The 63,683-nt window shown below is 42.2% G+C and overlaps 2 protein-coding genes across 2 annotated transcripts; one reads left to right on the plus strand and one right to left on the minus strand.

Moving 5' to 3' along the window:
- Window positions 1–9,771: 9,771 nt before the first annotated feature.
- Window positions 9,772–35,644, minus strand: tspan15 (tetraspanin 15). Its single transcript, XM_061814309.1, has 9 exons — window positions 35,279–35,644; window positions 26,646–26,831; window positions 25,646–25,720; window positions 23,030–23,125; window positions 18,180–18,293; window positions 15,358–15,408; window positions 14,081–14,197; window positions 12,108–12,289; window positions 9,772–12,008 (listed from the first exon to the last, which is right to left on the minus strand). Exons 1-8 carry the CDS (start codon window positions 35,366–35,368, stop codon window positions 12,122–12,124), a joined length of 897 nt encoding a protein of 298 aa, XP_061670293.1. The 5' UTR covers window positions 35,369–35,644; the 3' UTR covers window positions 9,772–12,008; window positions 12,108–12,121.
- A 13,721-nt stretch (window positions 35,645–49,365) lies between these two features.
- tacr2 (tachykinin receptor 2) lies at window positions 49,366–57,172 on the plus strand. The gene is made up of 7 exons (XM_061814320.1): window positions 49,366–49,514; window positions 49,621–49,916; window positions 52,189–52,383; window positions 52,636–52,786; window positions 52,884–53,003; window positions 56,820–56,896; window positions 56,976–57,172. Exons 1-7 carry the CDS (start codon window positions 49,380–49,382, stop codon window positions 57,133–57,135), a joined length of 1,134 nt encoding a protein of 377 aa, XP_061670304.1. The 5' UTR covers window positions 49,366–49,379; the 3' UTR covers window positions 57,136–57,172.
- The last annotated feature ends 6,511 nt before the right edge of the window (window positions 57,173–63,683 follow it).

Raw genomic sequence — 63,683 nt, forward strand, 5'->3', positions numbered from 1 at the left:
ACCCTCATGAGGTTAAGCGGCAAAGAAAATGGATGGATGGATGGATGTTTTCAAGGGATTTTGGTCTTGAGAGTTTCGGGTTTGGTTGATGTTGCTGCTCTGGATCAAGTCAAAACAACTCTATGAGCAATTTCGGAAGGAAATAAGAGGAGGAGAAATGTGCTCTTTTCTGGGAAGGGACAAAAACCTCTCGTAAGGCTTTTTGGCATCGTACCTGGCCATTTCCAGGATGCTCGCCAGGAAGCATGATTGCTCCAGATACTTGTTTTTCATTTTCTTCATTATCTGCAAGGGAGAAAAAAAAAAAAAAAAAAAAAAAAAAAGACTTTTTCTTCTTAAGGGCTCAATATGTTAATGCTGCTAATCAGGATAATGAGCATTCTAGCCTGGAGTATTTCTCAAGGTCATTTGGAGCTGCTGTATTAAAGATCCAGTGACCTCTGATCTTTGCTGCAATATAACATTACAGTTTTGCTTTTTTTTTTTTAAAAAAACCTGTGCAATGAACTTTACGATGTAAGCCACACAGCTCTCTCAGTAATCAATGTTCTGTTTCAGTCTCTGCGCTGGGCGTGTGAAACTGAAAATGGGATCCGATTTATGAGGCAGCTGTGCGGTCGCAACTCGGCGATACAATTTTAATGGAACTCTGCGAAGAGGACGAAATTCATGCAAAAGGGGACCCCGCACGCGCCCTTCCTTCCATAGCGTCGTCCCTGGATAAAAATGAATTTAACAAAGCAATTTGAAAGTAAGAGTGGATTTGCGTCTGCTTCATAAAAACAGAAATTATTCATCATTACGTAACATAAAGACAACAAATGATCGGATGTACCTCCCTGGAAGTGCACAGCAGTCTTTTGTGTATATTCACATTTTTTGTTTGCAGAACAAATTTAGGGGAGGCGGTTACACATCTGCCTCACAGTTCTGAGAAGCAGGGTTCAAATCCCGAGCCTGCCTGAATGCAGTTTACACGGTTTCTTCGCTCATCCCAGAAACATGCACGATAGGTTGATTGAAGACTAAATTGCCCGGAAGTGCAAATGGTTGTTTGTTTCTATGTGCCTTGCCCTGCAATTGGCTGGAGACCAGTTCAGGGTTTGCTTCTCCCCTGAAGATTCATAGCTAGGATAGACCCCAGAACGCCCAAGACCTTAGTGAGGGGAAGTGGTATAGAAAATGGATTGAATTTACATATGAAAAAAAAAAACTGAACTCCCTTAAAATACCTATTCAGGGGATAAGATATTGAAAAATCTTTATATCTTTCACAAAAAAAAAGTGGCATGCTCGCCCACCCACCAAGTGTGAAATTGCAAGACCAAGTAAATCTTGAGTGAGCGCTCTGAAAATTTCTGCGATAAAGTCATTCTGAATTTTCTGGATTGGGTTACGAGACCCCCGATACTGTGTGGCGAATGCCCTGTCATTATTTTGAGACCATGGAGAGTACTTCATTAGACCATCCTTCCATCCATTTTCTGAGCCGCTTATCCTCACGAGGGTCGCGGGAGTGCTGGAGCCAGAAGGAGGAGGGTACACCCTAAAATGGTTGCCAGCCAATCGGAGGGCACAGAGACAAACAACCGCACTCACAATCACACTTAAGGGCAATTTAGAGAGTCCAATTAATGCAAGTTTTGGGACGTGGGAGGAAACTGGAGTGCCCGGAGAAAATCCACGCAGGCACGGGGAGATTATGCAAACTCCACACAGTCAGCCCAGGATTTGTATCCCGGTCCTCAGAACTATGAGGCCAACACTCTAAAGCTGCTCCACCGTGCCGCCCCTTAATTAGAGCCACCCTCCTAATCAAGAAAAAAAAAAAAAAAAGCGCCGTGCAAAGCACCCTCATGGCTGCAGCACTTCATTCATTATCAAGCAGTGAATTCCATTTATCACAGTGCGTTTTAAGTACTTAAAAAAAAATTAAATAAATACCTCAATTTGTCAATCTGAGGTTTTTGTCAGCATGGAAAACAAACATGAACAGTGGGGCCTCAAGATAGTGAGCGACTGACCCAAACTAAGTTTTTCCAGATGGATTTGTTTTTTCTTTGATTTGCTAGCAAAAATTAATAGTACATGCACTAATTATGATTGATTCATGACAACCAGAAGCAAAGCAGTTCTTCCAAAAAGAGGCTCTGAGATGGTTAATATCACTTCCAGTGAAATTTATAGTCAAACTAAACATAAAACAAAGAGAAATACATGATAAATATTCACTGAAAAAAATTAGGGACACCGCTTGTTTTTTGGGGTGTTTTATTTTTAATGCTTGGTTCAATTAAAGGTACATTCATTGGGCAAATTACTGATAGTAATCCAAATCACTGCAAATACAATAAAGCATAACCATGCCAAACAGGACAAGGCTTTATGGAATCAACTATTTTGTCATGTTCATTACATTCTTTAGGTAATATACCTGAGTGGTCCCAGGCATTCAAATGAACAACAAATTGAACAAAAAGTGGGCAGAGATTTAAAATAGGTTTCCCTTAAACTGTCAATCCTAACAAAAAGTGCAAAATACCATAGACGGGCTAACGAATGCATCAGTGTTGGTTTGTAACTAACCAATGGACAGTTGAAGACAAATGACAGAGCAACGCATGTAGAGAAGGACAATATAACAATAATCAGATACGTTCTGTGAAAAAAATGACGGCAACTTACTGAGGCAGTCACGAAACTTTTCTTCGTGTATGTCCGTATTATTCCGCCCCAAGTGGTAAGTGTGCACACACCCAAGAAGGAGCAGCACAATTGCCATTGAATTGAAGCTCAAATTGAGCCCAACAATGTTTCATTCATTTACATTTTATTCATTTATGGCAGCATTTCTGCATGTTTCTCAAATTACAATACTATAGACTGCTACTTGTCTTGTTATAAACACATTCCAAAGAGTCTTGATATTTTTGGCAAGTGGCTAGAACAGATTAAAGGCATTCCGATTTATTTCTGTCAGGAAAGACGTGATGACTGCAGTAGAGGGGACGCCAGTTGGAGCAGTGGTTTATTTGCATGAAACAAGGGTGGCTACTCAAAAACGGGAAAACCTGACCAGCAGTACAGGACGTAAATAAGTGGACACAAATCGACTTTTTAGCACCTACGGGAGATCAGCCAAAGACACGCAGTCCATTCAGCAATGCTGGTCGAGCTTCTGATCTCAAAACAAACGTCCCCATAGGAAATCACAAAGAGTCAAACAAGCAAACGCAGGGGAAAATTTCCGACATTGTAAAACCCATTTGCAGGCGATGTTTTTACTGACTGGTTGCGTACGAAAGGTTTTCACAGATTCAAAGCGGCACAAAAACATGTGACATCTTTACATTGCAAATCCAAAAATTGGTGCTCATTCACTTTGCAAATGCTAATGATGTACTCCCACTGAACATGTTCAGCGGTATATAATATACTCCCTTTTGACTCTTGGACAATGATGTCAAATTTCAGAAAGGGGCTACCATTACTAACATAAATGGCAAAAAGGAGAATTACAAAAAGCGACTAGCAGCACCGAACCGATCGGTTAATGACAGCAGAAATTTAGTCTGCCGTGACGTCATTGAAGCAGTAAGGAAAAGAACAAACGTGTCACGAACCTCCGGTACGGTGAAGGACTCCGAGATGAGGGCATGATGTTGGGCTTAGTTTTATTCAAAGCCGAGGTCATACACGGTGTAAGCAGTCCGAGAAGGAAGAGGTACAGAAACGCTAGGCCAGGCAGGATCCAAAAGACATGGAGCGAGGTCTGACGACTAGGAGACAAACTAGGAAACATGAACTAGGACTTGACTTGACTATGAAACATAAACTAAGACAGGACTAAACTGTAGTGGCACAGAAATGCCGTGACGAGGATAACTCAACACTACACTATTCCCAGTGGTGGAGATTCCTACTGTCAGTGAATACAACTCACTAACTCAGGGTAACGAACTGGCAAATGCCAGTGACAAAAACTCCAACTTAAATGCCAGTCTATCACAGTCCCGATGAGAAACAGCTGTGAGCTGTGACAGGTGTCACCGCCCAGAGCAGTGGGATGGCCAGGCCCCTCTTGGCAGTGGCCAAGTCTTGCTCATGACAAAACGAGTCTTTTTACCTCACATCACCAAAACTCCTCCCAAAAAGTAAGGAGAACAGCAGTGCCTTGAGATACCAGTTTAACTTTCGAAACTCACAGTGTTCTCCCCAAAAACATGCACGGTATGTTGAATGAAGACTAAAGTGCCCATTGGTGTAAATTGTTCATTTCTATGTGCCCTGCGATTGGCTGCCAACCAGTCCATGTGTACCCCACCTCTCGCACAAGGATAGGTAGGATAGGCTACAGCACGCCCTTCACCCGAGTGAGGATAAGCGGTACAGAAAATAGATGAATGGATGTTAGCGAGATGTTGTGAAGTTTGCTTCCGCCATCTAGTGATGGAGATTTGAAGCAAGACTAAAATATTGGGCACGTGAGCTTCTTTCTTGAAAAAGGCACCACAATATTTGGATCGCATATGAAATTTCAGAATTAAAGTAAAATTCACTAACTTTTTCGGGTGAACTTAATTGAGCTCTTTTGAATGAACATGTTTAATCTGTCAGGACGTTTTGCACAACTTTAATTTTTTGTGAATGGTGTATTTTTTTCTTTTTTTTCAACTTTTCAGCACACAAAACACAATAAGGGAAGCACATAGAGTAGCTTGGGTGTCGTCGTTGCTAGCATTAGCATTCAGGTCAGGTTGATGTCTTTGACAGTCTTTTCCTTCTGGCTTGTCCCGATGAGGAGTCACCACAGCGTGTCATCTTTTTCCATCTAAGCCTATCTCGCGCATCTTCCTCTCTTGACACCCACTGTCGTCATGCCCTCCCTCACATCATCCATCAACCTTTTCTTTGGGCTTTCTCTCGATCTTTTGCCTGGCAGCTCCATCCTCAGCACCCTTCTACCAATATACTCGCTCTCTCGCCTCTGGACATGTCCAAACCTCTAACCTTGTCTCCAAAACATCCAACTTTGGCTATCCCTCTCATGAGCTCATTTCTAATCCTATCCAACCTGCTCACTCCGAGCGAGAACCTCAACATCTTCATTTCTGCCACCTCCAGTTCTGCTTCCTGTTGTTTCTTTAGTGCCTCCGTCTCTAATCTGTACATCATGGCCGGCCTCACCACTATTTTATAGACTTTGCCCTTCATCCTAGCGGAGACTTTTCTGTCACATGGAACAACAGACACCTTCCGCCAGCTGTTCCAACCAGCTTGGACCAGTTTCTTCACTTCTTTACCACACCCCCCATTGTTGACTGCAAGTATTTGACGTCGTCCACATCCTTTCCATCTCTATCCCTCTCTCTCTGGTCAACCTGTAGAGATCCTTTTAACAGCAGTGACCCTAACAATCATTATAATAAGTCTAATTATGATTCTCACCAATAAGCACTGTGCGAGTACCTCACTTGTCTCCATTTCCCATTATCGGCTATGAATGACATTTAAAATGAAAAAAAAAACACTTCTGAAGTCATTCTGCTTGCTCACCTCAACAAATTATCATTGTTGAACACAAACAGGTGTTCCATCAAAACAGTGACAGTTGCTTTCGTCTCTCAATTTTTCTGTCGCAAAAAAGTGTTTATTTCCTCTTCCTTCTGTTAATTCGACTTCGAGGTTTTCATTTTCAGGATCATTGGTTTGGAATCTCTTACTTGCCACCACCCATACATGCGGTGTGTAATTACAGTCGGTGCCTTGAGCAGAATACATACAGTACAGAGACTGCGATAGCGGCCTCTCTCTTTTCCACCATTTCATACGCAGTATGGCCTTATTTTCCCTTTCGACGTCATCCGGTTTACTTCTTTGACAGGCGTGAGAGTTTATTGGAAATGCGATTTTCGAAATGATTGCAGTTTTGTTTCCCTCTTACGCTTTGTGAATTCAATCTCCCCATTTGTTTATTGAGTGTTTTCCTCTGGGTTAAATGGCAGCGTCAGACTGCAACGATTAGCCGACAAATATATGAGGACATTAAAAAAAAAAAATGTCGGTTGTCGAGGCACAGCCATTTTGGTATGATAGAGACAAAGCAATTGACCAGAAAATTGTGAGCATTGTCCTCCCCGCGTAGGTCCTGCTCCAGTCTTGAGCAACTCATGCAGCACGACCCCCAACATCAATCTCAAAGTCTCCAAATAACCGGATGTTTATCACAATATGCAATTAAATTAGGCACCAGACCTTGGCTAAATGAGAGTAGGGTGTATTATAAACACAGTTTTAAGATGTTAAACTTTAAATAACTGCCAAATGCAGCAGCAGATTTGTAAAACCGTAAATAATTTCATTAGATGTTAATATGATTACTCGTGTCATTATTGTGTTATTTGTAATCAAAATCTGGTTCCTTCATGCATCATTAGAAAAGGAATAATGGTTGCTGAAATGTAGGGGGAAAAAAAGCATTTACTCTGATGTGATTTGAATATCTTCCAGTCGACTAACTCAGACACAAATGAAGGTTATACAATCAGCCTATTCGCCAGCGTGTCATTTAATCAGTGGAAATTGGCTGTGTTGGGTTCAAGAGTGACAGCGAAGATGAAGGTGATGGGCTGCTGTTTAAGTGTCATTGTTTGTCCCCACTCTGCAGACTTACGACTAGGTATGACCAGAAGACGCATTGTGGTAAAAACATTATGCTTGGGGCTTGTTTTTAATCCAGGTGAAACTGGGGCTCTAGTCAAAGTGGACTTATGAAAACTTCCAAATCAGAGTTAAAGGGCCTCTCTCACCGGCGAAGATGTCACAAACTTATCAGCCTTGTGCTGATGGGCTCCTATCCCAAATCACAATTTTTTTTTTTTTTTTTTTTTGCTCCCTCAAAGTTTTTCTTTTTCAATTGACTTGAACAGGTTAGGGACAGCACAATGAATGTAGCAGATCTGGCTAAAGGTTCACAGGATCATGGTTCAAATCGCAGGTCCAGGAATTCTGTCTGGCGTTTGCATAAGTTGAATTGAGTGGTTATCTCCATGTACTCCAACCATCTCCAACATTCCCAAAAACATGTATGTTACCTTAAAGACTTCGTCTATGGGTATGAAAGTGAAAGGAATTGCTTGTCTAAGTACTGTAAATTCTCAAGTATAATGAGTACAACCAATTTACCAAATTTACAAAATACCTATGCTCAAAATATTGGTAATTATCTATATTTATATTTTGTTAGGTTTGTACTTGTTTTTCAAAAAACTGTCTGTACCACAATCAATAATAATAATAATCATTGTGCATGTACTGATACAGGGTTTATATATATATCTTGGGACAGGCCACAGGACATGCTTGTCCTGGTCCCTGTAACTGTCAGAACAGAATCCCTCAACCAACTAAAATAAATGTTCAATATTGGCATAACATTTTATTAATACTGTTGATAACACAGATTACAGTCTTAAATACAGTATTTAACACTGTTTGACTTAAACATTTTTTTGCATTAAATATTTGTGCATAGTGCAGTTTATCCTCTATATTACACATCCTTGGCCAAGACTTCAAAAGCAACATCTGGCTACAAATGTGTAACATAAGACATCGAATATCAAATCAAAATGTATATGTACACCTTTTTTCTTTTTTTTTTTAAACCACTATGTACCTGTATACAACTTTATAATGTGATTGTATTTTTTATTTTTCATCCATACCTAAATATAATGCCATCTAGTAACTTCAAAATATTTTGGGAAAAAATTTGCACATTATTTCAGAAATGACGGTATTTCGGCTGGCAACCAGTACTCCATTTCTTACCCAGAGGTAGTTACGAAAGGCCGTAGCCTACTGGCAACCCGATGAGGAAATAAAAATAATAATAAAAAATAAACAGGTTGACATGTGATTGGAGGAGGGGGATGAAATTATTATTTTTTTCCTCTCAAATGCAGGCTGCTTCAAAAGTGTTCACACATTTTATTTTATATTATTTGGACGGATGTAAGACAGTCAGCATTTGACAGCTTCGGGGCAAGGGGGTCAAACTCATTTTCATCATGGGCCATATTTGTTGGTATGGTTTCCCCTCAGAGGGCTATTATGATTTTGAAACCATACCAATTGAATCATGGAAGTTGATGCAAATTTGCTTTCACGGGTCACCTAAAATGGTGTGGCAGGCCGAATCTGTCCCCCTGGCCTTAGGTTTGAGACCTGTGATTTAGTCTTTGCAAGCATATCATTCCCTTGCCCGTGGCAACTATAACTGAAGTAGCACTGCAAAATTGCCACCTGGCGGGAAGCTTTTCCGTCCTGACTGCAGTTAAGCCCCAGTCTGACAATCTTAATGGATATCTCTCTGCTCTAATGGGTGGTACAGGTTGGGTTTTCCATGGCGAGCTGCTTAAAATGAGATCTGTTCTTGACAAACCACGCAGCGGAGGGCCCGCTATGAACACCACTAATGAAACCACCAAACTGCAAGCGCACGCGTCTGCACAAAGCCGTGTAAAATCTATTCGGACTCCACTGGACGGATCTGAACTACAGTCAGCGATGGAGAAAGTTCTTGGCAGGTGGCAATTTTGCAGCAGTGCTTCAATGTCAATTGACCAGCCATGGGCAAGGGGAATGATGTACTTACAAAAATTGCAAGAGCCTATGATTTCAAATGCTGATGGCCTCATGTTTGTCCAAATGAGACCTGAAACAAAATGGGGGGGGAAGGGTATAATATCTATTAGGGCTCCCTGTATAAACATGATGCTTTTGATGATGCTGCCCAAGATCTTCTCCACTAATGTCGAGCAACAGCGTACATTTATTCCCAGTGATCCCTTTGTGTGTTGGAACGTATGAGGCACAGGAAGTCTGGCGGGACACATTGTGGTTGTCTTTGAAGATATTTCCTGTTTTGTATAGGAAAGGATGCTATTAAAACAATGACCAACTGAATGAGTGTTGCGGTAACCACGTGGTGAAACGTCCGATCTCATACGCTTGGCTCTTGATCATGTCTCCTGGTTACTGTATGACTATCGAGCACATGATGTTTTGCATTTTGCAAAGCAGAAGGACTATCAGAAATTAATTTGGACAAAAGGACAAAAAAATTGCTTGGGACTTGAGTACAATAACTGGAATACAAATCAACAGGCCCCTTTGAGGTTTTCTCCCCCCCCCTTTTTTTTTTTATTTTTAGCCGAGTGCTTTTGCAGAAATATAGGACAACTACTTCCTCCAAAACAATTTGTTCCTCCTTGTTGGCAATGTAAAATATTTTCCTTTCCTTACATATAAAGTGCTAAAACACCACTCTGTGGGCAGCCCACTGAGCAGCAGGAATAGTGTATTGGGGGTGGGGGAATCAGACTACAAAATAACCACAAAGCACTTTATACAATTGACTTGTACTGTTATAACACAAAAATCAGGTGGCATTTACCGAGTAATTTGGATTGAATTTTGATCTTTGCAAAGATGTCGCATGAAACCATACGAGACTATGTGTGAAGTACTTTAATCTTGAGCCCATTGGATAAAAGATGTAATAATAGTAATTTAATTAGTCTACGTGATTTCAACAATAGGGAATATGTCACATGGATGTAACAGCTAAGCCCAACAACTTGGGTGACTGAGGTTTCATTCAACATGAAGATTAAAGCCAGTAGCTCAAGACTGCATGACCTCAGACATTTATTCAATGCCTCAACTAGTACCAGATACATTGTCAAGAACTACTAAAGTCAAAACCACATGAGACCACTCATTTAATTTCACTTCATGCTCTGCACAAAAACAAGCAAGAACGATTAGCAACTTCCACACATCATCATCATCAATCAATGGATGCATGATTAAAATTATTTGATAATTTATGAACAAAATATGAATAACAATCGGGAGGTATATATGTACAGAGGTTAAACAAATACAAGATGAATCAATTTAAAGTGGAGCATTACATTCTGGCAGTGGACTGATGTTGTTCTATCATACTATCAAGAGATGATTTAGGATGGAAATGACGTAAAAATAGGAATAAAAAAAAAATGAAAAAAATATATATATATAAACACACACACACACACACACACACACACACACACACAGTTAAGGAAACAGTCGTGTTTACGTGAATTTCAGTAGTACCTTAAAGGCATATTATTCGGTAGCGAATTTCACAATTAGGCAATCCAGAGCTAGACCTTGTGCGTGTTGCAACTACAGTCCATTAATTATTGTGTGCACTGATTAAACTCTCTCTTAATTAAATGTTCTACTATGGAGCTTCTCAGTGTTTACAGTAGGTCAGGTACCACTAGTGGTATGCGAAAGACTCACTGCCCAAGTACAGTTCAGTTGCGGTGAACTTGTGTTAAATACATTTAGATTTAATCATTTGTTTTTTACCTTAGGTACATTTTTTAAACATTTGTGCAGTACATTAGAATTGAATCACTAAATGCATTTTCAAAATATATTTCAGCACATTTTTAAAGTTCACATGCAATGTTTATTTTTCATAATCTTTGATATCCTTTTACCAAGTTTGCAAGATAATTTGGGTTGAAAATGCCCATGATCCTGTTTCAAGGTATCCTAATTGGTCTTTTACACCTAGCAATTGAGATAGATTTCTTAATAATATTTGATATGTTACTAAGCTTTGCCCTGATTGGATCCTTACTGATTTAAATATGGAAAACAGCTCTGTTGTGATTGGCCCGAGTGGCTGAGCAAAGTCTCCTTTGGATCCTTCTCTGTGGGGGTCTTACTCTCATTGTGAATCAGAAGGATTGGATTATTACCCCATGAACGTGAGCCAGTGAAAGAGGGTGAAAAATTTGAGAGGCTGGTCCGGCACTCCTATCCATTTGAACAGACGTTCACCCATGCATTGGACGACCGTGAGCTTCAATCTCATCCACAGTTACATTATAAATTACAGTTAAGTATTGTTGTAAAACCCAACAAATGTATAACTTTATAGACTCACTCGGCTAGAACCGAGAAAGGCCATGTTGCCGTACAGCTAAATTGAGTGGGTGGATACAAACCATGAAGTGGGCTGGTATCTGAACAATTTGTAACCATCTACATCACAAACAGACTGAATGCAAAAGGCAAAAATAAAATAAAATGAAATTTAAAAAATAGCTATGCTCGCAGAGACCAGAACAGATTCCCTTCAAAAAAACGTAGATAGACTTAAAACCTCAGACGCATTTTGACCTGTTATACATAAAATAGAAAAAAAAAAAAAAAAAAAGATTTTGATGGCATCAAACCGTTGTTTAAACGATGAATCATTTGAGTAGATAATAAAAATATTACGTACTTTAGGATATTTTTGATCAGCACAAGCTACTACACTACTGTATTTTAATATTCATCACGAACTGTACTTGGGGAGCTAAGTACTTTATTTTAGGTGGTATTTGGTGTAAAAACTTTGAGAACTACCTTTTCATTTAATACCTTAAACAACTCAGCAATTTAATTAAATTATGTTCGTAATTTAAAAGACCCATAAAAACTTCACACTGCTTGGTTTTTACTTATCACAAAGGTTCAAAGGTAGAAGAGCACAATATTGAATATTTATAAACCAGAGATCCCAGGATACTTTACCTTGGTCACTTAATGAAAAAGCATTGAGTATCACATAACACGGACATACAAACGTGCGGCTGGGCAATGAAAATAAAATTGCATAAGAAAATGATTTAAAATTCCTACAGGTTCAAGTAATAAATTGTATTTTAAAAAAAAAAGTTTCATTTGGATCCTGCAATCCCCAGTGTTTCTCACCTCTAGGCTCAGCTGATGAGATGAGTGGTTTATGGAGTGTGGAGCGGCATATTTGTTGAAGTGGTATAAAATTTGCATTGATGTACTGCTCGGTGTTGCCACGAGAAGTGAATACTTGAAGGGAGGGTTTGGGGACATCTTGATTTCTTCAGTGTATCACTTCATGGTGTTTGTCTCTGAGTGGTGAGAAGAAAAGTTCTCCAGACGTTTGAGTCCAAGTGGATTTATTTTTTTTTTTCCCGATTGAGAGGATTCAAGTAAGTATTATCTCTCACCTTGTCGATCTTCATTAGTCGAACTCCGGCATACACTTAAACCACTTGGCCATATGGCCCTGCCTCTTGAGGTGTCTGGTCGGTATGTTTGAGCCCAGAAGGCCGTCCGTGTAGTGACCGTACTCACTAATGGAGTCTTCCACTCGAGTGATGTACAGCCAGCTCACGGCTACCCCAAAGAACTACAGAGAGAAAATGGAGGGAAGTGAAGGGACAAGATGGCCACGTGTTATATACTACACATTGAGACTTCCAACTGTGTAGAAACAATTTGGAGAAGGCTCTTTTCTATTCCCGGCGCACTTCAACATCTGGTCAAAAGTCTTCGACTAGTCAGAATCAAATTGTAGAGCTCAAAGTGGAATTACGAATGTTTACAATTAAGTGGCAGATATCCATAACGGCAAAATTCTCGTTATTTGTTCTCGAAAAAATGTCTGTGGATATCTAAAACTTCTTTTTGGCTAGGCAAAACTGAATCACATTTGCAGTATATATAGTACTGTACAACACATGCAGTCTAGCTGTGAAATGTTGAGGAATTACCATTGATATGGTAGATAGAGAGCAGTTATATAGCTTCACATTATCGTGGCCAAGCACTTTACAGAGGTTTTATAGTCACACACACACACACACCACACACACACACACACACACACCACACACACACACACACACACCCACACCCCCAATGGGGAGATGCTGCCATTCAAGGAGCTGCAAGTGGCCGGGATTCAAACCGCTGACCCTTAGGTCACCGGACAGTGCTCTACGAACTGACCCACCACTACACATGGTTATGGGTGCAAAGGGGACGCCCTCCCTTTGCACCTACAACAGGTGTCCCAATACGTTTGCTCAGATACAAGAAATGGGATCAAGTCGCACAGGTCTAAGTCAAACGATGACGGCATTTCGTCTTGGGAGGGAGACAAGTCGAGTCACAAGACAAGTCAAGCCCTGTGATGAGTCAAATAAAGAAAGAAGACCAACATTAATGCAATAAAGATTCTTCTTTTCCTTTCGGCTTGTCCCATTAGGGGTCGCCACAGCGATGTTTCCATCTAAGCCCATCTCGTGCATCCTCCTCTCTAAGACCCACTGCTCTCATGTCCTCCCTCACAGCATCCATCAACCTTTTCTCTGGTCTTCCTCTCGCGCTCTCTCTCTCTCTCGGCTCTGAACATGTCCAAACCATCGATAATATCCAAAACATCCAACTTTGGCTGTCCCTCTAATGAGCTCATTTCTAATCCTATCCAGCCTGTTCAATCCACTCCACCTAAGCATCTTCATTTCTCCTACCTCAAGTTCTGCTTCCTGTTGTTTCTTCAGAGCCACTGTCTCTAATCCGTACATCATGGCCGGCCTCACCACTGTTTTATAAACTTTGCCCTTCATCCTAGCGTAGACCCTAACCCCTTTTGTCACATAGAAATGGTCAAATAATGATATTAATGCCCAATTTATCAAATCTGAATGCAGGTACAAAACATGGCAAGTCCTGAGTCAAATCTATTTTGTCCCCAAAATAGGTAAGAGTTGACTTGAGTCAAAGTCACAATTACTCAAGATCCAATCTCTGCCACTAAATGTATACAGAATTGAGTTCTTTTATTTATAAGTAACTGCTCCAGTGGAAAAATAGTTTCCTGTCAAATACAGCCGAAACATACAAGAGTCAGAAGTGAAACCAATGAGCGTGAAATAAATTTCACTACACAAAGTGGTTCGTAAGTAGAACCTGGGTCGGAGCAATTTAAATCACTCTGCTTGACACAGACTGTCGAATTAGGAGACATGCTTGAAATTAACATAGGCAAACTTCCAAGAAAGAAATTTTTTTACTAGTAGTTTGGATTTAGAAAAGCAGGCTTATTTGAGAATTTTGCCTGACTGACACTGTGTGATCAGCGAATGTATAGACAGTTAAATGAAATGAAAATATTGATACAGCATAGTGTGTGTACCTGAGGCAGCAAGATCCCTAGGAGCAGCACTGCCATAATCTTGTAGTTGTCCGTCAGCCAAATGAAGAAAGCGTCGGTGCAGCCTCTGATGTGGATCATGTCGATCAGGTCCAAGCGCTAACGAGGAAGCAACGGCGAAAGAATAACGAAACCAAAGAAAACATCAGAGGAGGACGGCAAATGAGCTGGCCACTTGGTGCTTTGTTATTTTTAGCTTTAGACAATCTTTCAGTACTGTGTTCCTACATTCAATTACATTTATGGCTCCGCATATGACTCCTATTCATTGAATTGGCCAATATGCTGCCTTCTCTAGAAATTTCAGTTTTCTGATTGGACAAAATTACCCGGGTTCAAGCACCACCTGTTACCCCAAATGCTGTTTTGGCACACAACAGCAATGAAATACATTTTACAGAGAACTATTGTTTTTCACCCTGTAGCGAGATATATATATATTTTTTTTTTTTTTTTTTTAAATTATTATTATTTTTTTTTAATTCAGAAAAGTCCAGGATTGGTGTCACAAAAGGTACATTTCAAATCTAAAGTTTTCCATTACAAAGTAACCCCTTCTACTACTACCCGACTTCTACTGCCGTCTCTGTTTCTTCAAGGATCGTCCACAGCGCTGTCGTCACAGCAGACTTGATGGCCATCTTGTTGTTTACGGCTTGAAAAGTGGTTTCCTTGATCATCCTTTGAACTGGGAAAAGAGCTAATAATAAAACCGTTGGATGGCTCAGGCCACTGAGGACAGGTGCGCTGTCATGGTGAAGCAACCACAAGTTCTCCTCCCTCAACCCTCACCTCTTCTTATGCAGTGAACAAAGCAAAAGCCACGGGACCTCGATAAAGACGTGCTGATTGATCGTGAGGGCCATACTGAAGGGAAAACTCCGTGTGTATTTTGGGTTTGAAGTATATCTTTTGTGAAACCAGGCCAGGAACTTTCGACACACCTCAAAAGTGTGTCTGTCGACTGAGATAACATATCCTCGACTAAAACTGCCACCAACTGACCAAACAATTCTCTTGAAAAGTGTTTGTCAGAAAGAATGTGTGGGCAGCAACAGACATTGAGCGCATTTCAACGAGAGTAACAGGTGCAAAGCTGCTTGACGATAGAAAGTTAAACGCACTCGCTGGATGACTGCACGCTGACTTAATGGTGTATGCCTTTGCCTGACACTTTTAAAAAGATACTCCAGCTGCCAACGAATGCAATACCACATCTGTAAAAATTTTTGTTTTTCCGTCACATTCATCAGCTGTACCTCTTTTTCCAACACCTTGTAGCCACACAATGTGTTTGCGACTTCATTTGGCTGCAGGGGAGAAATGAAATGAAAATTAGGACATTAGAAAAGAATGTGAGAAAATATAGTTACCGGTAAATACAAGGAAAAATAGACTGCTTGCCACAAAGATTCAAATCAACTATATATCCCCAAGATGAGCTCCTACCAATCTGGCCGTCTGGCACAGAAAAGGAGATGAAGGGTAGATGATTAATCATTTTGTCAAACTGGCTTCTAACGGGTTTAATCATCAGACCTTAGCTGCATCACTTTGAACAATAGGATATGTTTGGCAGGAACACGGGCCAAAATAATATTGGATAAAATAGAATTACCGCCAGTAAACGCACAAGAAACTGATTTGAAATCAAGTGGGAATGAACAGTGTGTCAACTGAGCTTAACGATAAGGCCATGTAGGATATTCACTGAGATCGTTGTTGCATCATTTTGGAAGACAGAACATAATTGCAATGATTGCAAAGCACAATTCTCGACTACAGACAGAAAATTTCAGAGGGCAGGATTATAGTTTGGTAGTCCATCCTTGACATTTGAGTATCAGGAGTGTGAATATTGCATTTGCTCATATCAATGCCCCACAAGGGGATACTTGAGCAAATTGGCAGTCCTCCGGACTTGGGTCTCAGATGCGCTGAATATCTGCGCAAATTCGGTAGGATGATGAATATCCAGACATAGTTATCAATTCAGTATTTGACTGTTCGGCATGACTGCACAGAGAGCAGCTGCGTACACGCCATTTGAGTCAAAGTGTGAGAGTGCCAGCTTGTAGTAACAGATGATGAATTTCCATGTGTGCGGCTTTTATTTATTACTCCGTACATCATGGTCATTTGTGCTAAGTCTCAGGGACATACAAATGGAATCTTAATGGAAGAAAACAAATGGAAAGGTGGCGAGAGTAAAAGTGCTGGCCTGAAGGGTGCTAGAGAAACTTCAGGAAAGTTAGAACTGGTATCCTTCGGTGATGGTGTACCGTGCTGCAGCTAAGCTTTTGGACCAACATTTGGAAGCATATGAGCCTGATTAAATCTAACAACAAACTGCCCCCCCCCTCCCTACCCCATCCCCAACCTCATTTAGCTGTGAAAGGTTCTGGTGTTGATATTACAGAGATCAAATACCATTTGCTGTTTGAAGTGGGCGAAAAATCCCTGAGAATTTGTCCTGCATGGAAAAGGCGTAATCATCATCATCATAATCCATGAGAAGCATTTTAAACATAAGTCCACACTATTATGGCCATTACTATAATGGTATACACAAAGTGAAACACAGTTTCTGGGGTTTGCGGGCGCGTAAATATATGTTCAGGAAAGATGAAATTATGCCCTTTTTGACCACTTTAGATAATGTTAATTAATAGATTGAAATAAAACAGGGATGTCAACTTGAAGCAATTTTCTCGAGAGCGACCTTGGCTTCACTTGTACCAATTCCTTTCCTTGAGTGGGTTTGTGTTCTACTCACGAATACAAAACGACCATCATAACTGTCTGTAATTACCATCACAACAAAACCTTATACAGATTCACAGTGAGATTTTGCCTTGGCATGGTTGTTAAGACTAGCGCACAATGAAACAAAGTTAGTTAATTGATACTCATCATTTTAAACTGCCTGACCCACCAATGGGACTAAAAATGGGCAATCGTGGGCGTCCCAGCAGCGCTGTTCCTTTGAAATAATCAAAGCAGTGGGGGCGGTGAATGTAAAGCCCTTAAGATAAGCTTTATGTGTCCAACAAAAGGGAAAATTGCTTTACCCAGAAAAAAACCTGACAGAAACTAGAGGCAAGTGCTGATTTTTAAAACTTAAGTTAAGGTAAAGTACCAGAAGTAAAAGGAAAAATGACTTGGAATAGGTGTTGTTGTTCATTGTTCCCTTTGTTTCATGAGTTAAAGGAGGGAAATGTCGTCTGATGAGGCTGAAGGCAAGAAATGTGTCTCAAGTGCCGATATTAAAGCTATCTGCGCTAAATAGAACGACATCCATAATTTTGTAGAACTTCATCACCTGAATAAAGCTGAATGTTGCAGAGCACTTCAAAATTTCAATGACGTTGTGATGAGCCACTTCAGGAATTTGCTCAAAAGACGGCAGAAACAGTCTACATTAGATTCTTTCTTTGTTAAAAAAAAAAGGGGCGAGTCACCCCCACCGAAAACATTTGAAACAGTTGTTTTGCATTGCTTTTTTTCTTTTGTTACATTAACCCTACCTCTAGTTGCAAATATTTTTTTTTGCCATGTTACGTACTTTCTGTGCAAATAAAGTGTTTTTTTAACCCCCTCATTATTGCTTGTTTAAAGTTATTCTGCACTTTTGTTCATTAAAAAAAAAAAAAAAAAAAAAAAAAGGTACAAGGCTGGGGGGCAAGTCGCTACAGATATGGCAATGCACTCCCAGGCTAGCATACTAAAGCATACATTTTAAGCAAAAAATAAATATATTTCTTAAATGATTTAACTATAGAAAGTATTTAAACTATACATGCATTTCTACTATGCAGTTTATCAGGAAAAGCTAAAAAAAAAAACAAAAAAACAAAATCGCTTAAAAAAAATGTATATTTTTTTTAGGCTTGGAACGCATTATTTCATTTTCCATTCATTGTAACGGGAAAACGTCCCTTGGTTTTCAACCAGCCTTCTGGAACAGATTGTGTTCGAGAACCAAGGCACCACTGTACTTAATTTCTCCGCTGTAGTTGAAGCACATTGTGATGTAAAAAGGGTTATTATGTTGCTAAAAATATGTCATTATGCTACTCACCTTGGTATTGCAGCAGGTATAAGGCACTCCACAGGCCAGTGGACCCAGTGCAGAACAGTTATGGTACATGTTGACCGACCAGTCTTTGTACTCTTGGCCGCCACAACATTTAAACTTTGAGAGACAAAACAGGGAAGAGAATATTCACAAATCAAAATACTCAGGAACAATCTGATTGAGAAGGCAAATCCAAAACACAAGGCTTTTATATTTACAGTATGTACGTGGAATGATATTAGTAATGTTTTGTGCTGAAAGGAGACTTACAGTAATTAATTTCCATGCAATTATGAGACTTTCATTTCTCTCTCTCGCTTGTTTGTCTATATACACACACTATATTTACATATTAAAAAAAAAAAAAAAACAAATCCAGATACAAAAAGACAAGAACAGCAGAGCATAAGATTTTTCAATTAATCTACCATGCATCATGATTTATGGGATACACTACAGAAATCTTGAAAAATGGAAGCAAATCTACAGGTATTAATCCAAAGGTGTCGAACTGCATGTATGCTTTGGTGCACTGCACAGATTCAGTTTTGGTTTGGTTTAGACAACAAAAGACAAGACAAATTCATTACTGTCGAGGTCACTCACTGTGAATATTGCCCAAAAGGGACAAACACAACAAATTCAATAAAGGAACACCTGCTGATTTTTCATAGTGAGTCTCTGTCAGAATGCGTGATCAGAGGAACTTGGCAGCCGTGCTACAAGATGTGCTTTGTTGCCCTTTTACCAAATAAATATTTTATCATAAGTGGGAAAGTGAGCTGAAGAAAACAGAAATGAGGGGGGAAAAAAAGGCTAAAAAGACAGGAGAGATAGAAAGGAAGAAGTCTGCTCCATTTAGTATGCACTTTCCCAAGTGGTGAGATCAGTATGCAAACATACCTGGTAACTCAAATCTGCCATGAAGTTACGCTCTGAACTTATCCAACTTCAAGCACAGTTTTGAAATTTTTTCTCGCTTATTTTTTTTCTAAAACTAAGGTGCAGTAGAGGCTAAACCAATTCTGGTGCAATTACTTTCTGTGTAAAAACGGACTTTCACCATATACTGCATTGTAATTATAGGCTGTATCTGCTGTGAATGATGTAAAATGATTTTTTTTTATGTACTTGAGGAAATTTTGCTGGCGGAGAAAAACCAAAGTATGATATTCATTCATTCATTCATTCATTCATTTTTCACACTGCTCATCATCAAGTGGGTTGCAGACATGCTGGAGTCTATCCCAGCTATCTCGGGGCGAGAGGCGGGATACACGCTGACCTAGTCACCAGCAAATCCCACACATTGGCACTTGCAGTCACAACGATAAATTTAAAATACCCGGAGAAAACGTATGCAGGCACATGGAGAACATGCAAACTCCACACAGGTGAGGGGGGCTTTTAACACAGGTTCTCAGAACTGAGAGGCAGATGTGCTAAGGTGTCGTCCAACATCCTGCTGAAAGTGATATATGTATCTTTTGAAACTAAGCAACACAACCAAGACTCAAAACCCTGAAGAATGACTCCACAAAGTGTCACTGTACTTTGCTGATTGAGTGAGTCATGTTTATTGTTCCATTCATAACTGGAATAATCAAAATGTCTTTTTCTTTGAGACAATCCTTAGATGCACTTCTGCGCAGGAAGTAAATTATTTTCGAAGCACCCCGCCACCCCACCCTCCTGACGGAGTGACTGATGACCGGCTGCTTACGAGCACCCAGAACGACTAACTGGGCTACTAATTGGCATGTCATCCCTGCCTTTGTCAAATGATTACCACCGTGGAGCGCTGGAAAAGATGCAATGTCCGCACTTTTAAGTCAATTAAATTCACCAGAAAGTAAAAATGTGTTGCTTCGAGTTTAATAAATTGAGATTGTTTGTATGATTTAAATCTGAGGTTAAAATCTGCATTAGTGAGCACAATGACAAAAAAAAAAAATTACGGTGCTGTCAGGGTAGGCATATGGATTAAACAGGTTTAAGTATTACACACGAGCTATGAAATTGTCTCAAAGAAAGACAATATTGGCAGTTCCACATAAAGTAAGACAATTCTGGATTATTTTTCATGCAATGCCACAGATAGTCCTAAAGCTTTGACTAAGCCTCCATTTAACATGCAAACTGCTAGAATATCCACGAGAGCTGTTGTCATGTGAACCAATCCATGAAGGTGCCTCACATGGATAACGGTGCTTCCAATGTTGGAGGCTTGGTAAAATAATTCCTACTCAGTACTAATATGAAAATTTTTTGACAGGCTTTTTACATCTTTGGCATTTACCCTCATGCAATGTAACTGTGCGAACATTTAGTTCTCACCGAGGCATATGGTGGACATATTTTGTTGACATTCAGCTGGTAATCACAGTTGCTCACACTGCAGTCAAATTGGCAGATATATTTGATTCTTATCCACATGACTGTGGCTTAACCCAGTTGTGGTGATGATTTTTTTTTTCCCCTCTGCAGATAAAAATGCTTACCTGTGCGACTTGGGGAGGAACACAGAAACTGTATTACTTTAACCCTGTTGTACCTACCTGAGAGAGTCTTTGATATAACATTTTTTTTAATGCAAAATATGACAATTTGATGGGGGGCACATAGAGGAATGAAAGTTCTGATAAATAGCTTATGTCGTATAATTAGGACAAAATTGATTTTCACAAATGTTTTAGGCACAGAATGTGTCCAACGTAGTCTTATAACAAAACACTGACTTGCTAATGCTGAATCAAGGCACGGTTTATGTTCAGGGACATTTGACAATTTTTGTGTGCATAAATCACAAAATAATGCTACTTTAAAAAAAATTGAATCAGTGATCAGCAATCTAAGAGGGCGTTCATCAAATTAATCACGACTGATAGTCTCATCAGCAAAGAGGATACAGGTGGAATTGTGACACTTACCTTAAGGGTGCCAGCAGGCCAGAAGTTCTATCTACAATTCAGCGTGCTCTCTTCTTAACGGCTGAGACCGCTCTTGAAATTGATCTCACCAGGAGATGCTCTTTACATTCCCATCTGCATTGTACCAAGGTTTGTACTGTACGTGCAGATGTATATTTAAAGACAATATAGTGCTGAACTGTTGAGATATCTCATAGTGTGGTAAAGTATAGATATCATGAAGCTGAGGCTTATGCTTTTAGCGCAAGATCACTCCCCCACGATATATGTAACAACAGTGACGTCATTTTGTTTGGGGGCCCAGCTGAGAGTTGCCTGTGTTTAGCGTCCATAAAAAGCCCCATTTACCGCTCCAGCGTGAAGTTAGCAGGCTAACAATGGCTACACCCTGAAAATCTGTCTTCGTTGAATGCCGCAAATTACAGAAAAGCTTGTTTTTTAAGCGCCCCACAAAAACGAGGAAATAAAAAGTGACGTATTAACTTTTTAAAGACACGCAGATGGTGAGATGTCAACGCTACCAGCGAACTCTGCACTGTACATTTTACGATTCACACTTTTGTGAACTTTCAGATACAACATGGTTTCATGTGCTTATTTTTGGGATTATAGCCTATAACAACAAATCAATTTTGAAGCTGAGCCTCCTAATATGATTTTCCGTCATATACTTTAAGATATCACCCCCACATTATGGTTGATTGTTTTTGGCGCGTCCAGGTCAGATCGGAACAGAAAGTTGCAAAATAAAAATCTGAATGAAAAAAGGCAGACGAGTGTTGTTCTCTTTTTCTTTGTCAGTTGCCAACCATCTTCACAAGAAGCAATATAGACACTGACAGAATGGAAGTGGACTGCTGTTAACGCCAAATTTGATTCACAGAACATTATTTTCCACCAAATAAATTTGAACGAGGCAGGTGTATGCTACTATTAGTACATCACTTGTATTGTTCGCGTTTCTTCAAGCAGCGAACCTGCTGGACAAGGGGTCACCAACACTGTGCTTATGTGGAACCAAGTTGCGCGCACAGGGTCACATGAGAAGCACACAGCTTTTCTAAGAATAGCACAGCAGTGATGGAACATTGTGATTTTTGGGGAATGTTGTAGAAGTGATCATTTGAAGATGGTAGCACGTGTGGAGAATCACAGAAAGGGTTTGCAAACTGATTATCTTTATCCTACCTTGCTTTCCATTATTGTAAGAAATCATTCACATTGTCAGTGCATTCATAAAGATGAATGTCCATATTAATATGAACAAAGGCAATTTGAGCACATTAACAGGTATGTATGAAACTAGTAGCACTTCAATCAGTGCAATACTGTACCTCTCATTTTAAAGAACGTTGGTGAACCGTGTGAGACTGATTATGCTCCATCATGTGACATATGGATATCAATACATGAATGGAAAACATGAGTCAAAAAATATTTCATACTTGTAACTAAATAATTTAACAATAGGTATGAAATTCCAGAGGAAGGTCCCTGTTGATACGTATATCCCTAGCTTTCACCCCTTCTTTTCTTTAAGATTACTTGTATCATTTACACATTTCGATACATGATGTGAAGCAGCCTTGCTGGCCTTTTTCTGCATTCATTGTCAGTGGAGTTTTTGTAGTCTGCCTAATCTTAATGCATGAGGGCTCTTTGTCCACCAGACTATTCACCGCTATGTGCTTTGATAAAAGCTGCTAAGATCTTGTGCCTCAGGCTTTTTAATAGTGCATAAAAATTGTACAGTTGGAAGCTGGTACAGATTGACAACTGCATATATTTTTCGAAGTTTGCCAAAAGTAAAGTTTACCCGCCCGTGTCATGGTTCTGGCTTATAATGCTCATTGCTTATCAGTGTTGTTTATGGTGGTTTATACTTCAGTTTTGATACATCAGCACATGAAAATTTGACTGTACCTTTGTCTGAACGTAGTCCATGATGTTTTTGAAGTCCAAGTCATCATAGTAGTTAACGATGCCTCTTCGTATGTTCTTATTCAGTAAATCCACAGTCTGGACAGGAAGGAAAGGATGAAAATCAAACATTTTAGACTTGAACAGATGTGTGAGCGTCATGTTTCAATCATTTTGTCAAATCTAAGCCAGAGTGACACGCTTCTTTAGATAAGTCCCGGTTTGTCAAGGTGACTGATCCAATCAAGTGGAAATCGAAATGTGACAGTCTAACAGCCCACATCTGCCAACTGCAATCTGGCCTGGCAGGATTACATCAGACTAATATGTCCAAACATCCGGAAACAGACAAGAAAGTTCTGTGTGAAAGGTAGCTCACATGGCACTTTTCATTTGTTCCCATTTAAAAACAATCCAAAATTTTTTTTGACATCAGAAAGCCTTGTCAGAAGTGGCGCGTGAGTGTGTGGAGTACTGTCAGAATTCAAACAAATAAAGACCTCAATTCCAATGGAGATGGAATGTGTAAAATGTAAATGGCAAGAATACAATTTACAACCCCTTTTCAACCTAAATTTTACAGATGCCCGATAACTACAGGACCAATATTGGATAAAATGACATCATAGCCCTAGGTGTGACATAAAAAAAATATAAAAAAACAAGAGCCATCCGTCTCTTTCAGACGCATGCGGTCACTGGAGGCCACCCAACTGCCGACTGTTATATTGGCTTGCAACAGGCATGAATATTTGGATCAAAGATCTTTGCCTACGACACTAAAAATAGTGAATACCAACAGTAAACCAGTACCTGTATATGATCACAAGCACTTGCTGAAATTATGATAATTTACTGACTTTTGAATTTATAACTACGATGCTCCTGGCGTTTAAGTCCTCGGATCGCAGCTCTCAGCAAGACCACCATCTGAAGCCCACAGAGGAGCAACCGGGGTCAGTTGGACTACTTGCAAAAGGACGACTCTTGCAATGGGCTAACAGCTAAGGGAAAAGGTAATCCATGTAGAACACCACTCCAATCCAACTTTCTTTCCAACCTTTGCTCACTGGACAATAAATCAGATAATCTACAAATGGAATTAACATCAAAACACGCAACGGCCTTCCATTGTTTAACTGGGTTGGCGTGAGAGCGCACCCACTAATGACTTTAATCTGATGACTTCGCACAACACCAGCAATCCACATTGCCACCAGCTGTCTTCACCTAGCCACAAATTCACGTTCATAAATAACCTAACGTAAATCTACATTTACAAAAAAAAATGAATATTTGAACATCTGAGTATTGATTGCAGAAAAACAAGGTACATTTTTTTTTCCATATTGGTGGAAATAGTTATGGTGCATCCATACTATACTCAACTGAATACACAAAAAATGTAAGATATTTAAAGATCAAACTGATCAACTTTTTAGGGGCGGGCGGTAGGCAGCAGATACTCTTTTGAGTTTGATTACTCCAAACCCTACAAGTACAATTCAGGTTTAATGGATGTCCAAGATGCCCAATGCATGGTCCATACCATCACAGATGCTGGCTTTTTACTTTGCACTGATAATCCGGACGGTCCTTTTCCTCTTAGCCCCAGAGGACATGGCATCCAGGATTCATAAAAACATTTTGAAATCTGGACTCTTCAGACAACACCACAGCTTTCCATCATCAGTCCATCTCAGATGATCACAGGATCAAAGAAGCCCGCAGCGTTTCTGGGTATTGTTGAGGTATAGCTTACACTTTTGATGGGATAATTTTAACTTGCGTTTGGAGATGTAGCCATGTACTGGGTAAATTCACTGACACTGGCTTTCTGAAGAGTTCCTGAGCTCACAAAGCAATATCCTTTACACAATGATGCTACTTTTTGAAACAGTAACTGATTTTCAACCTTGCTGCTCATGTGCAGAGATTTCTCCAGATTCTCATAAGTTTTTAATATTATGGACTGTGGATGATAAACTCCCTAAATTCCTGGCAACCGTATGTTGAGAAACCTTCTGTTGGCCCATTTTTGCATGGACTGTATATGTTCAAAACGTGGCAAGCATCACTCCATTCTTGTGAACAACTGAGCCTTTCAGGGTGCTCTTTTTATACCTAATCATGAAAACTGTTTCCACTTAACGGGATCACCAGTGGAGAGTCCGAAACACGTGTTTTGTTAGCATTCTTCAACTTTCCCAGTCTATTACTGCCCCTGTCACAGGTTTTTGGGGAAGTGGTGCAGGCAACAAATTCAAAATGATAGAATATTTGGGGTAAAAAAGTTATTTAGTTTGAACATCAAATCTCATCTTTTTAGTTTATTTACTAGAATAGTTGAAAAGTATTCGCAAACCAATATATTCCGTTTTTATTTCCATTTTATAAAACATTCCAACTTCGGATTTGGAGATAGTAGCACTAACATTTAAGTGAATACCACCAATTAGCAATTGTATTTTACTTAGATGAGAATGTATTATATCATTCTTTTAACAGAGATGACAGTTTGTGGTGGAGATTGAATGAGATGTATGGTGCCGAGAAAGACCCAAGCAATTGAAGTCATACAAATATAAATTGTATCAAATGTTCTTCCTAAGTACTCACCTGGTTCCGGAACACTAGTGCCAGAATTCCTCCCAGGAGCTCCAGGATGAGACACACCACCAGTGTGTACATGAACTGGATTGAATAAGACGGCAATCATCAGAACAATGGCAAAGGTGGGAGTCATGCCAAGCACAGACTACAAGAATGTGGCCCGATTTTGACCCGACAGACATCTCTCACACATGTTCACTCTCGGGGCCGATCATTTGAGTTATGAGTCCACGTTCAAATAACGTTAGCATGTGTAGTGGAACATAATTAACAATTGCTAATCTGGCATTTCGGACCCCTCATGACAATGATGCACAAAGTCTATGGTGTGAGAATTAGCGTTTTTCCGCATTGTCTCCCATGTCCTACAATTGTTCATTGACACTGACCAATAGTTTGTGTGCCTAAACAAACTCCAAAAAAACAAAAGCCACCCTCCTCCTCCCAGGTGCAGATCCCATGAGTCATGTGCTCGCTGTTCCTGCAGAGCCAAGCTTTGGTTAACCTCGCAGTTTCCGCACTTGTCTTGCACAGTCCTAAATTTCCACAAACTGTTTCCCTGCCAACGGGGCTCTTTCTTCTTGTTGTGAAGCACCACAACAAAAGCCACAAAGGAGCAATTGCTGGAGAAGGCAACAACAGCATGAAGGCAAATTTAACGTGAGAAGGTTGATTGTAAAGTTAGAATAGCTTGGTAACCAGTAGTACCAAGCTAGCTGGAAAAGCAGCAATTTTTCCTCAAATGGACTATTATTTTGGATTAGTAACAATTGAATTAGAATTTGCAAGTCTTGCGAATTGGAGCAACTATTGAAAATGTGATCATTTTACATTTCAAATTCAAATCCAGTTTGCTGTGGCATATCAAATTCAAATCCTGGTGGCACTAATTTACTTCCATATGCAAGTCGTTACTATCAGTACCAATAGCGACAACTACTACTGAACATTTTATGAACAAAAAATACATAATCGAAGGGAGCGAAGCTCTTAGCGCACTACTCACCACCTTCAGTAGAGTTAGATTATCCCTGAGCGATGCCAAGACGCCAATGAACGAAACAACAAACATGACAATTCCCAGGAGAATGAGAATCAGAGCAGGGGCCAGAAACACCCCATCTAGGGTCTTGTAGTGCTGCCTCTCCACCTCGGCATATATACCAATTGCCAGGATGAAGCCACCTATCAACTGAAAACACAAAAGACACACTACAATTAGTTTAAAATGTGTAATATGATGCAAATGTGTTGTCAACTGTGTGTGTGTGTTTGAACAGACAGGGAAAAACATACGTTAAGGCGAATACAAATAGCTGTGTCTGGAGTGCCTGCCACACTTTTACGGCTGCGGGTATTGGGTATTTTAATAACTGATTAATGCGTTGATTTTCTTTAGACATATCAATGAAACGGATAAAAACTTTTCTCAAGATTCATCCCTTTATTAAAAAAAAACAGCTAATTATTTCAAAGTAGCAGTGCACAAACAGGTCGCCGCAAACATTGACAATACCGGCCACTGCAACGAGTTCCTCACCCAATGACATGATCAGCTAGGCTGGTTCAACTTCCAGAGCGAAGCAACCACTTTGAAATGTCGACAAATACTACCGGGAAGGTAAGCAGAGCTGCAGTGTTAGCCAAAACTGTTATCAGCATTAGCATCTAATAATAGTGTTTGGCTAAATTGTCAATGTGGCGCTGGTTGTGTTTGGCAGGACCGTGCGTCACACCTCTACTCTAAATGACAAGCGATTCATAGGCTTGGTGATTTATGGACATGTTGGACGGATATGGATGAAAAAGCCAGTGGTGGTTTCGCAAGAGTTAAGCATAGCTCGTTTGATGCAAAAAAATGTTTTGTAGTCACTGTGATTTGACAGGCGCTTATGTGCCGTGCGCCATTTCACTCGCAAATCTGCTCAGTCGAGCACGAAAAATCACATGCGTAAAATTTCTTACGGGTAGAAATAATCGATATTGAAAGACGTCGCTTATTTTGTGTAGTCTTGACCAATGTTCCCTTTAAGCTGCGCACTTGTCGCACACTCTTAGTGCACATAAAAACCGATCCAGCGCAGTGAACCACAGCCTGTTTTTTTTTTTTTTTTTTTTTTAATACATGGAAGCACACGGTCTCTTAACAACGAGCTGCTGCTCAACCAAATTCTACATCCTGGTTTACCTGACACCGGCCCCCTCCGCTCTTAAAGGGGTACACTCATAATTACAAACAGAACACACACCCGCAACTTTATATCTGCGGGCATGACTGACCACACCCATACATTTTTCAAATGTGAGTGACTGGTGTTGTACCAGTTATCTTCTGATAAATTGGCACTTAATTACTTTGTGAAGTGTGGGGTGTTACCGTTTAGTGATGCATGGATGTGTTACACACCAACAAACACACACGCACACACAAACATTGTACATCAATCTGCCCATTAAACTACAATTGTAGTCTTTGAGCCAAGGGCAGTCACCTGGTTACCACAGTCTGGTAACACTAACAATCGCTGACAGGCAAGTTGGAAGTGGAGAGGGCCAAATGGTGTATGCACTTTATGAGGTATATGCAGTAGATGGCATACGTTTGGCCTACGGAACCAATCTGGACTCTACTGATCAATAGCAATAATGGTGGTTGATGACATCACCACATCGGCCTCAGTTTCAAAATAGCTTGAAACCTGTGACTATGAAGGTGGACGACCAGGCAGTCGTTCGTGAGTCTGCATTATCCCTTTATGCCGCCTCCTACCTCCCAGGTTGCTCTGCAACTACCAATGCTCGGCACCAAACTATCTTACTTTGCCCCAGCTATAAGGTGCGGCTTGGTAGCTGGAGAAGCCAAACATTGTCCCTCCGTGGTGAAAACCTGGCCATCACATGCTCACATCTGTGGAGGCAAATAAGTTTCACCTCTGACATTGTGACAAGTATTTCTATGATCAAAGGAGGACAAGGAATAGCTAATCACGCGACACACCGAGCAAAAGGAGAGAACAGGGCAAGCCAGAGAAGACGTGCAACAGCTGCCAAGCGAGCACACGTACAAGTCCTATGAGGACAATTATATAAATGAATGTATAATATCTAATTATTAGGGTTTATTTTTTGCAGAATAGAGTGCAGTTTTAGTTTAGATGTGCATAACGTTCTAAAAGTATGTTTGCTTTTCTAAAATCAATTTTGCTCAGCTAAACGACGATGCAACCTTTTCAAAAACACTTCCAGTATTTTTACATGGCAATATACAGCAGCTGAAACGAGTAACGTTTTCCTCATTATAACCGTTTCCAAAGATGCTGTTGAGATGGACATATCACCTGATGTTGGAAAACACCTACAGTAAATACAATCAAAGTAAAACAAATAAGCTCAGAAGGAGTTTGTAATAATGTGAAGAGAATAATGTTATATGTATTTTTCATTAGAATATCTATTTTAGAATGTTTATAGGCATGACAGTGGCGCTTTAAACAAGCTTTGACATGCCCCCCCCCCCCCCCCCACCTTGCACTCTTCTGTTGGAAATCTTGTGAGGCGCACCAGATCAAAGCAAATTTATGGCAGTATGATTGCTTTCCACTTCTGTATTATGACCCCACCGTACCGACTGGAACATTCAGAAGCTTAGATGCGCCTGTGACTAGTGCCATTGTTATTTTTTGCAACAATTAGTTTGCAGAGCTCTTGAGACAGCTCTTTGCGCTGACCCACCATGAGAAGTGTCTTGACACACACCTTGGCAAAAAGACCTTTTTGGTGGACATCACTTAGGACTGAAGCATCTGATATTAATTTGCCCTGACAAGGGGCGGAATTGCTGTTTGGTTATTGACAGATTTTAGGTGCGGTCTTGGTTTTCCATGCACTTTTGCACCTTCCTTTCTTCAAGTATTAAACACCTCAATACCAGTGTAATTTCACATTTTTACACGCAATTTAATTTTAATCCCATTTGTTCTACTTTCTATGTATGGATTACTTGGGTTGCTCCCAACATCTGTTTTCAAACTTTCGGGTCAATAGTACCTTTGGAAGCATATTTAATGAGGAAAAATGGTGAGGCATTAAATACTTATTTCATCCTCTGTATAAACTGTTACAGTGAAGGGATTCTGTTATATGCATTTTAGGCCATATCCACCCAGACCTGAAATCAAATGTCAGCAGGAACATACTGATGGGTTAGCTCATTGATTGTTATTCTAGCAAAAGACAGACTTGCTATTGACCTGGCATTACAGTATGTATGTGGGACGGGATCAGGTTTGGCTGCCTTGTGCGAGTTGACCCCTAAAACAAGCCAATTACACCATGGCAAGAAACTTGTCTTCAATTCTTGATACTAGGGATATTTTGATGGAAGCATGTCACAAACACATTAAGGCTAATTGAAATAACCAAAAAGTATGTCTGTTTCAATGGGTTCCAGTATTAAGAGGATCCACCTGGATAAGTTAAAGACGCACTCAGCAGTGGCAATCTGAGGAAATGCAACATAACGCCAGATTGACTTTAGAACATGTGAGTAATGGAAACTTTCCAGACCGAAATAACATGGAAAGAATTGAGCAACAGAAATGGTTTCTTACCCCTAACTGGACCAAATGTAGTGTGTGAATTCAGTCCCTCTTGAAGATAGTCTGTTGAGCCATGAGGGTTAGTTCTAGTCAAAATACGTGCATTAAAGTCACACTGAGGTGAATTCCAACAGTAGATCTTTTAACATGGTGACAACAAATTGGGATGGTCAGTTATGGGCGAGCTGGAGCCTATCCCATCTGATTATTGGCCAGAGGCAGTGTAAGCACTGGACTGCCCACCAGTCATTCAGAGGACAATTAATAAGCCCTCAAGGTAAGTAGATACTCAAGAATAGGCATCTGGACACGAGGTAATCAGATCAATACAACAAAAATACCTGCAAAAACAAAGATAATGATCCTTGTGACATTGCCTTAATTTTCAATTAACCGATAAGTCTATTATTGTGATTGAACTTTGCAGTTTTGTAGAACTCAGTTTTTAATATTTGGTTCTTCTCACAGAAAATATATTCTGTTGGCTCACACTGGATTACACAGGTATGCTGTACTTAAATGTTGCAGCAATTACGTGATGAGCAGCATTAAAGCTGCACCTTGAATGCTGTCTCTAACATTTTAAATTCAGTAGCTAAATCCTCAACTACGTACAAGCAGGAAATGCAAGTTTTTCAATTAACCTTGTTATAATGTGATTAGATCTGACAAATTAAAGCCTGTATGCTGTGGCCTTCACCCATGACATGTTGCAACCTCGATCAGGTTTCATTAGTAATAACTTGAGTCTTTGCAAAATACATACATCTGATGTTAAAACCGTTTGCATTATGAAAGAACAGCTGGAGGGAACAGAGTGGGATTTTAGGGTTTGTTCACCATACATCACTCCAGTGACTATAAAGCAAATGATTTGCAAATGTTACATTTAGAGTGAATGTTTTTCAGCCTGGATAAAAGTCAATGAGATTTGTGTTTCGGGTAAATGAGTCATCAAAACAATAACCATTAAAATCCAAAAGGGCACTTCAACTTAAATTTCAGCCATCAAGGAAGTGATGCTGGAAAACAGTAATCGCAATGCACACGTGTGCAATAGAGTGAAACCGCGATAAAAGGGACCCCGATATAATGGATATCAGATTAAATGGACAATCTGGACCGTGCTTGAAAATGGATTTCATTTATCACTTAAAATGCTACTGACAAAGTGTGCGAGTTCCAGAAGATGCCATTGCTGTACTAGAGCTGGGGTGCAATGCTGGCACAGGGAGAGACTGACGTATTTTCGGGTTGAACATATACAGTAAATACTACACCTTCTTATGTCTACATGGTGGCCATGTTGGATGTGGAGCATTGATGTTCAACTGTTTGAGCTCCTGCTATCTGGAAGGCGGTACAGATGCTCAAGAGCAAGGACCAAAAGACTAAGGAACAGTTTTTTTTCCCCGAGAGTCATCACCACCCTGAACTCTCACTTTCCTTTAGCTGTAGTAATCATGCAAAAGCGTACTGATTTTAATATCCTGACCAATACCCTGGGAAAAATAAACCCTTTTTTTTCTTTGTTTAATCCTGTGAGTATATATACTGTACATATATAGCTCCTGCACCTACTTCACCACAATCACATGACTGGCCATATTGACAGTCTAGCAAAGCATTCTTCATTGCTAAGTCGGTTGGAGAATATAAATAAAAGAAGGAGATAATAAAAGAAGGTACAGTACATGGAAAAATGAGGGACACATGGCATTGGAGCACCCATATTTAATGCCGAAGTCGATGTTTTCGCCAATAGGAAATTGGACCGTTAACCTGTTTCCGCTTGTCTTGGACAACTGGATCTACACATGGATCTGGTGAGTAAGTCGTCGAGATTTACACGGAAGAGTTTGAAAGCTTAGAAAAGTCTGGACGCATACAAATACTTCGTTGCTGGATCTGTTCTCAATCAAGAATAAATCCCACATAGTGATGGAGCCACTCAGATTTTTTTCAATACAAATGCCAATATTTAAATAAATGACCCCTGGTTTTACACAACCTCTCATTCATTAACTATGATTGGGGAAAAAAAAAAGAAGTCAGTGAGTCGGCTCCTTGTACACGAAGCGTGTTGCCGCCCCACGTTAAGCTTCGGTAAACTTCTCTGTGAAAGACTTTTTTTTTTTTTTTTTTTAAATATGAAGTCTGTGTATTTAAAAAAAAAAAAAAAGAAAATAAACCGCTGGGATAAGCTTCAGCCCCCGTACACGGAAGCGTGTTGCGGCCACACGTTAACATATGTAAAGATCACTGTGACCGACAGTTTATTTACTTTTTTTAAATATGCTTTGGACTCATTTGAGAGCAATGCATATTAACGAATTTTTAAAAAGTGTCAGGGAGAGGTTTACCGAAGTCTGTCTGACCGCAACATTCTTCCGGAGACTACACCCTGTCTTTTTTTTTTTTTTTTATAAACACATTGTTCTCAAATGAGCCAACTTGGCATTATAAATACTTCTTGGGAATTTGAGATTGAGAATAATAATTCCTACCTGAAATGAAGTGATTGCTACACAGTCGTGTGTATTTGGTTGGGCACCATCCATCACGTTTGATTGCTGAAGTCCATCGATCTTTTCTCGTATTTTCAGATGGTATTCCTTAAAATGATCTCTTTGAATGTCTGTCTCGGGTGTAACAACCAACAGCACAACAAGTCTCGGGCATTGTGAATATTCTATTCCGGTTCAATGTCCCCCACACTGTCGAGCAGCTCTTTTATGAGTATGGCGCCGTGAAAATGGTGATGTCACATGCACGAGCTCTATACAGTAAAAGCACCCCCGGTCCCCAAATATCATGCAGCTCTATTTTATTGACATTTACAGTACAGGGAAGGTGAATTTTACAAGTTTGTGCTGGTACTGAACGCGGTGGTATAAATTATATCATTATTTTCATTTATTTTTTAGGGTAAAAAATAAAAAAAAAACTACATGCCTCACATTCTTGGTAGTTTTCATTAAAGAAACACTGGGCATTATACAGAGAAATACTGGTACAGTACAAAACATCATTGTAGAGTGGGGAAAAAAAATCATTACTCTTACTTTAAATTTATAAACTTCAATACAAAATGAAATGTATAAGTAAACTACTAGGGCATATTGTGTGTTAAAATGGTAACAGAGCATTGGAAGCTTTGCGTCAGTCTGCATTTCCTGGAGTAAGTGACAATATGACCTAAAGTGCTCATTACTGTGTGCTGAATCTTGCGGAGATAAACCACACTCCACAGAGACTCAGCGTGGCAGGAAAATTAAGGCGGAATGTAAACAGTGCCAATTCATCTGTTTCGCCTACTTTATCAGGAAAGCATTTACGTATTCGCCATAATAAACATTACTTCAGCAGCGGCACCGCCACCACCCTCCTTTAATTTCTTTCATTGTCAATTTTAATACACATTTCAATCAAAAGGATCATACAGAAAGTAAACAGAACTTGAAGTGTCAATCAGCCATCTGTTTCTACAAAAATAGCCTGTTAAGTTGTCTTTGAAAGACAAAAAATGCCGTCTTCGGGGCAGAAGATTTTTCTTTGTGAGAGAGAAAATGAAGCTATCAGGGCTCTTTGTGATATGTAATTTATCTCAAGGGACTTAATGGAAAAGTTTTCATCATTGAGAGTCTTAAGTTAGGTCGTTTGGTATATCAACTGTGGGTTTCCTCCTCCAAGAATAAAAAAGGCCAATAAGTGACTTTAAAACTACCAAAAGAGAGTCAGGCAGTTATTAAATCCAAGGGTTCACTTACTCCCCCCCCCCCTCTCTGAATGTTTACGTTACAGTGTGGAAAAAAAATAAAATTTGTGGTATTAGTTTGATAAGACTAACTATTTTTGTGATTTAGGTGAATATTAGGCTACAATTTGTTGCCAATTTACACAAAAATTGAAATCCAAAAGACTATGCATGGTCTACACAGTACAATGTTTATTTATGTCATTGTGGTTTGCAGTGGTGTAGAATTGCATCGTAATCAGAGCTGTCCCTATTATTGGGGTTAACATTTGTACAGTATTTAGTTGTACACTAAACCTCCCCTGAAGAAACAATGCACAGCTAGAAGCTTCTTTTTTAGAAAGAATTATTAGACACTATCTGCCAAACTGCCATGTGCTGAGAACTGAGTGGAGTTTGCTGCAATTACAGGCACTCATCATTTAATTTTTACTCGCAAATCAAAGTGGGGGGAAACAGACAAACAAAAAATAATAATTGGACAAATCACAGCTGATATCTCCATAAACCCGTATGTCACATTACTTATATATGCAGGCACCACTGTTCAATATTATTATTCTCATTATTATTATTATGAAGAGTCCTTAATATGATTCAGTAAAGTTTGACACCACTGTAAACTACAGGGCGTTTGAAAAGTCACTGCGCAGAGTCATTTTTAATCACCCACTTTCATTTTTACAAATCACCCAACACGTTTTAATATTAGATACATAGTAACTTCCGAAACACTATAGTGCAGTTCAGCTACAAGCTGACAAACAGTATGAAAACTTTTGGTCAATTTTGGTCAACGGTTATCTTGACATTAAGATAAGCACACTTCTGGGAACCAGTTGAGTGTGTGTCTCCCCCCACCCCTCCTGCAAGAAGGTAGCTGGGAAATAGAAGCTCCACATCAACAAAAAGAAATATACAGGACAGGTGGCCGCTGAACACTTTTCGTGAAATAGTTTATGATATTAATGTAAAAAGTAAGGCTAAGCAATGTTTCTTTCCGTTTATACTGATTGAGGTGACAGCAACAAGGGTAAAAGTGTAGTAGAGGGTGTGCCCATTTTGTTATGGGAAACCGCTGGACGCTTACAACTTACTGATGGGGGGGGGGGGGGAAATAATAATAATAATAAAGTTTTAAATACGTTCGTCAGCTTTCGATAACTTCTCTTTGTTGGCACAGCACGCACACGGAAAAATGAAAAAAAAAACTCAGCAGCAGAGAAGTTAGAACAAATCGAAAACAAGAAGCCGACAACATTTAAAATGACAAAAATGACTCACCCACCAAACGATGGCGTAGGAGAAGAGGGTGAATTTGAGAACAACGTAGGAGAACTGGTGACAGTAGCGAGTTTGGCCATTGTTCGCCATAGTTGGTGGCAGCAGAGGAGCGACAACTGCCTGACTGGCGCCGTCGCGTTGTGACGACTCACTTCCGCCTGTGCACACCTGGAGGCGCGGCCACGCTGATGGACGCGGGGCGCCTTCACGGGGCAAGGCAAGTTTGCGTACGCAAAAACAAAAACAAAACAAAAACCTGCATACCTGTACTTTAATTTTCAAAGTAAAAAAATTAAATAAAGTAAGACTATTAGACTCATTTAGCAATATGGTTGCGCTTAGATGTCTGTTGTGACTGTGGAACCATAAATGTCGCTTCATTATGACATGTACGCAACAAATTTGCGAATAAGTAGTTTCGAAATGAAAAGTCACTGAAAATAGTTTGCTGAGCTATTGTTGCAGTTTCACTAATTTTTAACGGTTTCATAATGTCATCATCAACAAAAAACATTCATCCAGCTTTCCATTTTCTGAGCCACTTATCCTCACCAGGGTCGCGGAAGTGCTGGAGCCTATTTCAGCTACCATTGGGCATGAGGCGGGGTACATCTTGAACTGGTTGCCAGCCAATTGCAGGGCACATGGAGACAGACAACAGCCGCACTTACAATCACACCTAGGGGCAATTTAGAGACCCCATGCAATGAATGTATGTTTTTGGGATGTGAGAGGAAATTTCACAGTGCACAGTGAACTAGTGTTTGGCATTTCTGCCTTGGGGGGTTTGAAGTCCAGGCTCCGAGCTCCCTGTGCGGACTTTGCGTCTTCGCTCCGCATTTCACAAGTACAATTGTGCAATGTCAGTATTGTGTCTCTTTGTCACAATTCGCAGTAAACGCACGTGAAAGGCATGAAAAACCTCAAAGTCTAATGTGGTATTTGGAATACAGGGATAGTACAAAAAAAAGACACAAAACTGGTCATGAACATGTGAGCCTACAATGCAATAAAGGGAAGTGGAAACACACCACAATAATAGCAGTACAGTGCATGGACATGGCCCAAAAAAACAAAAACGCCATACTGAACTATAGGCAACAAAGTAATGCAATCATATTTACATACATTTCCTTTTGCCGCTTATCCTCACAAGGGTCGCAGGGAGTGCCGGATCCTATCCCAGCTGTCAACGGGCACGAGGCGGAGTACACCCTGAACTGGTTGCCAGCCACTCCCTGGGCACATGACAGGACAAACAGCCGCACTCACAATGTCACCTTGGGACAATTTAGAGTGGCCAATTAAAGTTGCATGTTTTTGGGAAGTGGGAGGAAACCGGAGTGCCCGGAGAAAACCCACGCAGGCACGGGGAGAACATGCAAACCCCACAGAGGTAGAGTCGGGTTCGAACCCAGGTCCTCAGAACTGTGAGGCCATCGCTTTACCACCACCGTGCCGCCACCATATTTACACATTATTGTCAAACATAAATGTTGAGATTTTTGCAAAATACATTCAGGCTTTGCTAAAGACTACCCAAATCCGGCTGACCTGAACCTTTTAGCTTCCCTTCGCGTTCTTCGACGTGCTCTTCTCAACGCCTCGACACTAATAAGCGATCAATGTATCCGACTGGGATGCGGCACAAACACGAGAGGCAAAAGGTCAAAAGAAGCATCCGGTGGTCGTGAACATCAGCTCACAAAGAAGCACCGCCAACTGTAGAACAGAAAAGTTCTCATTTGAATATCCCCAACCTGACGGATGACATCCAAAAGTCTTTCACGTCCCGTTTGAATGCAATCATACAGAAGTAGATTAGTGCCACCAGGATTTGCATTTGAAATGTAAAGCGATCACAATTTCAATAGTTGTATTTCAGTACCCGGGTTCAATCCCGGCCCTGCCTTAGTGGAGTTTACATGTTTTCCCCGTGCCTACGTGGGTTTTCTCCGAGCACTCCGGTTTCCTAGCACATCCCCAAAACGTGCAACATTAATTGGACACCATAATTTGCCCCTAGGTGTGATTGTGAGTGCGGCTATTTGTCTCGATGTGCCCTGCAATGGGCTCCCCGTGTCCCTCGTGAGGATAGGTGGCAAAAGAAAATAGATGGATGGATGTATTTCAGTGTAACTTTTCAATGTTAACAATTCAACAGGCTACAATTCGCTGTCTAAAACTCACCGTCTGTGCCACCAGGCAGGGTTACTTCAGGTCAGAACCGAACACCCTGCCAATCCAGTTACGCTTTCTTAGTATGTGACCTCACGTGACTAAGAAAGCCGTTTCTGCCGGCCGGGAGCTCCGATTTAACATCACATTGTCAAAATAGGCTACATATTACATGACCTATTGGATACATTGTTCATGCAACGTGCTGGATTTCCTCTTTAAACTGAAGTCCGCAATCTGCACTTCAATGCATTCCTTCTCTGTGCAAACGCATCCAAGATAATGAGGAGTAAAAAGATTGACGTTTGGAATTGCAGACATCGGGTTGTCACAGTAACACAATAAAAAACCACTGTCGGCAATCAGAAACTGAAGAAGAAAAGAGCAGATGAGTGTGACTGCCATCACCTACAGGTATAACCTTTTGTTGTTGTCTTCCTGGCGGAAAGCACAAAGAAAATCAGCTATGCCTTCTCAAACATTTATAAGTTTTGCCCTCGACCGAGTTGAAATGAAAATCATCCCTTTAGTTTGCGATCGGCAAACAAAACAAAAGTCAGCAAAAACGCTGACCGCCGCGGTCTCGTGGGCCTTTTCCATTATTTTGTTACATTTCAGATGCGGTTTATCTGAGCAAATATACAAAAGCAATGCTTTATCCCAGAATGCTGCACAGGCATTAAAGGGGAAAAAAAACAAAAAACACACACAACGATGCTTTACAAACGCGGCGCCGGATGGAGATTCAGATCCGAGCGTTGCCGCCTTCGGGCTGACTTTATTGTCATTGCGTTGAGCACCTCGGCTTTATAATAAATAATGACGCGAATAAAACAGCAGGGAGAGATATAAAATACCATGGAACTGAAAAGGCCGAACGCAATGCATTGTGGGCAACGGTTGACACCCAATTTGTCGTCATTGGAAAATAACGGTTGCAGGGTCAAAACGCCAACGCTCGATTCTAAGACTTTTTTTTTTCTGTGACAGCAAAACGTTGAATTATCTCGTGTGTTATCCACAAATCCGTCTGAATGTGTTCACGAGCACGTCTTCTTTGCCGAGATAATCCATGATTTGGAAGATCTCGGCAAAGGAGGAGCATTTGTCCTCGCAGATTTGTGAATAATTCATGGTAAAAGTGGGCCTTTCGTGTGGATTAAAGAAGTCTTAAAATGGGAGCGCAAATTAAAGTATCACGCCGAGATTTTTGCCAAGATTAAAATTGTGCAGTACAGGTGAATTTACCATTGTAATATGGACAAAGTAAGTAGTTTCGAAATGAAAAGTCACTGAAAATAGTTTGCTGAGCTATTGTTGCAGTTTCACTAATTTTTAACGGTTTCATAATGTCATCATCAACAAAAAACATTCATCCAGCTTTCCATTTTCTTAGCCGCTTATCCTCACGAGGGTCACAGAAATAGTGGAGCTTATCCAAGCTGTCAACGGGCAGGAGGCGGGGTACACCCTGAACTGGTCGCCAGCCAATCACAGGGCAGATGGAGACAAACAGCCGCACTCACAATCACATTTAGGGGCAATTTAGAGTGTCCAATTCATGTTGCATGTTATTGGCGTGTGGGAGGAAATCAGAGTGCCCGGAGGAAACCCACGCAGGCACGGAGAGAACACTCCACACAGGCAGGGCCGGGTTTGGACCCAGGACCCCAGAACTGTGAGCCCAGCGCTTTACCAGCTGAGCCACTGTGCCCCCATATGGATGAATCGTTCTTAACATTTCAAACAAGTGTTAAAAGAAGTTAACCACACTTAGAGGTTCCTGTCTCGAGTCTTTAGGTGTTGTCGGAACATTTCGTATTGACAGTAGTGGCTTTGTGTAAAACACTCAAATATTACAAAGGTAAATCACAGGATTGAGTGAGGCGATAGCTCGTCTCGACGTGAAATTAGTGTGGGCACATTCTCACACTAGCGGGGCGCCCGGGTCGCGGCCTTCACCAGAGAAACAGAAAATGGCGCATAGAACTTTTTCATTGCTTTTGGTGACCGAAATTGAAGGCACGGGGAGGCAGTTTCATCAGAACCCGCCAACAAAAGTGCTGGCCCGAAATTCATCACCGAAGCAATTATGGTGCTACTCCTTTTAAAGCATTTCTGTCTGTGGCTTAAAGGTCCACTGACATGAAAAGCATGATTTTTAGTAAGTTATTAATAAATAATAACAATAGCCAGAATGGACCCAGTCAGGGGGCCTAGTGTGTTTGTACCGGTTTTACCTGCGGGAAGGTAGCTCCCTGTTCCTTTGTGTTGGCCAAAATTCCAACATTCGGGAGGATGGATTTACTCTTCATATGTGTCCAAAAGACTCGGTTCGTCGTGAAAAATGGATTGCACAGGTGCAAATGATGAGAGCTTCAAGGGTTCCAAATGACGGCGTCAGCGTGCCGCGTCCGCCGATCACGGCTTCGGCCAGCCTGGCTCATCGAGGCATTGAGCCGGGCCGCTTTAAGGTGTTGTTGTCTCTCGTGGCTGAGTATGCTACATACTGCCATACATACTGTTGGGGAGTCTGCTGTTAGTTACAAGTGATCCACATATCATCTAAATATGGCTCGAAATGATCGGGTAATATTGCCCCTGTCACTCCACTCAATTGTGAAATGTTCTCTTCTCTGAAAAGCGCTTCTGTGTAAGAATTGGAGTCAGAAAATGTCCAAAAATGTGTTGTTCCTCTCCCATAACAGGTGCCACTACGTGTTTTCAATGGCGAAAGTCCCAGCGTGACGTCTGCTGATGACAATGCAGGCAATATGGCGACCAGTTGGATGTCGGGTGAGACTTCTGCAACTTTGCGCATGTCACGTCCCATCGGAACGAGAGGTAGGACCCAAATGCAGGAACGCAAGGTAGTTCAAGAAGAGACATGTTTATTGTGTGCAGAGGTCGGGGATCGAGCAGGCAGTCCGGTGCAGCAGCAGTGGTTGTGACGTCGGGCGATGAGAACGGATGAGCGGACAGGCAGGAGTCGGTACACGGGGAAACAATCAGCGCAGGCAGAAGTATCGAAGGAGTCAAGCATACAAGGTTGGTCTGAGAACGGACGAAGGTTGCTACACACAGGTTCGAACGGGGATACGAGAATGTTGGAACGGGGCATGAAGCTCAACGAACTGGCGGAGGACCAGTCGTCACCGGGTCCTATATATACGGGGGATGATCAGGCCGCATGAGGCACAGGTGTGTGCCTCCCAATTAGTGCAGCCGCGCGGGCACCCGCACAGCTCGTGCTGAAGGGGCAGGATCATGACAGTACCCCCCCCCTCAAAGGCACGGCTCCCAGACGTGCCTAAACGAAAAAAACAGACACTAATTAACACAGGCAGGGGTGGGCGGAAGGGGGTCCGGAGGAGGGCACGCCCCCCCCGAACCCCAGACTGGTGGCCATCCAGGCCACCAAACACGAGGCGTCCGGGTGGACAGGTCAGGAGGACGACCCGGACGCCAAGCACCAGGGTCCCCACGGGGCGATTCGGGCGGACGACCTCTGTGAGGAACCAAACGGCGAGGCAGGAACCAGAACGAGGCAGGCCACTGCTCCAGACAAGAACCTCCCACGCCGTCGTTGCAAGACGACCAGGGATTGGTCGCCAACGAGGGCAGGTCCTGAAGCGGCTGGGCGAACTCAGGAGTGAAGAAGATGATGGAGAGCAGGACCAGAGCCATGACCGCCACCCCGAAGTCTCTCCAGATCCTGGGTGGCTCCACAGAACTCCCCAGCTCCTGCTGGACAGGGACGTGAGAAGGCGGCGGCGCCAGTACCGCCTCCTGCTGGACAGGGACGTGAGAAGGCGGCGGCACCAGTACCGCCCCCTCCTGGACAGCAACTTGAGAAGGCGGCGCCAGTACCGCCCCCTCCTGGACAGCAACTTGAGAAGGCGGCGCCAGTACGGCCCCCTCCTGGACAGCAACTTGAGAAGGCGGCGCCAGTACCGCCCCCTCCTGGACAGCAACTTGAGAAGGCGACCCCGTCGCCGCCCCCTCCTGGACACGAACGTGACAAGGCAGCGACCCCGTCGCCGCCGCCTCCTGGACAGGAACGAGAGAAGGCAGCAACCCCGTCGCCGCCGCCTCCTGGACAGGAACGAGAGAAGGCAGCGACCCCGTCGCCGCCGCCTCCTGGACAGGAACGAGAGAAGGCAGCGACCCCGTCGCCGCCGCCTCCTGGACAGGAACGAGAGAAGGCAGCGACCCCGTCGCCGCCGCCTCCTGGACAGTAACGAGAGAAGGCAGCGACCCCGTCGCCGCCGCCTCCTGGACAGTAACGAGAGAAGGCAGCGACCCCGTCGCCGCCGCCTCCTGGACAGGAACGAGAGAAGGCAGCGACCCCGTTGCCGCCACCTCCCGGACAGGAACGAGAGAAGGCGGCAGCAGCATCACTAACTCCACCTCCTCCTGGACGGGAGCGTGAGGCGGCTGGGGAACTGTCGCCACCTCCTGGACAGGAACGTGAGGGCGTGCCCGTCGCCGACAGAGCAGGAACGGGGAGCGGCCGCAGGCCGGTCGCCGACAGAGCAGGAACGGGGAGCGACCGCGGGCCGGTCGCCGACAGAGCAGGAACGGGGAGCGGCCGCGGGCCGGTCGCCGACAGAGCAGGAGTGTGGAGGTTCCGCGGGCCGGTCGCCACTGCCACTCCAGAGCACGGACGAGAAGCGGCTGTGGACACGTCGCCACCTCCTGGACAGCAGCGTGAGGCGGCATCGGGTCGGTCCCCAGTGCCACGTGACCTTGCAGTGCATCCGTTGAAACAGCAACGTGGGCGTGGCGCGGAGGCGAATCAGTTTCCAGGGTAACGTGTACCTGAGTAGGCGGAGAGTCAGTCGAAACTGACACGTGGGCGTGTCTCGGGAGCGGGTCAGTTCCGACTGCCGCGTGAGCTCTGCTCGGAACCACCAACACTGCAACGTGCACTTGAGGTGGCGAGTCTGTTCCCACTGTGCCGTGCACTTGGCAAGGGGGCGGGTCGGTTTCCACAGCTACGTGCACTTGGCGAGGTGGCGAGTCTGTTTCCACGGCAACGTGAACCTGAGTCAGCAGCGAGTCCGTCGCCGTTGCGACGTCAGCGTAGCTCGGCTGGTTCGCCAATCCTTGCCGGACCTGGACCGTGAGAGCCGCCAATTCCGCGCTCTGCCGCTCTATCTCTGCCCGCATTTCGCGGCGGAACGCCTCATGATTTGGCGGCACCTCCTCCCTCTGGGCTGGAAGCTTCGCCACCAGCTGCGGGTCTGCCGGTCTCACCGTTACCGGCGAGGAGTGGGAGGACGGTGTCTTCGTTGCCGCGCAGCGAGAGACACCAGGGAGCGCCCGGCCGGGGCGTCTCCTCTGGCCGCCACGCGGAGGTCCCGGGTAGATGGCCAAGCGGGTTCCCTCGTACCGATAGGTGCACTTGGATCTACCGGGCGAAGTCGCTCGGGTGCTGGAAACGCGGGAAGGCGGGGCAAACTGACTGGGATCAAAAGCCGGGCAAAGAGACTCAAAATCAAAGTCGTCGGAGTCGTACTCAGGCAGCCGGTCAAACAAATCGTGGTCCTCCTCATATTCCGAAAAGTCAGAGTCCAGAAGAATATGAGGAGCCGGACAGGTTGTGTTCGGGACGTATTCATACCTCGCTGGCGGAGCGTAAGACACGGAAGTGGAGGACGTCAGGGAGCCTACCCGGATTGGACAGGCTTGGTCCTGCGGCAGACGGTCTACCTTGCGTCGGTCCTGGCGACGCCGGGTCTTTACTGCTGGGTCCTGTGATGGCCAGTTCGTTCTGTCACGTCCCATCGGAACGAGAGGTAGGACCCAAATGCAGGAACTCGGAAGACGCAAGGTAGTTCAAGAAGAGACACGTTTATTGTGTGCAGAGGTCGGGGATCGAGCAGGCAGTCCGGTGCAGCAGCAGTGGTTGTGACGTCGGGCGAAGAGAACGGATGAGCGGACAGGCAGGAGTCGGTACACGGGGAAACAATCAGCGAAGGCAGAAGTATCAAAGGAGTCAAGCTTACAAGGTTGGTCTGAGAACGGACGAAGGTTGGTACACACAGGTTGGAACGGGGATACGAGAATGCTGGAACGGGGCATGAAGCTCAACGAACTGGCGGAGGACCAGTCGTCACCGGGTCCTATATATACGGGGGATGATCAGGCCGCATGAGGCACAGGTGTGTGCCTCCCAATTAGCGCGGCCGCACGGGCACCCGCACAGCTCGTGGTGAAGGGGCAGGATCATGACAGCGCATAGATGACATGGTCTCCGCTCAAATTAATTTTTTCCTATAGACATTGAAGTTAATCATGTTATATGTATTTTTCATGACAATATCTATATAGAATGTTTATAGGCATGTCCCTTAGGCTTTAACTTCCTGCCGCTTTCTGTCCAATCTTTTCGCAGATGGAGCGTCAATATCCCTCAATATTGGTAAGTTTTCATCTTTCTTTTGATGACACCCGCAACCCCGCCGGCTTGTGGATTTAGCTCGAAAATCTCCCTTTTTGTGTTTTAAATCTTCCAGAAAACGACGGATAGCTTCGAGAAATGGGCCTGAACATTTGCGCGAAAGCTGCGATAGTCATATCACAAAAGGATTTTTATTTATTTATTTGTTCATATCTCCATTATAGAAGCTTGAACCCCCCCCCCCCCCCAACTCCCATCCGCCACCTGTGCACCGCTCGGCTCCATTTGCACGCACACGCGTACGTGTGTGCGCCCCTGTCATTCTCAGGTGAATGATCTGCAAGTTGCACATTCCAGGAGAATGGCCGTGCGTATGGGGGGGGGGGGGGGCTTGGCGGGGAATAGAGAGAGAGTGAAACAGAGAGAGAGAGAGAGAGAGAAGGGAAGTGAGAGCGCCCAAGAGAAGGACAGTGGGGGCGTCTTGATGGATTGGACCTGGTTATCCATCGCACCAAGGGATGTTTTATTCTTGGCTCTAATCTGGTACCAAGTGGACACATGGATGACAGAGTGCGCCGCTCCTCTGCGTAAATACAGAGGTAAGCATGTATTTGCTCTCTTTGTGGAAAACACTTAAGTGTTGCATTGCACTAATTCATCATTTGTGCGCCTTGCAAAAACTTCAAACACAGCGGGAGATAGTGCGCCGTCATGAAGGAACGGCAATGCTAATGACAGAGAGTCGTCGTTTCACGAACAGAGAATACGAATTCAATAATATTTACATTTGTGTTTTACTATCACCGCCTTCTCTGCTATTACGGGTGGCAAAATATGACCTGCACATCAGGATTATGCGGTAAGGTGTCGTTCTACTGTATGACTACTATTGTGAAGCAAGATGTTGGCTGCAGCTCTCACGGTGAAGCCCATTAAACAAATGTACCTAATATTGTGGCCAGTTAGTCGTTCATTTTCAGATGACCAGATGGGTGCACACACACACACACACACACACACACACACACACACACACACACGAATATTAACCTCGCAAAGAGCGTTGTTGAAAGGATTTCCAATGAGGATTTTTTTTTTAACTGATCAAAGCCCAAACCAAATAATTCATATTCTATCCATTGATTTTCTATGCTGCTTATCCTCACCAGGGTTGGGAGGCAGTAGGATCCTGTTGTATCTGAACGTGGACGAGAGGTGGGGTACACCCTGGACTAGTCACCTGTTAATCACAGTGCACAAATTAACAAAGAACCATTCAGATTCACACCTGAGGACAATTTCAATGAACTCATAAATGTTTTAAGAATGTGCGATGATGCCGGAGTCCTCAGAGAAAAACCCACGCAAGATTTTTGATTTGTATTCAATTCTCTTTGTATGACAATTTCCATTCATTAAAGTATGATATCGGCCAAACCGCCTGCAATATATCAGGGGCGGCTCATCGTGACTGAATGAGAGTGAGTTAATGGGTTGTAATGGATTATACACTCGAGTTTAATAGTCCATATAAATGGAAGAGAACAAAGAAAATGCCTTCGGTAACGTGTTGGGTTTCAGCACCAAGGACAGCTCAGCGCGCATCCAGGGGCGCCGCCAAAGTCAAATGTTCAATTTGGAGTTCATTTTAAAAAAACAAAATGCTGGGAAAAAAAATCATCATCATCATCATCATCATCATCATGCATGACTCAGTGAGCGAGATTAACAAGCGCTTTTGTTTTTCTGCAGCTGTCTGACATAATTAGGATCGCCACAAAGTGTCATTCGACATCAGTATTATCGGCGTCGCCAGTTTGGACTCAGCGCGGCGTGATGCGCCGCATTGGAATCTGTTCCCATTGTCAGACGCTATAAATGCTGCCTGCCAGGTGATTCACGGGTAAAAATGAAGGACTGACAGATTTACGTGACACATAACGGTCTTATCAGAGATTTTAATGGCCCAAAGCTAAGGTGGGGAGGGAAAATTATTTTAGTACAGTATGTCTCTTTTATGGCCGAGAGGGGCCCCATATGTATTGTGGATGTGCTCTTTTTACGAAATGATAAGACATAATTCATTGCAAATTAGGACCCCTAAACTAAGACTTGGACCCAGATTGAGAATCCCTCTGTTAATTGACTTCAAAGGGTGAGCAGTTGTATTTCATTTCCATTTTAAATATACACTGAACAGTTGCTTTTACATTAATTGGACACTTCAAATTGCCCTTTGGTGTGATTGTGAGTGCGGCTGTTTGCCTTGATGTGCCCTGCGATTGGCTGGCAACCAGTTCAGGGTGTACCCCGCCTCCTGCCAGTTGACAGCCGGGATAGGCTCCAGCGCTCCCCGTCACCCTCGTGAGGATAAGCGACAAAGAAAATGGATGGATGGATGGAGAGTTGCTTTTACAATTGCATGGCTGTGAATAATGTTTCTAGGTTACTTAAAACGCTGGCTGTATAGCCGCCGATGTGTTAAGATGGCGGCATTTTGAGCTTGTAATGAATTCGCTTTACATTTTCCATTCATTTTCCGTAGTGTTTCCCCTTTTTAGGATATCGACAAAAGCTGGAATCTTTCCCAGATGACTTTGGGAAAGCGGCAGGCTACGCCGCGGAGTGGGCGACAGGGAACATATGAATACAAAACGATTTATGCTCACATATGCACATATGGAAAATTTTGTCTCTGGTGAACCTATCACGCATGTTTTGGAATATAGGAGGAAAACGGAGTACCGACAGTACCCCAGCACGGAAAGGATGCACGAGCTAAAATGGGATTCGAACCCAGAAGCTCTCGGCTGTGAGGCAAACGTGCGGCCCGCCGACACGTCGTGCTGCCATCTTTGCGTGTCACGGACACAATTGTGTTGAACTTTGGGGATTGCACCCGATCTCGTTTAGCGATTTATGCGCTATAGAGTCAAATAAACCGGTGGGCCACTGTTGGCACCTTTTAGCTTAAACAAGCACTCGGGCGGCCACTCTCGTTAATGAGCTGTCATGTCTGCATCATGCGGAGTGCTCCTTTTAACTCTTATGACTCTCTTGACACTTAACAGGTGGAGTGAAAGCGGAATTCAATTAGCAGCCAATAGAATTGCCCGACTTATGTTGGACTTTCATGTTTCACTCCTTCGTAAAAGAATTTAGTTTGTTTCATAAGTAATGTCATTATCCAAGCCACTTATCCTCACAAGGGTCGCAGGAAAGCTGGAGCCCATCCCAGCTAGCTTCGGGTGAAAGGCGGACAACCCCCTGAACCGGTCGCCAGTCAGTCGCAGGGCACATGTCGACACCCTCACTGAGCGGGGAATCGATCCCACGCTGCATGCATGTGTACCGCTACACCATCAGTGGCTCCCCATAAGTAAAGTGTAATTTTATATTTTTCACAGGAAATGAAATGCCGTCATATTTTGCAAACAGCTAATAGAATATTGGCACATATTTGGCAGTGCATGAGAGATGGTAATTAGAAATATAGGCTACATTTCTACAATTTTTTTAACATGACATACAAGTGGATATAACAAGTATACATACCGTTACTCAAATAATAAGCGGTGTTCGCGCACAACCATCAGAGCTCTACTAGAAAGCAAAGAAATGTCACAAAAAGTCGACTAGAGCATCTGAACTTTTCCGGGGGTTCAACTTTAAATGGTGGCATTTAACTTACATTTGAATATGATTGGTTCATTCTGAACATTGGCACACTTCCATTTATAAGAGCCCGCGCAAACTTTGTGCACCAAATAAAACTTTTACTTCCCGTCTTAAAAACATTTATATGAAAACCAGTTAGATTGAACAGGATGTATGTCACTTTTATGTTGGAAAAGGTTTTGAAATGATTATCTTGCTTTAATTTCTGTATAATGCGAAAACCTGGTATTTGAACAGGGGTGTGTAGACTTTTCATATGCACCGCATGTGTGGATACTCTTCAGCAATCACGTGTTTCTGCACCAAAATTGATTATTTTGCACATCCCACCCATTTGGTACAAACAATGCATTCCTACAGTCCCCCCCCCCCACCACCACCACCACCACCACATTCCACACGTTTACAATTAAATCCCCAAATGAAGACGAGACTTTTCACGACCTTCTCCTTTCACATTTCTCAAACCATTGCGACGACGAGTCCCGCATTGCACAGGTAGATTTCAACAATTCAATTAAGTCCACAACCTTCTCTATTCAATTGCATTCTCTATTCATCCGTTGCTGTTTTTTTTTTCCCTGAATGCTCCAATGTGCTCACAATACCTTTAATGTTCGTCTGCAATGATTAACAACAGAGGGAAAGAAAAACTTTCCTCCCTTTCATTCATCTGTTTTCTCGACTCCTCTGTTGCGGTTCACCTCCTCTAGGGCTGCACAAACAAGAACCAGTTAGAGGAATACAAAATTGTACATTTGGAATTGGCACCCAACCTTTTGGCAGCTACCTAAATTTTATTATCATTTCATGCATTATTTAGCCAGAAGCTAACGGAAAGACTTGCAAAATTGTCCTTGATAAATTGTCTAATATATGAGCAAATAAATCCAAATGTAACAAACTAGAACGGGATCTTCCTTGGGGATTAGTTTCTGCATTTAGAGGTTCAATGCAAACCTAATTTATCCAGATTAAATATTTGGGGTAAAAAAAAAAAAAAAAGGGGGGGGGGTCGCGAGGGGAGAATGTACCTTTAGGGGAGAAACTGATTTTAACTCATACATGTTCTATCTATCTATCTATCTATCTATCTATCTATCTATCTATCTATCTATCTATCTATCTATCTATCTATCTATCTATCTATCTATCTATCTATCTATCTATCTATCTATCCCACTCAACCACCCATCTATCAATCCAATTATCCAATCAATCAATCAATCTATATATCTATCTCACTCAACCACCCATCTATTATTCCATCTATCCATCAATCTATCAATCCATCTATCTATCCCACTCAACCACTTATCTATCTATCTATCTATCTACTATCTATCTATCTAATCTATCTATCTATCTATCTATCTATCTATCTATCTATCTATCTATCTATCTATATATCTATCTATCTATCTATCTATCCCCAACCACCCATCCAACCCACTCAACCACCCATCTATCAATCCATCTATCATCAATCCGTCTATCATCAATCCGTCTATCTATCTATCTATCTATCTATCTATCTATCTATCTATCTATCTATCTATCTATCTATCTATCTATCTATCTATCTATCTATCTATCTATCTATCTATCTATCTATCTATCTATCTATCTATCTATCTATCTATCTATCTATATCTATCTATCTATCTATCTATCTATCTATCTATCTATCCATGAGCATCCTAATCATACGGCAGTACACAGAGTTCACCACTGACGCACTCTGCACCTCCAGGGACCGCCACGGACTTCCTGAACAGGACAGTGCGGGACTATCAGACAGTCGCTTTCCTCTGTCAACAGGTGACGAATGACACCAACATGGACGCGGACAATTCGATCGAGCGCATTGAACGAGACTTGAAGGCCACGTCGCTGCCAGCGCTGGTCACCAGAGACTCGCTGGAGGATGCAAATGAGACCACGGGGAATCAATTTCAGCAGCCTGACTGGCAGGTACGAGGCTCCTCTTTCTTACTTCAGCTTCATTCAAGTTCGCTACACTGCACGACGTGTACGCCGCGAAGAGGACACTGTGCGAAATCACGTTTCGTGCCCTCAGGTGGCTCTGTGGGCTTTGGCGTACTCGCTCATCATCCTGGTGTCCGTCACCGGGAACGTGACGGTCATCTGGATCATTCTGGCTCACCGGCGCATGAGGACCGTGACCAACTACTTTATCGTCAACTTGGCTTTCTCTGACGTTTCGATGGCGACCTTCAACACTTTGTTCAACTTTGTTTACGCGCTGCACAACGACTGGTACTTTGGCCTCGGCTACTGTCGATTCCAGAACTTCTTCCCCATCACCGCCATGTTTTCGTCCATTTACTCCATGGCTGCCATCGCGGTTGACAGGTAAGGCGAGGACTAAGGAGTTAATTTTGAGCAGCTTGAGACGGGATTGTGTGATGACTTGAATTATTTAAGGTTGATGTATTTCTTAATGTACTATATATATGGTCTCAAATGTCATATTATGTAATTAATAACTTGGAGAAGGTTCTTTTTTTTCTCTCTCTCGCTTATGATGGGCATTTCTTTTTTTATGCTCACATATTTGAATTATTTCCAATATGCCCACTCTGTAACGCTTGTGGTGCGAAATGATTCAACTGAATGAATCATGCTTTGGTTTGTTAGAAATATAAAAGCGATCGGTTGGCAGTATGGAAGTCTGTGAAAAGAGTTCTTGCGATACAGTTTCCATTTGAATGAAATGGAAAGATCCTTCATGGAATTATGATAATAGAACCACATCATTTCTCTCAGCACATATATATTAATACAAAATAATATCACAAGCTTCTATTATAAAAAAATGTAATTCAGCTGTTACACTGTCACAATGACTCAATTCTCAGTCAATGTGGGAATTTATTTAAAACCAAGTAACCCACCATTCATCATGATTGGCACGAATGACACTTGGAATATAAAATGGGCATTACAATAGCTGTTAAATAATACGGGCCGTTTAGATAAATATGGTTCTGAGTTGGAATTAGTGGTAAGCATCTAAAACAAGTCAACAGGGTTTGCTTCAGCAAAGAAAAAATTCAAAGGTGGCTCGTGGGAGAGGACTTTAGCCTCTGTGGCCTTGTGACTGTGAAGTTCTTCAAACGCAAACATCAATGAGATTTCCACGTTCATCAAAGATGGGTCCAGAGTACCTTGAGTGGGCAGCTGAGCACGAGGAAGACCTAAAAACCACCCTAATCGACACCTTTATAGATGCAGTCGGTCACCAAAAGAAGAAACGCAAGGATTACTTGGACAAGAATGATCAAGTGCCACAACAAAGAGCAATGCTTTTTTTGGACTCTCACAAAGACCCAAATCCAAGGACGAATAAGGTCTGTGACCCAGAGTGCTGCGAAGCACTTCTAAATGGGATTCAAAAATTTAAAAGACCAATAGCTGGAGCAGAAATGAATCCAAAGATTTATTCGCCACTTGAAAAACCATTTGCGGTCCTTTGTCATGAGCCAGGCTGGACCACAGCCAAGAGGGGCGTGGCCACTACCCTGGCCGTTTCACATTGGGACTGTAATTAGATGGTGTATTTAAGTTGGAGTTTTGGTCACTGGGATTCGCCAGTTTGTTCTGTCACGCACCTCCGGTGTGGTGATGGACCCAAATGCAGGACTCCAAGACGAGGACATGATGTTAGGTGTAGTTTTTTTTTTTTTTCCAAAACTGAGGTCATACACGATGTAAGCAGTCCAAGCAGGCAGAGGTACAGAAACTCTAAGCAAAGGCAGGATTCAAAAACATGAAGCGACGTCTGATGACTAGGACTTCACTATGGAACATAAAGTAAGACAGGACTAAACTGAGGTGGCACAAAAACACTGCGACGAGGATAGCTCACCATTACACTATTTTCAGTGGTGGAGATTCCTACTGTCAGTGAATGCAACTCACTAATTCGGGGCATAATGAACTGGTGAATGCCAGTGACCAAAACTCCAACTTAAATGCACCATCTAATTACAGTCCAATGTGAAAGAGCTGTGAACGGTGACAGGTGTCACCGGCCAGGGCAGTGGCCACGCCCCTCTTGGCCGTGGTCCAGCCTGGCTCATGACATCCTTCTGACTCCCCCACTCGCAATCGAAGATCCTGCTGAGGACAAAAGATGGCAAAGTGGACCTCTTGAACAACGCAACCCCACCATCAAGAGTTACCAGAACAAGAAATAGCCAGCTAACTGAAGATAGCCAGGTCACCATCAAACAAAAGATAAAAAGCAAACCTTCTCAAGTTCCTGCATCAGCTGGAACTAGCCCAGACATCTGAGGAAAAACAGGACCGACAAGATCCAGGAAAACGCTGGAACCGTAACGAAACTGCAACGGGACACAGCCCACCTTAGGGTGCCCGACTCCATCGTCTGCAAAAAAACTGCAGCGGACGATTTTTAGACTGGCAGAAGATGGAAGTGAGACCATTATCTTCAACTCGGGAGATAGCCAAGAGAGGAGAAAATGATGCATTAGGTTATATTTTATAGACGGGTATTTCAAGGTTGACTGATAAATAAATGTTGACTGTTAACGCTTGTGTGCGGCTGGTACCTGATGATGAGAGTGCACATGACTTCATTAACGTTTCACTACTGCTTTAGATATATGGCCATCATCCACCCTTTGAAGCCTCGCCTCTCCTCCACCTCCACCAAGGTTGTGATTGCAATCATTTGGATTGCGGCGGTTTTGCTGGCGTTCCCGCAGTGCTACTACAGCGTGACCAGATTTTACTACCCCAGAACAGTTTGCATGGTCGACTGGCCGGACGACTACGGAGGAACGCACCAACTCAGGTGGAAAGTGATGCCACGCGCTGAGAAGCACAAAGCTCTAACGTTAAGATTGAAATGTAAAATGAAATGCGGGGAGTGGGCGGGGGACAAAGTATTAGTGTTTGTTTTCTGAGGCGGTGAATTGAAATTTAGTCCCCCTCAAAAATAAAACATGGATTTCTGTCCCGCTAGAAGTCAGTAGCGTGACGTGGGGAACAAACCAATTTTGGGAATCAAGGCGTAATCTTGTTGATGTGACCTGATATCTTGTAGCTACCAGTTTGCAGTCATACTGCTGATCTACTTGCTCCCCTTGCTGGTGATGATGGTGACGTACACTTTGGTGGGCCAGACTCTGTGGGGGGGCCACATCCCCGGAGAGGCGACCGACCACTACCACAGCCAGATCAACGCAAAGAGAAAGGTCATTCTTTTTCCACTTTATTACCGCCATTTATTGCAAATGGGAGTCTATATTAAATCTGTCAGCAGGGTTGACGTACGCAACCTTTGTCTCTTAGGTGGTAAAGATGATGGTTGTCGTGGTGGTGACCTTCACCCTGTGCTGGTTGCCCTACCACATCTACTTCATATTGGGATCAATCAACAGAGACATTTATAAGCAACATTACATTCAACAGGTCAGCGGGGTTTCTGTCATATGCTGATGTAATTATCCATATATAACATGTTCAAGTGGCTGGTTGTCTGGGACATCTGGATCTACACATGTATGTTGTGAGTAAGTCGTCGAGATTTACACGGAAGAGTTTGAAAGCGTAGAGAAGGCTGGAGGCATACAAATACTTCGTTGCTGGATCTGTTCTCAATCAAGAATAAATCCTATATAGTGATGGAGCCACTCGGATTTGTTCAATGCAAATACCAATATTTAAATAAATGGCCCCTGGTTTTACACAAACTTGGATTCATTAACTATCATGGGGGGGGGGTAAAAAAGACAGCGAGATGGCTCCTCCGTACACGGAAGCGTGTTGCGGCCACACGTTAACCTACGTAAACATCACTGTGAGCAAAGGTTTATTTTTAATTTAATATTTTTTAATATTTAATATTTTTAATATTTTTTTTAAATACGCATTGGACTCATTTGAGAACAACATATATTTAAAAAGGAAAAAAAAATCTGCCGAGGAGAGGTTTACTGAAGTTTAACGTGTGGCCGCAACACGCTTCCGTGTACATTGGAGACGACTCCCTGTCTATTTTTTTTTTTTTAACGCATTGATCTCAAATGAGCCAACTTGCCATTATAAATACTTCTTGCGAATTTAAGATTGAGAAGAATAATTCCTACCTGAAATGAAGTGATTGCTGCACAGTCATGTGTATTTGGTTGGGCACCATCCATCACGTTTAATTGCCAAAATCCATTGATCTTTTCTGCTCTTTTCAGCTGGTATTCCATAGAATGAGCTCCTTGAATATTTGTCTCATCTGTTGTAACAACCAACAGCATAACAAGTCTCGGGCATTGTGAATATTCTGCTCCGGTTCAATCTCCACCACACTGTTGAGCAGATCTTTTTGACAGGCAATATGGCGCAGTGAAAATTGTGACGTCACATGCACGATCTCTATATTGCTACATTTGTAATCGTAAAAAAAAAAAAAAATCGTAATAAAAAGTAGAGTAATTAACTGACTACATTTCCAAACTTTTTGAGTCTGAAATTTACGAGGCTACTTCCGATTCAGAATCAAAATTTATTTGCCATTGCACAACAGCGCAACGAGATTAATAGCTCAACCTTAAAATGCAACCACATAAAATACACGACAGATAACAAACAAAAATAAATAATGACCCTTCGCATCAGTGCACGGTAATATGAATAACGCGTCAGTGCAAGTGCAGCCATCTGTCAGATCATGTTGACATTCAAAACGGTAATGGCTCAGGGATTAGAACTGTTTTTGTGCTTGTTTTCACCTGCGGCACTGTCCAGAGGGATGCGGGTTGAACAGATGATGGCCCGGCTGTGAGCTGTCTCGAGCGACGCTACGAGAGGTGGGAAGCGAGGATGTTCTCACTGACCTCTGTAGCCTCTTTTTGTCCGGGTCAGTGCAGCAAGCGTAGCATACTGAGATACAGCAGCTCGGGAGGCTTTCTATCCAAGATCTGGAGAAGGTCTCAAGCAGCTTTCCCTCCACAGAAATGAGAATCACCAATATGGAAAAATACCGAAAATGTCTGCCTTCTGGGGAAGGATTCAAAGTGGGGTGCGCCCCCCTTTCGGCATGAATTTTTTTTATAAAACACACTGTTAAATGTTGACCTCTGGTTACTTCTAGTGTAAATACAGGGCAATAATAATATTATGAAAACTTAAAATAAGAGTCCAAACAAAAATAATTTTGCCAAACTTCAGACATAAAAATGTAGACAGTGAAATTTATATCAAATAGGCTACTGCACTTACAAGTTATACTTCAGAAATAAGTACACAAGTGTTTTGTTTATATGAGAGCGATCATAAAATATAAAAGTGAGCGATAAAATGTGTGATCGACAGGGCCAGTGCTACAGATAGGCCTAATCGTATTAACAGTTGTCAATTACATAATATTTGAGAAATGTACGTCCAATTTACCTCTGTGTTTCCTGGTTTGGATAAGCTGCTGGATATTTTTTTGCTCCTCGACATCTATAATTGATGATATCAGAACACAGAGTGCGCAACACTTTGCCGGGAACGTCCACCTTTTTTATGTGTTTGGTGTTGATACATGTTGATAAATGTTGGTACAGTTTTCGTTCCTATCTGCACGGTTACACTTTTTTCAAGCCATGCCCACCTGAAACCACCACGTGGTTTTTCTCAATTTCCCTGGCACGATCTTCATCTTTTCACGCCAAGACTTTCGCCATACTGGCAAACGTGCAGATCACTTGAAACATATGCGTACGTATTTCTATAAGTTACAACAATGCCGTAGTAAACAGAATGCTTCTCTATGAAATGTTAACAGTGAAAATACAGATCAAATACCGCCAAAATGCTGCCGGAAACCGTAATGTCATTATTATAAACACCAAATTTGTTGAAAACAGATAGTAATGCCGTTTTCCGCTATCACAGCTGTGACAAATTTCACGACCCGCCGCCCACCCGCCAATTTTCTCAACGGATTTACACATTTCACAAAAATTACAATTTCAGTTGAAAAAACGCGGAATTCCACGAATCCGCGGAAATTTCTCATCCCTGCCTCCAGTTTACTCTTCTTGAGCACTCTCAAGGAAGTAGAATCTTAGTAGATCCTTTCTTGCCTATGACAGAGTACCAAGAGAGGAACTGTGGTACTGCATGCGCGAGTCCGGTGTGGCAGAGAAATATGTTAGAATAGTACAGGACATGTATGAAGACAGCAGAACAGTGGTGAGGTGTGCCGTAGGTGTAACAGAAGAATTTAAGGTGGAGGTGGGAGTGCAACAGGGATCCGCACTGAGCCTCTTCCTGTTTGCGGTAGTAATGGATAGGCTGACAGATGAGGTTAGACTGGAATCCCCTTGGACTATGACGTTCGCAGATGATATTGTGATCTGCAGTGAAAGCAGGGAGCAGCCGGAGGAACAATTAGAAAGCTGGAGGCACGCACTGGAAAGGAGAGGAATGAAGATTAGCCGAAGTAAAACGGAATATATGTGCGTGAATGAGAAGGGCGGAGGGGGAAGACTGAAGCTCCAGGGAGAAGAGATGGCGAGGGTGGACGACTTCAAATCCTTGGGGTCAACAACACAGAGCAATGGTGAGTGTGGTAAGGAAGTGAAGAAACAGATCCAAGCGGGGTGGAACAGTTGGCGGAAGGTGTCTGGTGTTCTATGTGACAGAAGAGTCTCCCCAAGGATGAAGGGCAAATTTTACCCAACAGTGGTGAGGCCACCCATGATGTATGGATTAGAGACGGTGGCTCTGAAAAAACAACAGGAAGCAGAACAGGTTGTAGCAGAAATGAAGATGCTGAGGTTCTTGCTTGGAGTGAGCAGGTTGAATAGGATTAGAAACGAGCTTATTCGAGGGACAGCCAAAGGTCGATGTTTTGGAGACAAGGTTAGAGAGAGCAGACTTTGATGGTTTGGACATGTCCAGAGGCAAGAGCGTGAGTATATTGGTGGAAGGGTGCCGAGGATGGAGCTGCCAGGCAATCGAGCGAGAGAAAGACCAAAGGAAAGGTTGATGGATGATGTGAGGGAGGACATGAGGACAGTGGGTGTTAGAGAGGAAGATACAAGAGATGGGCTTAGATGGAAAAAGATGACACGCTGTGGCGACCCCTAACAGGACAAGTCGAAAGGAAAAGAAGAGGCACTACTTATAGAAATAAAATTAAACAAAGAAGACTTTGTTTCTTTTTTGGTGTTATTCTTGACAATACGTGTGCAAATGTGAATACTGTGGCGGCATTTTGACATAGTTTTTTACTCTCGAAAGGTTTACCTGGCGATTTTTTGGTTGGCGATGAGCTCGACCATGTACAACCCCATCATCTACTGCTGTCTAAACCAAAGGTAAAAGTACATGTTTCTATTTGTATTTTAATTGTAAATGAATTGTTTATAAACAAAAAAAGCCACTCCTCTGTTGCAGGTTCCGTGCTGGTTTCCGACACGCTTTTTCTTGGTGTCCCTTCATCAAAGTGTCGCAGGAGGACAAAATGGAGCTGCAGCACACGCACACCTTCAGAGTGACCACGACGCGCAGCCTACACAAAAGCAGCCCGCGCGCCTCCATCCGCGCAAACGACTAAAGCGACGTAAGCAAAGAATGTGGGCGAGGATGGTGCAATATTGCCGGAATGCCTACGTGGACGGGTTCGCGGTGCAAAAAAAAGGTTCTTTGTGCATTAAGGCTCATGATAATACAGGAGAAGCTGCCATCATTGTATCCTGTGAAAAAAGCATTGAGTATATGAATGGAATATGAATATTCGCGGTGATGCTTCTGCTTGTTTGGCAACCTAATGATTATTTGCTGTCGCTGTATAAGGGGAGGGCCACAGAAACTACTTTGCTTGTAGGTCGGAGCATATTGCTGCTGAACCATTTTTAAACAAACGCTCCAAGACCGCACTCTCCTCCCACCCGATGGATTATCGCGTAAAAAAAAAAGGAATGAATAATAGCCCTTACTGGCCTCTAAAGCATTTGCAGTATCACAAAAGTGAATACAGCACTCACCTTTCCTAAAATACAATTACTATTACAGCTACTGTATAGATTGTATGAATACATTTATAAATTAGAATGCATTTTATACATTTACTGGCCCCTTAGAATAACTTTAAAAGTGAAAATACTGACAACAGATATGAGTACACCCCGAAGTGAAAACTTACAAATGGGTTGTTTTCACGTGACGTCACCCGTTGTGCTGCCTTGAACGGCGGCCATTTTTTTATCCCTGAGCTCCATTGATCATACATACGCAAGGTGGACGATTATGTTTCTAACTGCATTTATTGAAGAAGTGACCGACAACACAACAAGCCCAGACTGACTACTAGGCTACGTGGCATGCACACATCATTGTGCCCTCCATGTTTTACTCTATGTGAGAGAAATCACGAAGGAGGAGCAGTGGGATTGAAACTTATCTGCTCAAGACACTTTGTGAATGGTTATCCATCCATCCATCCATCCATCTTCTTAGCCACTTATCCTCAAAAGGGTCGTGGATTGCCGGAGCCTATCCCAGTTGTCAACGGGCAGGAGGCAGGGTACACCCTGAACTGGTTTCCAGCCAATCGCAGGACACATAGAGACAAACAGTCGCCCTCACAATCACAGCGGGGGGCAATTTAGTGTCCAATTGATGTTGCATGTTTTTGGAATGTGGGAAGAAACCGGAGCGCCCAAAGAAAACCCACTCAGGCACAGGGAGAACACGTAAACTCTGCAAAGGCGGGGCCGGGATTGAACTCGGGTCCTCAGAACTGTGAGGCCAACGTTTCACCAGCTGAGTCACCGTGCCAACTTGTAAATGGTTGTTGTAGGTAACGAAAATTGCTGCAGTGTGTGCTGAGCTCTGTAATGTCTGTGCACATTCCTCATTGACATAACAGCATATTCCACCGCCTTTCGTTTTGCGTGTTAGCATACAGGTAAGTGCCCATATATATATATATATATATATATATATATATATGGGCACTTACCTGTGTGGTAACACAGAAAACGAAAGGCGGTGGAATATTATTTTTTTTAATATCAAGGTAAACTCTATTCCATTTTTGAAAGTAAAACCTGTATATTAGTTCACCACATCCAAAGTGAAATGTTTGTTTAAAATTTGATGACAATGGCAGAAAGACAAAAGAATAAGCAAATGCAGTATTTTTACAAAATTCTCAAATCTTTCAAGTGACTAACAAAAAACGATCTTAACTGTAATGTTGGCCTTTTGAAAAGAGGATCGATTAAGCTTATTAGCTTCGCTCGGCGGCACATCAGCACGATGGAGGTTGAAGCCGGGCAGTGTGATAGCAGTGTCGGGAACTCATCCACAAAGCCAAGAAGCTGCAGAACGTCCGAAATCCTTCGTCGGAAGAGTTGGACAACGTCCCTGCTTACGCAGGCGGACCCGCGTATCGGATCGCGAGGCTTTGAAGAGCGCGCTGACAAGCAACTCTGGAAAAACCTTCAGCGGGAGTTGTTGAGAGAAAAAAAAAAAAAAAAAGTCAGAAGAAGGCTCTCTGATGGTGAGCAAACTCCTCTCTTGTGTACTTGAGTCCTGAGACGCCGTGAAAAAAAAAACAGTAACAGAGAACATTACGGAGGATACAACACTGGTAGGCGTTAGGTAGGGAGGCTAAATGGCGGCGCACGGTGTTGTATGGGTAATTAGCAAAAAAAAAAAAAAAAAATGACCGTCAGTGAAAACAACCCATTGGTTTGATTTGCATTTTTCTTCCCCTCCCGGGTGTCACGTAACTTGTTCCTGCGAAAAGGGCTCAGGTGTGCTAAATGTGATGTTATTGCGCTCTTATACTGGTAACTGGAAGTTCAATATGGTTCTTCATTACGGGCAACCGGCTTTATGTAACTAACTTTGTAGATAGCAACATCGTTGACCTGTTGTAATTATATTTTCAATAGTTAGGACTTTTCTCGAAAATTTTGCCATTCACGTGAACTGCATTTTGCCTAACAAATGTCCACAATTCAGTTGCAGATGTTTGCGAGTGAATGGTGTATCTCTACAACTGAATAGTACACGTGTGCAAGATAATGATGAACTGCCAGCTAGGTATTCATTAAACAAAAATGCTTGTTAAAGTATTGTGGTTGCAGTTTGTATTGTCAGCATGGCAGACAGTGCTGAGCTTTGGGCTCCTGCATTGGGTCTCATTAGATGTGTACGTAATGTGGCAATTGAGTGCAAACATTTTTAAAATGTTTTTATCACTGCTGATTGAAAATCATGCTTTTTCTTCATCTATGGGATATCTATACATTTGAAGCGAGTGGCAGTGTCCACTGTTGTCTCAGTTGGCAGAATATCTTACATTCTATCTTGCACATTCAGTGTTAGACAAAATCTATATTTCATTAATCTTACTGTCAATGTATGCAGAATTATAAAGATAAAACGTGAGAAGTATTCTCAACCAACTTGACGCTTTAGGATACGCTGATATACAGTACAGTATAGTTTCAACTTCCTTTCATCAGTTGCATACATCTTGCTTTTGTCACGTTAACTTCAACAGTCTTCACTCGATTGTGCACTTTGTTTTCTGGAAGATAAAAAGATGGAACTGTACTAAGGTATGACAAATGCAATTGTTTTGTGATGTACAAAAATATCAATGGTAATCATCCTGAACTAGTTTAAAAACTTTACTATTTACTAAGAAGCAACCGTCACATTGTGAACAACTTATTTCTGTGCACAAAACTGTCAACTGTTTACGGCCTAGACGTTCGTAGCTAATAAAATGTGAGAATGGTTGTTTATTTTTATTTTGGTTCTCGCACACTGTGACCACAACACATGGCAGACAGAAAAAGAACAAAACATCACTCATTCAGACGTCGGCTTGATTTTATTTAGTGAAGGGTTGACAGTGTTGGACACAAGCAATTCAACTGTTTATGTGATAGACACACTTATAGTGGAGTGATTTATTTGGGGAGAAACATCTACAAACAAACAAAAACATCTACCATTAATTTGAGTTATTATTGGTATTTGATTATTTGCCGACAGAAACCTGATTTTTTTTTTTTACTTATGCACTATGAATACTAATCAGCTTTGTCTACTTGTCTATGGTACATTACTTTTTACATTTGTAATACTGTAATGTTCTCCCAAAACACCATCTGAGTTACCTATAATATAGTACCTAAGATGGAGCCCTGGGGGACACCAGGAGTCAACTTGGGAGAGGATTTCCAAGTCATGCATGATTACTTGCTTTTTGGTACAGCAAAAACATAAAAACAAATTAAGTGAATGATTTTAATTTAAATACCTTCATCCTGAGTTTTAAGGAGCATATATCATACAGGAAGTGAGAACATTTAAAAGCCTCCTCTGCAGTGAGTAAATTGCTTAAGGTTTCAGCAAGTGTAATATTCTTCCACAGATTTGGGCCGGTGGTGCGCCAACGGACACCCAGGATAGCACTTCACGTACTTGCATTGCTGTCGGTAACTGCTGAATTAACGCAGTGTATAACAGCAGCACACTTGGATTTGCCCAAATACAATTGTTCTTTGGACATATTTTACAGTAGAGAACAAGAGAATAAATCAAGCATGTTCAGTAAGCGCCTTAGCCTAGCAGAGATTGGATGTTTCGTGTTCATCTTTACACGACTGAGCTGATAATAAATAGCAGGTTTTTCTGTGCGCTTGCATCATTATTGTAGCATTTAATCATCTCTGGATAGAAAAATAAAATAAATAATGCTACATGTGAGATATGTTTTCTACTGAAATAACATCTGAAAAGCTTTAAACAAAAACAGATTTCCCTTTCACATATTTTTTTTTCCAGATGCATTCTGCCGACTTTGGTACAAAATCTAATTTTAGGATCATCATGGAGGAACATTAATGCACCTTTGCAACCGTATTGAGACATTCTATAATCTTGCAGATAGCCTGCTGTCACTTGGAAAATCCCGAGGGTGGCAATATTACACACCACGGCGCAACATTCCAGGAGTGTGCTATTGTCGTTAAAGCATGAGTTACGGCCATTTATAAAGTTACACGTGCTTTCGTAGCTAATATGGTGATGGTGCCACTTATCTTTCTTCAATGTGGAAACAATAAAGCAGCTCCTGGAGTGGCAGCGGAGGGGCCTTCGGGAGTCAAGAGACGAACGAGGCTAAACTGTGACAGCTATTGAGGTGCTGTTCTCTTGTCCCAACTGGACCGCCATGGCTGTGATGAGCGCCGCCCCCCGACAACAGGAAGTTGACGTTGCATTGAGGGGCCAGTCCCACGACGGTTTGGTGCATGATCCGAGAGAAGCTACACAGACATGCTATTTAGAAGAGATGATTTGATGATGTGGGACGTTTTGGGTGCACAAAGCAACAGATTCATTTACAAATGCGTGGTAGTAGAAAACTACGAGCCCTCCACCCCCTTGGATTTAGTCATAGGCAGTAAAACCTCCATGGTTAAAAAGAATCTGTCCCTGAAAGTTGGTCGATGCCGATTTGAACCAAATTTTCCTCATGTGACATATAGTGAACCCTTGTTCCTCACGGGAGAAATGCTAAAACCACCCCACCTCCTCCCTCCACACACACAACAAGCAATGCAAGCATATAATGAACAGTACACCCCCGCTTACTCACAGTTGGTGAATTGCTCCCTTGGCTTATTTTGAATATCTTTTCTGATATACCATATATGGCACTATTTGGCACCAACTTGTGGCATGTTGGGGGAATGGAACAATATTGAAGTGAGAGGAGGAGCCTTATTTTTTCCGGCCATAGCCTTGTCTAAAACAAAAAACGTGTGCTACTCCATCTAATGGAATCTACACGCAATAAAAGCCATGCAGATTTTTTTCAAGTTTTACCCCTTTCACATTCCTTGAACAAATTCAAACGGATTTAAAACACATTTGAACACACACACAAGGATTGAAAGTATACATTTGTGTGATTATGTGCCTTTGAAAGTCAGGCCCTGTTTGCGTTAGTGTTTGACTTTAGCCGGCTGGAGACAGGTCGGCTCAAGTAACTCCAAATCTGCTTGTGAGTGTCTTGTGAGCTGTGACAGCAGCTCCTGCATAAGTGTGCCCCCCCCATTTTTTGTTTTTTTTTTTTAAATAATTGTCAACTTCAACTTCTGCATTTCTCCTTCATCTCACAAGTATATAATGAAGACAACCACTTTTTAAAATGTCTTTTAGAGGTTGCACTATATACCACTTAGCAAATGACAGATTGCCAAATAGAATGTACATAGGTGTACTAGCCTGTAATGACATTGGCAAATTGTTTTAAGTGAAATAATGCAATAACATGGCTTACTGTGGATGTAGTTTGTAGCGCGTGCCATCCACCCCTACTGTGATGTTCAAATATTCCAATCCACGGTTTTCTCTGATTTTAATCAACCACTGCCGCCATTGCGGCCCCACACAGGTGAGTGGCTCGACGTGACACTGCTCCACACCACCTGTACAACAATTTACCCCCCCAAAAATATCATTGTGACAGCCACACAACGCTTCAATCCCATATCAGTTCACAAAACCTTGAAAGGAGACACACAAGTGCCCCACAGTCACACCCAAGAGCTCTTTCGCAAATCACAGTTGTGCAAATGTTATGCAAGATTCAATATTTATTTATATACTGTATTTTCTCCTAAAAGCCGAGCTAAGATGGCAAAAAGTTCAAGACTTTGTTTAAATAACCCTCTTTGTTGAGACTTGTAAGGGTTTGAAAGTGCAAGTTAAAGAGATACAACGTTAAAATACAGTTTTAAAAACATAACTTTGGGGAATACCCAGAGTCAAATATTTGGAAAAAGAAGAGAATGAACAACATGGGCAATTACTATTATTGTTGGTAATAGTACTTGTATAAATCATAGTCGTAACTGAACAATTGAGAGATTCAAAAGGCAAACAAAAACGATTGTGTGAATGTTGAGTGTCAAGCAATCACGTAAATCTTAAATACATTTTTCGATGGGAAAAAATGGTCAAACTTTTACCATTCATACATTTCTCAACACCATTTGAGTATTTATCAACAACTTCAACACAAGATATTTGCTTATTATAGAGAGCCAGCTGTGCTGGGCTGTGATGCAT

This window comes from Syngnathoides biaculeatus, chromosome 3, assembly GCF_019802595.1.
Source record: "Syngnathoides biaculeatus isolate LvHL_M chromosome 3, ASM1980259v1, whole genome shotgun sequence".
NCBI lineage: Eukaryota > Metazoa > Chordata > Actinopteri > Syngnathiformes > Syngnathidae > Syngnathoides > Syngnathoides biaculeatus.

Coding starts and splice junctions, on each gene's coding strand:
- tspan15 (XM_061814309.1), bottom strand. CDS start 35,368: ATGGCGAACAATGGCCAAACTCGCTACTGTCACCAGTTCTCCTACGTT. Junction 26,832..35,278: donor CCTACGCCATCGTTTGGTGG/GTGAGTCATTTT, acceptor TTGTGTTTTCAG/TTGATAGGTGGCTTCATCCT. Junction 12,290..14,080: donor TAGGGATCTTGCTGCCTCAG/GTACACACACTA, acceptor TTCTCTCTGTAG/TTCTTTGGGGTAGCCGTGAG.
- tacr2 (XM_061814320.1), top strand. CDS start 49,380: ATGGACGCGGACAATTCGATCGAGCGCATTGAACGAGACTTGAAGGCC. Junction 49,917..52,188: donor GCTGCCATCGCGGTTGACAG/GTAAGGCGAGGA, acceptor CTACTGCTTTAG/ATATATGGCCATCATCCACC. Junction 56,897..56,975: donor TACTGCTGTCTAAACCAAAG/GTAAAAGTACAT, acceptor CCTCTGTTGCAG/GTTCCGTGCTGGTTTCCGAC.